The sequence below is a fragment of the Chelonia mydas genome, chromosome 15, assembly GCF_015237465.2.
Source record: "Chelonia mydas isolate rCheMyd1 chromosome 15, rCheMyd1.pri.v2, whole genome shotgun sequence".
In the NCBI taxonomy this organism is placed as follows: Eukaryota; Metazoa; Chordata; order Testudines; family Cheloniidae; genus Chelonia; species Chelonia mydas.
In genome coordinates, this window is record NC_057856.1 from 27,114,136 (window position 1) to 27,178,585 (window position 64,450).

Here is a 64,450-nt window from a genome sequence, read left to right on the forward strand (position 1 = left end):
GGAGACTGAGTTTTAGATGAAAGGGTGGGATCCCTTTCACAGAATGACTGAGACGCAGTGCATGGTAGAGCACTAGCCCCCCATGGAGAGTTGGGGCAGGGATATAGTGTTTAGCTCCGTTGCTGGTGCTATGACTACCCAAGCCAGTGGGCCAAATTCATCTGTGCACCAGTGCAGGGACAGAGGAGAGGTGGCTTATATCTCCCCTACTTAGGGACTGCTGCAAGCTGGATTGGCTCTCAGCACAGGCTGCCTTAATTTGTACCTAATTCACCCTTCCTTCTTGGGCCCAGTCAGCCCCCAGTCTTCTCTGCAGAGGGAATGCTAACCTGGTGCAAAGGGGCCACAGTGAAGTAGTAAATTCCCTTGATTGTGTTCAGGGTGCTCGAATGTCATATGGTTGCCCCCTACACAGGTGTGCAAGTTGGGAAGGGCTCTCTTGCTGCTCCCTTCCTCCCCCTGCCTGTAATTTAGGCAGCTGGAATGATTCTTTCATTGTAACCATGATTAACAGGCATCTATCTTCATTTGCAAAAAGTTCCTGCAGTCAGACAGCTGCACTTCTCACACCATGTCATGATGCAGCAGTTTCTTTCATTTGGGGAAAGCACAGAGGTTCGTAGCAATGTGTGACTTGGAGACCCAGCTGCTTAATTATGTCTGAAATATGGAGCTCTGCATAATGTACAGTTACCAGGACTGCAGCCAAGTGCAGGTAGCTCATACGTGGATGTTGGTAACACAAGGCTTTCCGACTCTGAGAAGTGCCATCCTGGGGCTTCCCTCTTCATGTCTTCTTCGTGATTTCAGAGGTCACTTGATCAGCTTCCCATCCACAAGAGGATTTCTTTATCTGCCAAAGCTACAAGCTCCCTGGGAGAAGAGAATGTTCAATTGACTCTTCTGCCTCTTGCAGCACTGTCAATACTAATGGTTCTACAGTTAGAATTTAGCTGACAATGGTGCTAATAGCAGGAGAGATGGAATAACGGGGGGTTTGTAGCTGGTATGTACAGACAGATACAGGACTGCCCAGTGCAAGCTCGTTATCTGATCAAAGGGAAACAAGAGGACTTTGGGCAGTGCAATGGAATAAACTCCAAAGGAGTGTTTCTAGAAGCATCACAAGTAGACCTTGTAAATTATAAAACGCCATACTTCAGGGATGTTATATAATGTCTCTTTACAGTACTTGGTAGCTAAATATAAAAGAGAAAGTGATTGTGCGCTAATATAAAATGATGCTACAGGATTGCTTTGCTTGGGAGGGTGTAGGAGAGCGAGGGACTTGGCTTCAGCACCACTGGATTCTATTTCCATCTCTCCCACTAATTTGCTGTGTGACTTTGGGAAATTCATTTAATCTCTCCCTCTGCCTCAGTTTTTGCCTCTCTTTAAAATGGGGACAATAATATTTCATTCTCCTACAGCTGTGTTGTAAAGGTTAATGAATATTTGCAAAGTAACCTTAGATTCTCTAGAAGTGCCAGATAGTATACTGTTATCCTGATCTATGCTTCATTGTATAGTATCAGTGAGCCAGATTCTCCTCTCACACTGGAGCAATCCCACTGTGGTAGATCAGGTTGTATCAGTGTAATCCAGAGGAAAATTTTGCCCAGTACCTCTGAGAAAAATCTATAGGGAAAAAAAGCCGAGACCACTGTCATCATGTTCTTTATGTCTCACTTTCTACAAATCAAGACATGGTGAAAATTCAGTCCTTGATTAGCTCCAACTAAAATGAACAGTGCTAGATCCGAGTAACTGACAAATCAGCTCATTGCAAAATATGCAGTAGCCCAGCAGAGATTTTTGCTCATTCCTTTGCTTTCCCCTCTGGAAATATTCACACCTATAACAAACCTGATGAATTGAGACTTTGGAACTTTGGCTGTTTACAGAAGCAGCAGGAACTGCTTTCAGGTTTTTAGCTAAACATCTCAGAACATAATGCCAATAAGTTGCTATTTGGCAAGTGTGCTGCTATGAAAACACAAGGTGCATTGAAACAAGTGAAGCATAAACCTAGAGCGACATTGTATGTTTAAAAAAAAAAGGAGTACTTGTGGCACCTTAGAGACTAACAAATTTAAATCTCTAAGGTGCCACAAGTACTCCTTTTCTTTTTGCGGATACAGACTAACGCGGCTGCTACTCAGACACCTGCTGAATGCTAGAGAATGGCTTGTACAGAGCCAATTTGCACTTCCTTGGTCTCCTTCCTTGAACTGTATTTCTGTACACAATGACCTACACAAAGCCAGACGGGTTAATCAAAGTGAGTTCTGATCCCAACAGTATTCCATTCCATATATATCCCCTGTTCTGTTTTCCATGTAAAGGGATGAGACTGAGATTCAGATTTCAATCTTCTTTGTTCCAGTGGTGTATTATGATTATTCATTATTAATATTGTCATGACCCTAGGAACCCCAACTCTGGACGCGGACCCATTGTGGTAGGTGCTGTACAAACACAGAACAAAGACACATCCCTGCCCCAAAATCTGGAGTAACTCCACTGTGGTCAATGGAGTCAGCTACAAATCCTGATCCCAATTAATTTAATGGAAAAATCCTATTAGCTTAATTTAAACCAGGATATTTGCTCTTACTCTGGACTTACGGTAGTTTGAGTGAGATCAGATTCTGACCCAGAGTTTGTAAAACAAGTTATTGGATACCAGGGATTTAGTTAGAAAAGAGCTAAAATAAACCATCCTCACTTGCACTCATTTCCTGACCAATTTCCAACTGGCATTTGACTTACACCCCTGTTTACATCCTCCCTGAAAATGGTCCAAAGACCTCCGTGGAGCTGCAGCTGCTTGAATCAGGTCTGCATCTGCTTGTTTGTGTCTATGAGAGAGCAGCCCCAAATGTAATAAATGTAAGGCATAAAACAGTGTGGATATAGACTGAGGGCCTGATCCAAAGCCTATTTATTGAAGTCAATGGAAAGACTGGCATTGATATCAATGGGGTTTGGATCAGGCCCAAGTTAAGTCAAAATGTTTGTGACCATGTGATGACAGTGGTGGTTTCTCAGAAGACACAAATATGAGTCGACTATTTCCCCACACAGATCAAGGGCGATGTGGTTTTTTTTCTGATGCACAGCGGCAGCTGTAAACATACAGTCAGTTCAAAACGGAGTTTAAATGTGCTCTCTTCGATTGAGGAAGGCTCACCAGGAAAGCTCTAGCACTTCAGTTAATACACGTGGGCCAGTTCCGACTTCTGCTTGATTGAATTGCCAGCAGTGTCACTCAGAGCTGATCCATGACAACCACCCTATAGTTGCGGTGCCAGCCTAATTAAGATGTAACAGAAAAAGAGAGAGAGAATAGCAGATAATTGATACAGCTTTCCAAACAGCAAAGGCATCCGGTTCACTCCGATTGCACAGAGATTTTTCACTTGCAGAAATCACTCTTCTCCTGCAGCTGTAGCTGCTTAGGTTATGATCTTGTCAGATTCCCAAAAACTAAACAGGGCTGGGAGACCAGGCTTTGGGTGCTGCAAACACTGATGATGAAGTAGGAGACCTTCTGTCCTCTGAATCAGTAGTGAATCAACACTGCTGGCTCCACTCTGTTTCTGGAGATGCCAACTTTCTGACGGGGATATGGCAGACATGACTACCTAGGATCAATAAAGGCCTGATGGCACTTTTCTCAAGAGTAGAAGTGTTAACCCCTGTGTCCTTTTGGCCACCAGTCCCATTTGAGTAATTACTTCCAGACTACCGAAAGTTCCAGCTGGATACAGCACTGGTCACTTCCCATTCTAAACAATTGCATACTGTTGCTGAGCACTAGCAGCTGCTGCGTTCCACCCAGAAGCGGCTACGTTTCAATTGTAAGTGGATAAATAAATACCTAGTGAGGACCAATGGAGTTGTGTGGAGTTACACCAACTGAGGATCTGGCCCGTAATGTAACAAATCTATGGCCACATAGGACTTCATGGTTGTCATTATGACACACACCAAGGCCCCTAAGAACTCCACAAAGCTCAGTGGTATCTCAGCTTCTCTTCCACAAAAGCACCCTTGAGTTAAAGGAGAATCTCCTTAGCTGTGAGCCATATAGGGCCTAAGATGCAGATTAGCAGTTCTGCTTTTGTCCAGCAGGCTGCAGCAGTATACCTACACACCAGCTAGTTAATTCTATACTGAAGTGCTCTGAAGTCCTGTTGGATGAAAGGTGGTTATGTCAATGTGAGTCTTTGCTGTTTTTCTGCAGTCAGCTAGGAAATATGGCCCTCTCATCCAGAAAGTCATGATTTAGTCTAAATTTCCTTTCAGTACAAGCATCAAGTAATTTCTTCAAACTTCTGTATGTGCCATATGGAGTTGCATACACGTGACAAACATTGTTCAGGGCTAAATAATTCCAAACAAGTCAAATGCCATACCGCCTTGTGTTCTTTCGGGCATGTCACCATGAGTATTGCTCCTCTGTTTTGTTTAATTTGTTATAATGGCGTATACTTCAGAGTTTGTTTCAAAGGAACAGACCACAGCCATGGGATAATTGTCACCTGCTATGTCCAAAGTGCTAAGGCCATGGCTGTTTGTTTTCAGATACAGAGATGGCGATACCATACCAACGATCCGCCCCCGGATGTCATTTCTGTAATGCAAAATGACAGGTGTGCATTTAATCATTTTAACCGATAGAGAAATAAACCAGGAGAGAGTCAATTACAAGGCTAGTGGCGTGCACACTTTTGGTGTGTGGTGAGGCACAGGGCTTTCAGCCTCTTGCCTACAGCCATTCAAAAATGGCCATGTTCAGCCTTCCTTTGCAACTGTGGATTTGCCAGCCAGCTGCTGCCCCTTGAGCAGGAAGAAGAGCAGGGAGCTCACAGGGGTGGTGCTCCCCCTTCTGTGCCGCTGGCCCTGCAGATCCATCACACAAAGATAGAGGAGACAAGTCAACCCTAAATCTAGGATAATGAACCACTCCCAGTTCAATTTTTACTCTGGTAAGTGGATTCAAAGTGTCTGGAGGTCCCCAAACTGCTGCTGAAAGGGTCTTGTAGGAGGGTTGTTGTCATGGCCACAAGAACAAAGGGTTGTTATTCCTTTTGGCTGAGATTTTCAAAGCCACCTAGGAGATTTAGATGCACAGCTTCCATCACTGGGAACTGTGTCAAAATCCCCAGGGCACTTAAAAAATCTCAACCTCAGCCTTTATGAATTAATGAAATTCTGGCAGACCCTTCACTTCTCAGAGATGGCTGAAATCCTCGCCCCACTCCAGGGCACTTTTTGTCTTCATTCTCCAAACCAGTCCTTCCAGTGGTTTGCCTCCCCATCCATTCACCCCTAACTGCTGCCTTTTTTAGTTTGGTCTGTTTGTGCAGCCCTGTGGATGGCAGCTTTCCTGAAGACCAGATAAATTAGATCCAGAGCCCCCCTAGGTTGTGTGTGTTATTTTTTTAAACCATCTGATGAGCTAGGCCTGATCCTCCTTTTGTGAATCTAGTCCAAGTTGCTGAAAGAAATGTTTTCTGACAGGATGAACATTTGCATTAAGTTGCTAGGCAACTGCTACAGTTCTGATGCCTATTGAACTTGTCTATGTGGCCAATAGAAAGTAGGGTGAAGTACCTTTCCATACCACCCTGCCAGCGATCCAAAACCTGACCTGTATGTTTTGTACAGGAGGCCCTAAACTGAAGGTAAAATAGAAGATCGTTAATGATATTTAATACATGTAATTGATGAGGAAAAGGATGGTCTTGTGATTTCTTCACTGCCCTGGGACTCTGGAGATTGGGCCTCTGTTGCTGACTCTGCTACAGACTTCTTGTGTGACCTTGGTCAAGTCACTTAACTGATTTACCCATGGACATGAAGCCAATCAGTGAAAAAAACAGGATTAGAATTCAGGACTTTGTTTCCCAGTCCTGTGTTATTCCTTCAGTTCATGCAGCCTCCCTTTGAGCTAGTCACCAGAAACATGCATAGTAACATGTCAAACAAAACATACAATAATCCTGATTACAATCCCACTTTCACTGGAGTTATACTTGTGTCTCTATGGAGTGATTACGGATTTACACTGATATAAATTAGATCAGAACTGGGTTCAAGCTGTCCAGAGAAATATGCATCTCAAACCCTTGGAATTTTTTAAAGCTTTTATTTAATGAAATTATTGAGTAACACCAGACAATTGCCAACAAACAGCAACTGCACACTTGAAATTCTTGCAGCTGAAAGGAGAAGGCAAAACCCAAAGGATTATGGGAGAAGAGGTGACCAATAATTGTGATCTTGCAAAAGCTCAGTGGCTGAGCATGTGGTGACAAACAGCAAATCCAGCCAGCAAGCGTAAACAGCAAATGGACCAGAATGTTCTGAACAATCTGTTCCTTGTATCAGGGAGGAATAACATGTTAAAAGGAAGCTGGGAAAACTTCCGTTCTTTGGAATGAAAAACTGAAATGTCTGTTCAGAAAAATGGAAGCGGGAGTAAAATTCCAAAGTGAAGATGGTCCAATTATTTGATGACTCAAAAAAATGCATGAGTTGTTCACTTCAATAGAGTCACTTATCTCTAAGTTCCCTGATGGCTTTGTTGTGTTCTTTGCTCTTTACACAATAAATGTAATACAAAGGAACCACACAGGCACAGTGAGGTCCAAATGATTGTGTGTATTAACTGTATACAACATGCATGGCCTAGCTACATATTGTTTCCTCTTTGGACCAAGTGGTTAGCTGGGACTTTACAGGGTTGTTTCTGTTGGGAGGAGAAATTGAGGCCACGAGTCAAGGGAATTCTCGGTCTAATCTTGTTTATTTAAAAAAACTTGTACCCAAAGTCCTGTTTCCCTGAACAAGTAGAAGCAAACAGGCAGTTTCCTTGCTCAGAAATCCCCAAGTCTGCCATTCTAGTGAGCTCTGTGCTCAAGGAGCTCTCTTACCACTGCTTCTCTGGCTTTCTGCTGCAACATACACAAGCAGCAACCAATCTCTTAGCCCCTGCATTTTCGCCTGGGGAAAGCACTGTTAATCTTACCCGGGTTAGCTCTGCTCAGGCCTGGCCATGCAGTATAGTGCCTCATGGGGAAGTCTCCATTGTCTATGGTTGTTTCACTCCTATTAAGCCTGAAGGAGAGTGCTTGGCAAGGTGGGCACCAACAAGTCTTGGCCACTATATTTGTACTGCTTTCAATGTTGTAAGTTAGAACAATTCGGTAAACATAATCTGGGCCTGGTTCTGATCGCACAGGAATATAAAACAGGAGAAACTCCATTTATATCAATGGAACCACACATGCAAAAGTTAAACCAATGTGGGGTTAGAATTTGGCTCATGGTGTTCAGATAACTTTTTGGGGGATGGGGGGTTTAAACACCATTGGTCAAATTCCGTGTTGGCAGAAATGGGCACAACTCCATTGACTTCAATGGAGTTAAGCCTACTTACACAGCAATGAATTTGGCCCTCTGACTGTTAACCCTTTTGGTGAGGAAACAAGAGCATAGGAGTTGCCATCCCAGGTCAGGCCATGGTCAATCTAACTGTAATCTTTCCTTCAGCAGTGGCCAATAGCTGATGCTTCAAAGGAAAGTGAAATATTCCCCATCTCCATCTGCCCATCTAATGCATGGAGCCAACTGTGTATTGGGGGTAGAGGGAGAGATTTTCCTTTCTGACACCCATAGCAATTAGTTTACTTCTCTGATACAAGACAACAGCCCACTGGTGTTCTTGCTGCTATACATTGGATAGGACCAGCGTTTTTAAGACAGATACAGATATGGGGCCTGATCCAGAGATCTAAACCCTTTCCTCTGCTGTATTAGCTAATTCAATTCTATTATGAAGAGTGCTATGTAAGATATTAATTATTATTATTATTATTATTATTATTATTAAAACTGTACTTATTGTTAACATTTCTAGCCAAGTGCCATCACTTTACACTCAGACACATTGCATTTCATATTCTACCTCTGGGCTGGTTTGCCTAATCTGCCAATGTTATCCTGTAAAACAGCTACATCCCTCTGAGACTTAACCACTCTCTCTCTTTTGGTATCATCAACCCACTGATGGCGTTATGTTCTTACAGCTTTGTCTAAATCATGAAGAAAAACATTTTAAATATACAACCTTGCAGGACCCCATGACTCCTCAGCTTCCACAAAAAGTTCCTGCCTTTAATTCCAGTCTGCTCTCTGTCTGTCTGTTTCTCTATATGTCTAAATACTTATGTGGCCTCTATCATTGCCATGTCTGAGTGCCTACTGCTATCTAACCAGGGCCCTGATCCTAAGCCCATTGACGTCAATGCGCATCTTTCTATGGACTTCAAATGGCTCTGGATCAGGCCCCATATCTGTATCTGTCTTAAAAATGAATTACCTAATCCATATTTACAGTGTTCATACAGTAATTCAACATGTGAAACCTTACACTTGGTTTAACTTTCTGAATATCCAGGCATATTAAATCTTAATGTTTCCCTTTTTCTAGACCAACAGCTATTCCCTAAAAAAGGAATCAAGTTTGCCTGACATGATTTCCCTTTCACAAATCCCTGCTGACTCACACCAGTTCAATTCAACATCATAAGCCGAATATCTGTCACAGCCTAAGTAGCATGTAAGTTAGCAGAATGGGACAAAACTAATTTATACCAGCTGGTTCACACTGCCTGATGGAGGTCTGAAGACTATAGGATGAGTCCCTAAATGTTCCTTTTAAAAATACCACATCAGACCCAAAGGAGACCCAAATCATCAGACCGAAAGGAGTCTGTCCACTGCATGAAATTCCATCTTGTTAGTTATTAATAATTCAGAGGAAACCTGATTGTAAGGAATTTAGAATTAGAAATTCAGAGGCAGATAAGTGGAGATTTCAAGGGAAAAGGAATTACTGCTGCACAACAAGAAGAGATCCAGAAAAGCTTCTCAGTAAAAATTACTCCTAAGATGTGAAATGTAACCTCCTTGGCAGAGAAGTATCTATCCGTTTCTGATATCTAAAGCATAGTGTCAGCTGCTGTTATAGACTGTCTAGGAAAACCTCCAGAGAGGAGGAAGTTAAGCATTGTTTTTCTGGTTTGGTAATACTACTGCTAAAGCGATGCTTGTTACTTCTTATCCTGTACATTTTTGGGGTAAGGCCTGCCTTCCTTTATGTACTGACTGGGGTGTCCAGGTGTTATTGTCATACAAGTATTAACTAATGAAAATAATAATAGTTGCTTGCACCATTTGTCTACTTAGCATCTTTTATTAACCAAGGAAGGACACAGAGAAGAATTGCACTGGAATTTCATGCAGTGGGTTTTTCAACATTTGTGGGTTTTGTGTGGTATTTTTATAAAGCACCATTTTGGCTTTCACACAGCAGCCACAAGGGGCAAAATTCAGCCCACTATAAAAGCATGCCAATCCAGCGATGTTTTTGGAGTAGCACCCACTTAAATCAGGCTAAAATTGGCCGATGGAGACCAGCTTAGCTTGTGCGCACAAGCCAGAGAACTAATTAAGCCATTGACTGTAGGCCCAAAATATAAATCTACATGTACTGTGTCTCTGGCATGAGCACAGGAGCAGACTTGTCAGGCTACCTCAGTACCTGATGAATATCTCAGATCAGAACTTTACTTTTAGGTTTTGCCTTTTGACTCTTAGCTGGGAATATTCCTCCCACCATAGTGTATGCCTTACTGGTTGTCAGTTTTTACATGCATCGCCCGGTGATGCTGCGGGAGTTGATCTGAGTTTGAATATGATTTAACCTCAGCAAAAAAGAAACTTCTGACAGTTCCATATATAGCCCTCTGACTCACAGATTTGATGTGTCAAAGACTGAAGATTGGTTAAGTAGAATTAAGTTTTGGATTTGTTATAAATAGGGATTAAGTAACATTAATTTATTACATTTGCATTAAAAACATGGGCCTGATTCTCTTCTCACTTGGACTAATGTAAATCGGAAGCAATCTCCTTTGAAGCAAGTACAGTTACACCAGTGCACATGAGACCAGAATCAGGCCTAGTATCACTGGTGGTCACAGCCCTCTGTAGACACCATCTAGATAGGCTAGACGGTGCTCTCAGGTAAACTGGTGTAATGCTGGAGTAATTTTGTTGAAATCCGTGAGTTGCTCTGGATTTACACCAGAGTTACTGAGTTCAGAATCTGGTCCCCAAAGTAGCAAAAGTAATTTTAATTAGTCTAAATAGCTGCAATTGAAATAATTCCTCCATGTCAATCAGCTGTATGTGTATCTGCTAAATCAGGGCACATAGCTTTAGAGAGGATTAAAACAGCACTCGAGAGGGCTAGATAACATGGAAATTCTATACAGATAAATTCCTTTTCTGGAGGCACCAGTAAATAGAGGCAGCGCTGCTGCTGGATTCAGATGTTACTGATGATCTTTTCCCACTCTGATTACCGTTTTGCTGAGCAGCAGCGTAAGAGTCCGTTCAGACAATAAAGTCACATTCATCCAAGAAAAGCCTGACAGTTGTTCATTGTTTGGGTAAAAAACATATGTCCCTTTTGGTAAAGTAAATGTTTCTGCGGTAGAGTGACAGACACACTCTACCAAATCAATTCCCTTCTCAACAATTTAATGCACCGCCTTGGTGGCTGCTAAACAATAGAGAATAGGTCCATGGAATATGGGTTCAAGGAACAATATGACCAGCATTTTTAAGCTGAAGTGTACTCTGTGTAGCAGGACCAGTCCAAGGAAATCCAGGGCCTCTTAGATTGGGTCTTCCAACTACGACTTTTATGAGACGTTAGGCCCAAACACTGCAGTAGCACCAGCTGCAGGTACTGCTGCTACTTCCATGGATGGGAAGAATGGATGAAGTTGCCTGTTAAACAGGAGGAAGGGGGACCAGCAACGTGCCCCAGGCAGGATTGTCTAAGAAGGAGAGAGCCCAGTTCCAGAGCTCTCAGTCAATAGGAAGCAGCTCAGACTCTACACCACACAGCACTGAAACCAAGACCAGCAAATCTCTCATTAGCCTTGGTGGCAATCCAGGATCAAATGTGGCTTCAGGTTTGGCTGCTTTGTTGAGATCATCCCTCCCCGAGGCTCATTATTTTCTGCTGGCGTTTATCTATTGCCACATTTCATTTTCCTCAGCAAAGGTAGTTTTCAATTAAATACATTATCAGCGTGTATCTGGCTTAGCATTAGCTTGAAATTTGATCATTTGGTCTTTAGATCATTAAGGTCTTTCGAGTAACTGGGCAAACCAGACCTAAGAGTAATGAATTTTTTGTGGGTTTTTTCCTTCACTTTCTCGAACTAACTGTGCTAACCTTGGCCATATGAAATGGAGTGCAAATGCCCTTGTCTTGCCAGCAGTGAACTGGTATTTCCATTTAGTCCAGAGAGAAGTAAGCAATACAACTAGTACAAAATAGAGACTTCATAGGGACTGGAGTACTATTCAGGTACTGCAGCGTCTCACTGTAGGCCAGTGAGGTTATTTAATTATGGTACTTTGCCTTTTTATAGCACCTCTCACACAAGGAGGTCAAAACATTTCACAAACATTAATGAACTGATCCTCTCAACCCCCCTGCGAGACAGGTCAGTGTCTCTAGGGGGTTGGGTGGGCTTGAGCTCATGTGGCCAGGCTGAATATCTGCCAGCGCTGCAATGTCAGCACCGCTATTTTAGCATGCTAGCGTGAGTCTATCGATCCGGGCGGGGAGACGTACCCAGCGTGACCTATCCAAGAACGCAGCAAGTTAATGGCCGAACTGGGAAAAGAACCCAGAAACTTGCTTGACTCCCTGGCCTCTTCTGCTAGCAACCACTAGAACAGAGTCCTTCACTTTTTACTTTCTAAGGCTGCAGTAAGCAGTACCAGTCTTGCGCTAGTGTGTGGGGGATGGATTCTCGACAAAGACTGAAACTACATTTTCAAATGCAACATTTGAAATGACATTAGCTATAAGCCAAATGAATGTGCATCAAGTTTGTTTGCAGTGTTGTAGCCGTGTTAGTTGCAGGGTATTAGAGAGACAAGGTGGGTGAGGTCGTATCTTTTATTGGACCAGCTTCTGTTGGTGAGAGAAGAACTCTGTGTGACCTGGAAAACTTGTCTCTTTTACCAACAGAAGTTAGTCCAATGGAAGATATTACCTCACCCGCTCGGTGCAAAAAGGTACCATTGTAAATAAGGGAAGTGAACTCAAGCAGATGTTATGTCAGGGTTATCATCATAGACAGCCTTAGTGGTAAATATCTGAACGGGAAAACATGCATCAGCTACCTCTGGGCTCTGTAATCAAGTCATCATTATCCCAGTGCATCCATCCACCCATATATATACAGTGTGTAAATCAGCTAGCTTATATAATTGGAGCTGGCTTCTGAACTCAGAAATAAAATCCAAATTTCCAGCTACACCAATCTGAGCTAAATAGAATGCTGAGAATAAAGGTATCTAACCATCATCGTTCCCCCCAAATCTAACAGAGCAAGGATGCAGGCAAATCAATCAACCTCTTCAAGCCCAGTGTGATGTATCACCCTCCTGCGAAACAAGAAACGCATGAGGACAAAACCCCATTTGTGCCAATCAAAGCCCTTCGGAATCACAAAATGTGCAGGGCCATTAATATGCCCGCCAGGCCAGGCCGTTGAGAGTGGACCAGAGACGAGGCCGGGCTAGCAGCCAAGCGCTCTGCGCTGAGGGTCGATGCAGTAGCTCAGGAGTGACCCGGGGGGGGGCTCCAGGAATTCCTGTCTTCCCACCAGGCACCTTGACGCCTTTGAGGAGCAGTGGGCGCTGGCCGGGGTTCTCTGCTCGGTGTCCCCCTCCGGTTCCCTTCGTTTGACCCTTTGACCACACTCCTGTCCCTGTTATTTCATTAGTTGTCCCCGGGATTTATTTGGTGTCCAGGTCCTGTGCATCCCCCTCTTAGGCTGCGGGGGGGGGCGGTCCTTTAGTTCCTTTCCCGGATCCCAAGAGGGAGGCACTTTGCAGCGAGCTGTGCCCTGAAGAGCAGGGCTCAGATCCCAGCGAGCTGGGAGCGGCCGGGGGGCAGCGGGAAAGCAGAGGGGGGAGGAGGGGAAGGGAAGCATAAAACGGGGGGAGAGCGCGGCTGGAGCCTGCAGACCCCGGGGAGTGTCCCCGCCCCTCCCCGGGGCAGCCAATGGCAGGCGGCCACCTCACAGAGGGGCCCCGGGCGTGCCGGGAACCCCCGGCCCGGCGCGTTCTGTTTCGCGCTGCGGGGCGCAGGAGAGCAGCGTCCCGGCCCGGCTCCCGCCGCCCGCCCTCCGCGTAGGCGCTCCGTGCCCGGCCGGGGCGTGGGGGCCCTGCCCTAGGCTGGCTGCCAGCTGGGGCGGCCCCTGCAGGGCCGGGGAGACGCACCGGGCGGCGGGTCGGGGACGGGGCCTTTTTCTTTCCTTCCCCTTTCCTCCCTCGGCCAATCGGCTGGCCCCGGCTCAGAAAGCAGGAGCTGATGTTCCCCTGTGGAATACACCCCCTGCCTCTAAATGTCATCTATTAAAAACCGCTTTCCTGGGGGAGGAAACGTTTGCCCCCCTTACAGAGGCTGGAGAGCCCGCCGCCTCCTCCCATTCACATCTGCTCTGAAGCCCTGGGGCTGTATACAGAGAACATGGTATCTGACGAGGAAGGTGTCGGGATCTGATCCAAAGCCCACGAAAGTCTCCCATTGACTCCTGTGGGCTTTGGGGCTGGCCTTTAATTTGAGAGTTTATGGATAAACCAAGCTTTAATGGGTAGTTTTTTAAGCCCTTTCTGCAAGGACTGGCCTTGATTTTTAGGAGATTTGTGACAAGTTTCCTCTACGAGTGGGGTGCGAAGTTGTCAGTGTGGGGGTGCATGTGTGCCTGTATCCCAAAGACAAGAAGTGTGTAAATACTGAAATGACTTTAATCCACAACTGGTCAAAGAGTTCTGCCTTGCTGGAGGTTTTTACCAAGTTATTGGACAAATAGTTTCTAATGACTTCAATTTTCTTTAGCAGGTTCACTCTATTTTTTAACTGTAAAACCCACCAATGAAGTTACGGGTTAAGTGTAAAGGCTTGTCTACACATGGAGCTATTCAGGAATAGCTATTGTGCTCTAAATTTACACCTACCTTAATCTGAATTAACTCTCAAGTATAGACAAGTTTTAACTGTTGCTGGGAATCTGTAAAAGAGCCGAGTATAGATAGAGGCTTCCAGTTTCCACAATATACTTACAGTCCTTGCAAAGAGCAAACAGTAGTGGACAGAAAGGGTGTGTTGGATACTGACACGTTGCTGTTTAGGGGTCCCTCATGAGCACTGATTTGTTTGCCAGGCTCAGATTTTCAAAAGAGTTCAGGGTCAGGTTTTCAAGTGCTTAGCACCCACAAATGGCGACAGATTTCTCCAGCTGCCCAGCTCCCGTTTAGGCACCCTGATCCAGGCCAGATTTTCAAAGGCACTCAGCATCCAATGTGCCTGAGTTCTTTGAAAAATCTGGCCCTAATTGCATGCCCTGTGGGCTTCTATAGCAACACCATTTAATAGCCCAGAAGAAGGGGCAGACAGAGCTGTCCCACTCAGCACAAGCCCTCGGAAGCAGATGGCATCCATGACCTGAACTTGTTGGAGAAGTGTTCCTTATATGCCATCTCTTATACAGACGGCCACCTGCAACCCTGTCGTGTGGAGTGGGGGGCAGATTCATGGCCCTACCTCCTCCCTGTCCCCTTTGGGTGACCCTGGAGGAGTAGGGAGGGAGCAGACTGCAGGGTCGGGCCCTAATGCAGATGCCACAAGGGAAGGGAGAGAAGGCCCCTTGTACCTTGGCTCCTTTGCACCCCTGCAAAAAGGTCAGGCTCAATCTGGCCTTCAGTCCTGGCACAGTGGAAACTCTCATTGCAGCCAGTGGTAGAGGAAGGATGGCAGGATTCATCCCATACTAATGACTATCCGGGCTGTATTTGAAGAGGGGTTGGAAATCCTAGGGCTAATTTCTGTCCTCACGTCCACCATCACTTCTCCTGCTGAAGTTCTGTGCCCATAGCTGAGGGCAGAATCTGATTCCCCAATCTTCTTTTAACCCCTTCGTCCCCATGTCTGCTGTATGGTTCATGCAGCTGCTCTGCAAACATGAGCCCTTTCTATGATTTCTATGGAAACTCAGATACTGAATGGGTTGGAATAGGCTTGAACCATCTGTTCTTCCCCTAATTATAAACTGGATAGGAGGAACATGTTTCACAGTGACATCACTACAAATGTTCTTCTTTTATTCAGCATGCAGCCATCTGTGATTATTTGCTCATGTGCCAAAGATAATAAAGGGGTTTGGGGCTGGGGCGGGGAGACAGACTGAATCCCGAGTCAGTGCAGGGAATCTGCTGACATAGCCGGTTAGTTCTCTATTTTTTCTTTAAGAACAGAGCTTCTCTGGAGGAGGGTTCGCTACGTTTACCTTATCACAGTATCTGCCCAGAACTGAAGGCTGACGTCAACAGGAAACAATGAAGGATTCGCAGGTAAAAAATCCCCAAAGCCAACATCAGAGACTGTAGGGAGGGTTATGAGCAAAACTGCACAAACTGTCTCCCACGGCTGTCAAGAAGATCGTGGGTGAGACTCTGGCCTCATTGAAGTCAGTGGCAGGACTCCCAGGGGCCAGGATTTCAACTCGTATGAATAAATGCTGGCTTTAGTGGGGAGGATTGTCTAGTGATTGGAGCAGTGGCCTGATCCTTTGTCATTGAGTTGTTGTGGTAGCTTTGTGGAACCGGGGGAAGAAGGTGCTATGAGTCCTCGCCCCACATCTTTGTGCTCCTGTCCTGGGGGCCGCCAGCTTCCTGAGATTCGGACTTCCAGGTGCAAAGCGGTGTTCGTGCCTGCTGTGGTGTTCGGCAGGCAGCCCATGGGGGATATCGCAGCCATGACCACATCCTACTCCTGTACACAATAACTGCTAACGTCAGGCGTGCGGGCAATGCTGCACCCTTTACAAGAGTGTAGCAATTGCTGCTCCTGCATGTGCTTCCCAAGAGACCCTGCAGACTTTTTCTTCTGTCAGCTGCAGGACACCCCCTAATGCTGTTGTGGAGCCCTCTCTGTCCCTCAGTTTCCCCTCTGTAACACAGGGGTCGGACTACTTCCCCAGCTCTCAGCATGGCTATGAGGCTGAACTAGGAAATGTTAATTAATAGAAGGTGTTCTTGTATATAGGCACTAAGTGTTAGGACTTGAACTTTTGTAAGCGACTTATTAAGATGTTGGCAAAAATGTACCATTTCCCCAGCGGTGGAAAGAGTCCCAGTCCAGAAGTGACCCTTCGGAATTCACTGAGAAGGAGAAGGAAATGATGGCTGAGACCGAGCTCCGGAAGCTGCAGCAGCAATTTCGGATGATGGTAGAAAGACGGAAGTCTTTTGGTGTCAAGGCTCAACAGCAAATGTACCATCAGGAGTAAGGGCAGCTTCATTTTGCTAGTCCGTGGCTGAAAAAGAAAAGACACCTTCAAATCTGGGCTGCACGTGTCCTCTGTGGGCCTGATTCTGCTCTTACTTATGCCAGGAGCAGTTACATTAAAACCACTCTGAGCCAGATCCTCAGCTAGTGTAAAACAGCGTAGCTGCTCTGACTGCAGCAGAACTATGCCACTGTGCCCCAGCAGGGAATATGACCCTCTGCGTTTTGCATACTACATGATATTGGTAGTCCGAAAAGCACACATTTATGGGCTTTGGGCCCAATCCTTCAGCCCAGGTTCATCCACTGGGAATATTGGATGCACAAAAAATACAGGATTGGGTTCTTTATATGATACTATTCTCTTGATAACCTTTTGAATTTCCTGCTTTCACAAAACTAATCTATTTGCTTAGAATAATTAGAGACCCTTTATTTAGGTCTTGATCCTTCTTTATGCAGAACTCCCTTTGAAATCAGTGGGAGTTTTAAATGCAAGAGGACAGGATTAGGCTATGAAGTGTATACATTTTTTGAAAAACTTTTAGTTTTCTTGGTTGAGGGGAATGTCTTTTATACATTTTTAAAATAATTTGTCTAAACTAATTTCTCCCTCGCTAGAAGCTTGAAGCTAAAATTGCAAGGGTTGAATAATGTTTGCACAGTGCTTTGAAGATGCTAAGTGCCAAATATTATTTTTATCATTTTTTCTACAGAAAAGAAATATATTCACTGAAGCAGGAACATGAAGAGATTGCATTACTCTTGAGCCTTACAAAGTCACAGAGAAATATGATGTTAGATGACAGAAATTGTATGGAGCTTAAATTTCTTTTACAGACCAAAGAGGAATATGATTCTCTGATTAAAGCAACAAAAGCCCTGATAGCTGAACTTGATGATAAGGTAGAGTATCTGAACAGTTAAATGGATAAACATGAAATACATTAGCAAAGCCACAAAACAAGCGACGCCCTCCTATCTGTCACTACTGGGATGGTAGCTCTTTCTTTGCTTTGCAGCTTCAGGTGTCTTCACATTTCATAGCTTGTTAAAAGAGCAATTCACTGATTGTTACCCGGGTTCTATTACTGCATCCATTACACACCTGAGTAGTGCCAGCAAAGTAAGTGGGACTTCTTGCATAAGTAAGGACTACTCAGATAAGTGTCTGTGGGATCAGACCCTAAATTGGCTATAAGTTTTCAGGTTTCTGCTGTAATTGATAATGTAACCCAAAGGATTGTGACCTAATTAGTTGGAACACCACAATGGCAATATCATGGCATGAAATAGCCAAAGGGAATAAAGCTCTGAATCAAATAATTAAAGTCTTAGGGGAAAAAACCTGGCCTGTCTGCAGTTTGTTTGCAGGGGAATCTTGTGTTTGAAGCATTTGTATATAAAATGTGTCAGCTCAGGCCTTGGAATATAATGTCACCTCTCGAGTAAAAGACCACATGGTTTGAAGACATTATGGACCACCTAATCTGTTCCTATTACAGTCAGTGGAAGTTTGCCCAGTGACTTTGGGTTTGACTCTGGTCCCTGTGTTCCGATACACCACTATGGTTTGAGGTGGTGGTCTGGATGGGGAAAAGGGAGTGTGGGATTTGCTGGGGAATATTCCCTATCCCACGCTTGCTCTCATTGGTTTTTCTTGGAAAAGAGGCAAAAACAGTGTGTTTTTTGTTATATTCATTTATGTGCCCTGAGACTTGACATTTAAAAAAAACAACCAAATACTTACAATAAAAATATCCTCAGCTCTCCTAGGCTGAGCAGAGTTGGGTCTGGCCAGTATTTTTAGAGGAGACCAAGGAACACCCAAATGCTGCAGAAGTGATCTGGGAGATTCAGTAGGTGGCACCTTCCCTTGTGAGTCAATATGGAATCATTGTCCATCGTGCCGGTAGGGGGTCAGTTTCAGGGGTCCTCCAACTGTTTCATTCTTCTGACCACTTTGTGTTGGGAGATTCTTCCAATTCCCCATTTCTCCAAACATTTCATTATACGCACCTTCAGGAAGTGCTCCACAGACAGTAGGTGGACGTGGACCATGGCACAAGAGGTACCATGATAAAATATTCTTCTTTTTCTGTTCTACTCTGCTGCATAGTGTTGTTGTGCCCTAAACAGCTGCTGTTTCACCCCAGAAGTAGCCATATTTCAGTGGTGACATAAAAATAAAGTGACTCCTGTTTGTAGTTCAATGTCTGTAAAGAGGGATCGTTTGAGATAAAAGCTGCTCTCTAAATTTAAGATCATTACTGACCTGGGTTACTGTAGTTCAGGTCAACACATGGGTATTTACAATGGCTAAGCACACTGACAAAAATCCAGAATGTAAAGATAGATTTTTATTTTTTTTAGGTAATGGAGATGGAAAAAAAGATCAAAACTCAAAAACTGATTGTAGCAAAGGTGAAACAAGCGAATGATAGCAAATGGCTGCAAAAGCAGATTCAGATGCTGGAGAATCGCCTAAACCATGTAAGCAATTGCTTGACCGAGCTGTTGATACATTTTGCACTGCAACTCCTTGACTAGCTGGCTACCTGAATGTGGAATGTTTGGAAGATGTTTTTCTGTTATCAAGATAATTTAAAAATTCAGGCACTGCTGGTTCACCCAAGCAATGCAAAGGACTTTTCCTGTCTTCGCTGACCTGATCGCTCTTGCTGTATATTGCACATCCAAGGCTCTTTCAAGCTTGTCCATCCAAGGGCAATGTTTGCAATTTCCCAGGAGCTCTGAGGGCTAAACCTACTTTGCAGCAAAATTAAGTTGATTGCCGCCAATCATCTGTGATACAGGGCAGGTGGATTTCAATAGCAAAAGCTCCCAGCTCTGTCCTGATCCAAGTGGCCTCTCCTGTAGGCTCAGTGGGCTGCGCTGCAGTATTAAAGACAAGGGTAGCCAGAGAGCCCACTTAAGACTTCTCTGGGCTGTGTTTGTCCTAGCCCTGTTGTATGTTGTTTGACCCATAATAGCTGGGCTCTTCTTTCCTGTTCTGCCTCCCTTACAGACTTTTCATTTGCAACCTATCTTCCCAGACCACTGTCCGTTTCGATACCATCCTGACCACGAATGCCACACTCAGAGAAGAGATTGAAAACCTGCGATTTCAGAAAGCTATTTTTGACAACTTCTATTCAAAACTCCATAAAAGACTAGATCAGCAGAGGAAAACAATGGACGCTGCAATTGATCAGTCCAGCCAAGCATACGAACAAAGGTAAACGGGAGAGGAAAAGGCACAGGCCGCACTAGCTCTTGGCAGTACATTTGGTATTGCTTTCCAGGGCACAAATGCCCATTTCATTCATTAATAAATATCCACCTAAGATCAGATTTTAAGAAGTGCCCACTGATTCTGGGCGCTCAATGTTAAATACTCGGGACTTGATTTTCAGAAGGGTTGATCTCTGGCAGCTCCCATTGACTTCAGTGGGAGCTATGGGTGCACAGCACCTGTGAAAATCAGGCCCTAGATGTCCGAAGCTGGTCACCAAAAGCGAAGTGAAAATGTGGGCCTAGACGAGTTTTCTAGTGCCCAGAAAAGATGCCTGATTGGTGGGCCTGGAATCTGAGCTCCTCTGCTCATCCATAGGACAGGCAGAATGGGGTGGTCTTCACCCACTACCAGTGCGCCTCAGCCAGGACCGTGTAGAGACGGCCCAGTCAAACACTTGGCCTCTTAGCTAAGACGGGGGGGGTGAGGGTCTATCCGTGCCCATTGCAGTGGTGATTTATGGGGTGGTAAACTTCTGTCCTACGGAAACTGAACCACACCAAGTCATTTCCCAAACAGCAGCTAAGCTGGCACAACGCTTGGTGACTACTAACCCGGGCCGTAGTCTAGCCAATGTCCTGAAGGGGAAAGACTCTGGACCCCATTCTCCTGAGTTGTGCTGCTCAGGAGCCACAGTCTGTCCATGCTGCTAGTTAATTGTTGAACCAGTGTCTGGAACGATACGTGTGGATTGTCACACAGGAAAGACTAACTAGTTAACGGGGCGTGTTGTGTGCTTTCTGGCTGGGTCTAGGGTGGAGGCACTGGCACGGGTTTCCGCCATGAAGGAAAGGCGCTGCAAAGACATCGCACAGTATAATGTGGAATTCAGGGAACTGGAGCGTGTCTTTGACCACGAGACCAAGCTGAAAGCCTTTATGCTCATCAAATTAGTGGATCGCTCAGACTTTGAGGAACAGGCCAAAAGGGAAGAAGGTACCATATGGGATAACAAACCTCCCCCCCTCCCCTCCCCAATATGGAAGCTGGTGTGACTCAGCATAAAACTTCATGGTCACAGTCAGCTGGGTCTTGTCCTCTGAGGAGAATGTCCATAACAGGAAGACAGAACACTCTCAGATTGGGGTCCATCCTGGTCTTGACCTTCCCAGAGAGGTTCTCACCCCTGTGTCTCTCACTCCGATAACCCCAGCACTGAATCTGGGTGTGAGGGGATGGGGACGCTGAGCTGGGGTTTACCCCCTGCTCACAGGGGACCAGGGAGTGCCCCTTACCCTCTCCCACAGAATGGGTGGCATTATCCATAAAAGTAATGATGATGTGAAAGGTCATTTGGGCTTTTGTCGACAGAGGACTAAATCCTGCTATTGCTGAAGTCATTGGCAAAAATCCCATTGGATTTAGGGAAGCTAGGATAAGGACCCAATAGAGAGACACCCTGGTCTGGATTCTCCACTCACTCCGGGATAACTTCATTGACTTCCGTGGTGTTACTCCGGATTTAAACCAAGCAACCCTCAGTGAGCTGTGTACCTGGGCAGCCGGTGTCCTGGGTCCCTTCCAGGCCTACATCTCTGTGATTCTCTTGGAGCTTGCAGCAATAGGAGGGAGAGAGGCACTGGAGAGAGGTGTTGTTGGGGGAGGGGAAATGGGCTCTAGTTTCAGGTACACTAGAGGGGGCTAATCATTTATTATTGCGCCTCAGCTGAGTTCAGTGAGGTGGCACCAATGGGACTGAGGGCAGAAGTCATTTCTCCTGCCATCCTCAGAGAGAAATTCCCATCCTCCACTTGTCCTGTAACCTGGCAGGTGCTTATGGGCCACGTGCTCCACCCTGGGTTTCCTTATTCTATGTCTACACAGCAGCTGGGAGGTGTAATCCCAGGTCGGGTAGATGTATGTGCGCTAGGTCTGCTCAGGACATAGCAGTGTGGCCACAGCGGCCTGGCTAGCGGCTTGGGCTAGCCACCCTAGATACGTAGCCAGGGTATCAGGCAGGAGTTCACCCGAGGTGCCCAACCACACTGCTATCTTTAAGTGCTTTGACAACTCTCAGCTGCCGTGTAGATGTATCCTTAGTCTCTTTAAATCCTCTCCCTTGGTCTCTCTGGCATGTCCCGTTCTCCAGCCCTGCTGTCGGTTTTGTGGGCCTTCTTGAGTTTGCATTCCATGCCCCAACCTTTCCCCGCTCCCCCTGGGGGGGCATGAATTGAATCCCCAGTGTTTTCAGGTGAATTCTTTTGAGTTTGCCCGGTGATGGGCATGAACGAAATGACAAGAAACGGAGGTAGTTCGCTGCCCCAGCAGTTTTTGCCTTGCCGTTGATCTCTTCCAGCCCTCAAGTCAAGCAAGCGGGCCAGAAAGAGCAAAGGCGAAAGCTTTGAGAGCTACGAGGTGGCTTATATGCGCCTGCTGAAGCTGAGCGAGGACGGGGACATTGGCCAGCTGGTGGCAAATTTCATCGAGAAGGAGGAGAAGAACTTTGCGTATTTCAGCTACGTCACCGAGCTGAACAACGAAATGGAGAGGCTGCAGAAGAAGACACAGGACATTCAGGTTAGTTCCGGTTGCTTTTCTGCACCCTTCACGCTGCCGTTTTGCTTTTAGACGGAGGTTTTCTTCTTTCCGCTCTTGCAGCTGTTGCCGCCCACGCTAGGGCCTCAGCTGCCGATCCCACTGCAGGCGTGTGACTTTTAGAACATAAATGGGTATCCAAAGAAAGGAACTCTCGTCTAGGAGACAGAATCAACGTCTCACTGCTGCCACCTTGTACCCAGAGGAGATACTGCAAGAGAGTGATGCTCAGTAGCTGTGCGGAGCTGGGGGAGTTTGCTGCATGAGATGTTGACCAAACCCGATCTGATGTTATTTTTAGTGGCCGTCACTGGAAATGTGCACAGAAATGTGACATCAAATGGTGCAGAAAATTCTACTGGGTGGGATCAAGCCTGGAAGCTCTTCCTAGGGTTTTGCCTGGGGCGAGACTCCCATTGAGTGTTGTGGGAGACATGAGCGCCGGAGGACTTCAGGATTTTGGCCCCTGGTTTGAGGTTTTGGTGGTAGAGAGAAGTATTTTTACCTCTGTCAGTGGAAAGGTATTTCTGTCCTGCCTGGGAACCTGGCTCCCCACCTGCCATAAAATTTTCATCAAATCCAAACTCGAACTGAATAGACGCTACACTCCAGCCCCTAGTGACGGGATCCCCAGATCTTACTTTGCCCACTGTCTAAGCTCTTGTTTGTTTGATGGGTAAATGGAGTGTTCTCTAGCCTCCTTGCAGCTGTGGGATGATGCTCTAATTCATATGCTTTAACTGCTGTCTGTTACTGCTGCGGACTGCAGCCTCCCCATGCATTCTGGTTAAATAAAAGCAGGATCAGCTGGAAGGGATTTCATGTTGCACTCTCTCAGCCTACCGAGGACTGGGAGCTGGGGAGGGACCCATCAAATGGACAGGTTAGGCGTGGCAGGAGGGTGGAAGCATGAAGCCTTTCAGAGAAAGTTTTACTTTGCTACAAAGGATTGTTTTCCGGAGAAAATGGGGCCCCATACTGCACATAGCTGGTCAGGGGTCTCCCAGAGACTCAAGACACGCCTTAACACTCAGCTGTTTAGGTTTTCCCCAGTGGCTATGGCGTCTCCTGTTAGTAGAGATGCATGGCTGAGAATAGCTGGCCAAATGCTCCCCAGTGCAGCCATACGGACTTCTGTGCCGCCCAGAGGCACATGGCCCAGCGTATCTGGACCTCTAAAATATGGTGAGAAAACCAGTGGGGCTCTGTTACTCTCTGGCCTATGTTTGAGCAGAATGGACCTAGAATTATTATTCCACCAGGCTCTGCTGCTGAGATCTTTAGGGGAAGGGTGCTGGTGGGTCCATCTTCTGCACAGCCAAAGAGAGTGGGACTGTAGGGAGAGGCTGCTGCTGGTCTGTGTTTGGACACAGCAGAATTGGCAAAGCAGCCAATCTCTTCTGCTTCCTTTTTCTGCAGAAGATGGGCTTTAAAATGTATCTTCTGTGGGGATTTAGTGCTTGGGAGGGTGTTAGGATGACAGCAAAGAAGAGGTGTGTTCCCCTGCTGAACAGGGTACAGCATAGGCAGTGCAGCGGCTCTGCCAGTTTGCCTTCTCCCAGATCTGGAGGGACCACTCTTGCGGGGGAGAAGGATTTCTGTCCTCAAGGCCAATTAGTCCTTCACTGCTCTGTGGAAACTTCCGCAATGGAGTCAGTCTAGTGGAGAATTTGGTGTTATGGACACTTGTTCCCCTGGGGGTTTGGACTGATGTCACCTTTCAGTTGCTGCTGACCTGGATGTGAACCAGTGACCTAGAGATAGTGGTCTCTGTGTTAGCTGTCAGTGATAGTTAATTGTCCCCGGGATGAAGGGATTAGTTCCAAGGCTTTACCTCCCAATACTTCCTCTTGTTTGTGTGGCACTAAAGAAGAAAACACTTTTTCAGCCCTGATACTTGTGCCTGGGAGCTGGGAGATAAGGGAAGCCTTGTGGTGGGAAAGAAATATCTTGGCTACTAACCAAAAATGTTTCCTTTATTGCCTTCTAACTAGGAAGCAGTTATATTCCAGTGACTGTGATCTGATTGTTTGGAAACGTGTCCTAAGCAGTGGCTAATTCATGCAGCCAATGCAAGAACAAATGTATTCGTAGCGGGTGAAAATTGAACATTAGGGACTCACACTCTGCTTAACTTTATGATGCATAACATGTGCTTGGCAGCTATACTCTGCGCTTTCCAGGTGCGGAACACTTCCATCAGGCATTGGGTGGTTGGTCTAGTCACCCGTCAGACTGGCAGTTGAAAGCAATTAACACAAATCCATTATGCTGACTTTGTAACACTCGTTTCACTCTTGGAGTTGAACAGCACAATGAGGCTGTTTATGATCTCTTGTGATTTTATTCTCCAGTTTAAATTTTTCAGCTGGTTCCAGCTGGTCACTACATTTTGGAGCAGAACCACGGGTGTACTGGTCCTACTGGATCCTAGGACTACTGGTCCTCCAGTTCAATCCAACAGACACGAATATAGATGGGTTGAAACATTCCAAGGGAGTGCACTGGCATTTCCACTAGGGGTATAGCACTGGGGTGGAAGCACTTTTTTATTATATATTATTTGTATAACTGTAGTGCCTAGGAGGTGTGTCAGGTGCTGTACAAACATGCCCTTGTGCTAGGGGCTGTACAAACACAGAACAAAAAGATGGTCATGCCCCAAAGTGTTTCCAATCACTTGGATCCTAAGGTGATAGATACCTTGCAGAGAATGATTGATGACCGATCCCTTGAGCTTCAGGCCCTCCACCAAAGACAAGATCTTCAGCTGGGGTAAATCAGCAGTGCCCCACTGATTTACACCAGCCGATGAGGAACTGGCCCACATTTTTCAAGCTGCAATGATCTGAGCTCAGAATAATGGTATTTGCAGCGATTAGTAGAACTTTTCTCCCATTTGCTCTTCCCACACCCAGGGAGGGAATACTGCTAGGACTTGCTGCTGCTTTCAGAAAATCCTGCTTGATTTTGGAAGGGACTATTTTAACAGAAGGTGGAAAAAGACAAGGAGCCGTACTCTGGTCTGTCTTGTTCCCACGCAAGCCCATTGGCAGTCAGGGTTAATGAGAGCAGGAAGTGAACTTTGCAGGAAGCAGCCCCTACGTGTAATCAGCCCTGCTGAGGGTGTAACACAGACACTGCCTTTGGTAGTGTACAGATGAATCCATGACACTACTACATACAAAGTCCCAGGATGTGGTTTGCTCAGCAGTGTGGGGCAGCCCTCATTATTAGTCTTATGTGCTTATATTTTATGCAGAATGAAATTCTTGACTTAAAATCCCAACAGAAGTTTGCTGATGACAAAAGCAACACCAGTCTCAAGGAGATGGAGGTAAGGAGCTGTCCTGGGAGAGCCTCGCTAGCCCGTGACTTACCTCCTGGCAGTACGCTATGTACTGTATGGGCCAGATTCTGGGCCCTTGGATGCCGTCTGCATGGCCTGGCCATGCACTGGGATTTATCTGCATGGGCATTGGCAGAAGGAGTTATTTCACTGCCAGTGCTGCAGCCTCTGAAGCTGAATGCTACCCCCCCGATGGAGGAGAATGGCCATTGCCTTCCATTGGTCCTGCTCTGCCCCTTTGCCTCCAGGCCACCCCTGAAAACCTCTCCCTAGTGGGGTTCAGAGCTCTGTAGCGTGCAGGGGTGCAGACCCACTGTTCAGGGTCCTCCGGTCCAGCCCCTGCTCCTTCCAGTGCCCTTAGTTCTAGATCCTCCTTGACGACAATGGACGTCGCTTCCCTCCCCTGCTGTCAGCTCTGATACCAGTGTGTGCCGAGGGGGCAGGGATCAGCTGAGCCCAGCAGAGGACCCTGCTTTGGCTTTTGCCAGCCCTTTCCTTCAGCCCCTGTCTGAAACCCCTCCAGCTCAGCATGCTGGAGCGGGCTCTGTGAGCGCAGGCTTCACCTTGTGACTGGGAACTGCACACCAACCCTGACCACCCTCCAAGTCAGATGGGCTCAGGGTGTAGCCCTGTCAGTCACCCCAGGCCCCCAGTCTATGCAATTCATGGAGCCCTTGCTCATTCTTCCCCGCAAGTGGCCCTTCCCAGCCACCTGGGGCCTCCCAACTTATTGAGATTACTTGGGGCAAGTGGGGCATTGTTAGCCTGACTCCTAAGTGCTGAGTATCTCCTGCTCCATGATCTTTCAGGGAACACTTGGTGGTGATGTCCTGCATACTTAGTCCTGCCTGGAGAGCAGGGGACTGGACTAGAAGACCTCTCAAGTTCCCTTCCAGTCCTATGATTCTGTCATCCTCAAGGGGCTGCCAGGAGAGGGCTACTTCCCCCAGACACATGGCATCAGTAGAATTACAGCGGGGACGAGATCAATCCAAAACCTTTCCACACTGGTTTGTGCTCAGTGTCTTTCACACTCACCTTCTGTGTGGAGATGCTCCTCGAACCCTTCAACCCTAAACTGAAATTGGGCCTGAGTGAGCTGCAAACAGAGTTGGGCGGGTTCGGATGGGGCACAGTTTTGGGGGGGTTCGCTTTGGGCCCGTGTCTTGTACATGGTACAAGCCCTGTAGCCTAGATAACTCTTAGGATGGCTTTGCTTTGTGCTGCTAGGAGAAGCTGAAGAAAACCACCGAAGAGGCCAACCTGTACGAGTACACCTGTAAAGAGAGCAGCAAGGTCCTGGACCAGCTCAAATCCGCTGTGGACTTTCTGTTTAAACAAATACAGTGCAAGGACACCAAGATAACGGAGCAGCTTGGCGAGAGTGGGGAGATCACGGATCTGAACCTGATGCAGTATTTTGGTGAGTTGTTAGTGGTTTTTCCTTTGCCCAAATTTTAGTAAAGCTCCAAAAAAAAACAACCCAAACCCAACCCCAAAGTATTTCAGAGAAACTCACCGATAGAGAAGTGAGTCACTCACACATTTATGGTGGGAGTGAGTGTGGGTCTAGCAGCTAGAACAAGGGGCTCTTGAACTTCTGCGCTCTCTTCTTGGCACTAGAGGGGAAGGCGGGCTCTTGGGGTTGGAGCAGGGTCTGGGGATCAGGACTGCTGAGTTTTATTCTTGACTCTCGCGGGGGAATGTGGGACCTGGTCTCTTTTGTATAGCACTCCAGTGGTTGGAGTGGGCCTGGGGAGCCTGGATTCTGTTCTCCGCTCTGGGAAGAAGTGTTGCCTACTAGTTAGAGCAGAAGCCTGGGGACCAGGACTCCTGAGTTCTATTCTTGTCTCTAGGGGGGGACCATAGGGTCTAGTCTGTTTTGTATAGGGCCCCACAAACCCAGGGTCTCACCTACCCAGTGATAACCTCTGTCATACAAGAGCTTGAAATAGAACCCAGGCTCCTGCCTCCCAGTGGGGCTTTTGCCAGAAGTGGGCTCGGAATGAACTGTATCTTATGCCTGGGTCTGGGGTAGGGTTGCCAAGTGTCCAATTTTCGACTGGAACGCCCGGTCAAAAAGAAACCCTGGCAGCTCCGGTTGACACTGCCAACTAGGCCGTTAAAAGTCCGGTCGGTGGCACAAAGGGGGCCCGGGGCTAAGGCAGGCTGTCTTTGTTTTTGTGCGATTAGAAAGTTGGCAACCCTAATCTGGGGGGGTCATCAGTTTTAACTTGTCCCACACAGGTATCATAGAAAAGAAAACCAACGATCTCCTGCTCATTGAATCCTTCCTGCGCTATAAGGAGGTCGAGGGAGAGCAGGATTCGCTCCCTTTATTGAATCCATTTTTGGGTGGCACCGGACTCCTTAAAAGTACAGATGCAGCGAAATTACCCCCATCTTCCCCTACCATAGAGCATGTAGTAGAGAACATAGAGGATGGTAAGTACTCACATCTTCTCTCCCAGACGCTACCTATCACACATGGGAAGAGAACCATAGAGGCCTGGCTGGGGCAGAAGCAAGGAGACTGCAAAAGGAACAAAATGGGGAATGTGAATCAAATGGCAGGATCGTAGCAGTCAGAGGTGGAAAAGGCTCCCGGGATTATAACTGTCTCCTCCCACCCACTTGCCAATACGTTCACATCTTGGCTAATGCTCCATCTAGCCTGGCTTGAAATGGCTTTAGTGATGGGGTTTTCACGACTTCCCTTGGGAGCCTGTTCTAAAAGATCTAGCTGGGCCTGATTCTCAACTACGCCAAGGCCCTTCTACATTGCCCTGGCATAAAGAAGCCTTAAAGCAGGTGGAAAGCATGCTATGATAATATCCCCTGTGGAGGGGGCTGCCCTGCTGGGCATAAGGGCTCTGCACCAGCCCTGCTCCCAGCTCCTGTGATGGGATGGCTGGAGTGCGCTGCACTATGGCTGTTCTCTGTTTCCCAGGGCTCACAGTGGCCAGGGGAAGTGAAGCATAAGAGCAGCCCTGGGACTGCTCTAAATTAAACCAGGGACGAAACGGGATCCTTTATAGCCCCAAAATATAGGGAAGCAAAGGTGGCTAAAAGTCACCTCCACCCCTGCCTCTAGTGGAGGAATGGAGTCACAGAATCAGGCCCCATAGTTTCTAAGATGGGGCCAAATGCTGGGAGTTCCCTAGTGCCTGCAGTTCCTGCTGGAGTCAATGGGAGATGTATGCGCTCATTGCCTACCCAGGATTTGGTTCACTGCTTTATTGGTGTGGGCAAATTTCTGACAGTCTGGGGACTTAGAACCCTTATACTCAGATGGCCATGGGAATGAAATGCAATAGCAGAGCCGGGGCGATATTTAACACTAATGTGAGTGGCTGAAACTCCATGGGCCCCTGGATTTGCATAGTATTAATGAGATTAGCAGCCTTCTGATACAGTTATCAGAAAGTGTGGGTTTGCAGCAAGCGCAGTGACAAGTTAGGACTTTAACTGAAGCTCTGGAGAGATTTTTCACCCTAATAATCCCAATTTCTTTTGAAACAGTTGATTGGCCTTTGGACCATGGCAGTTTGCGCAGCCTGATTATTGGGAACTTGGAGAAGGACGAGTCCAGTAGGATCTCACTGGACAAAGAGAAGAAGAGAGGGATAATTTTATAGACTGGGAAAAGCAAATACACTGAGTATAAATAATAGGTTCTTAATTCACTTGAAATCAAAATCTGATTCTGTGCTTAATTTAAACAAAGCTAACTTTAAGTCTCAGGAATGCTAGTACTGTCTTGTATTTACAATAGGCTTTGCCATCCGGCAGGATCCCAAAGCCTTTTACAAACTTAAAACGAAGCTCTACCAATTATAGGCAGGCATCACATATAAAGAAATGCAACCATTTCTGGGGTGGAAAGGAGGGCAGCAATCCTTTCATTCATCCTAACAATCATTCACAACAGTTTGGCCGCGGCACTGGGACTAACGTCCTCTGTGTTGCAAAATGCTGGTGTACTAAGTACATCAGCATTTAATGGCCACAGGTGGGCATGACCTCACTTCTCCATCTCCTCTGCCTGTGCAAATTGCCATGGGCTCGTCAATATCCGCACAGAGCAGGCAGGCCCCTGTTTAAAGTCCCCACAGATTAAACCAAAGGATGGAGGCCTGAGTTGATGTTGCACTTCCAGGTGTTTCAGACCTGAGATGATTCTTCTATTGGACCGTGGCTGCCTCTCACTTCTTAGTACGTGGGGCTGGCTCCTCGGCTGGTGTAAATCAGTAGAGCGCCATTGAATTCAATAGAGCTGATTCACCCCAGCTTTCGATCTGGTCCATGATTTTTAACATCTCTGTGGGTTTTTTTTTTTAATTAACAAATATTCTGTCTGTAGACAAACACTGGCGAGAATCCCAGAGAACTAGACATAAGGGGGGAAACTAGAAAGCAGGAGAGACACTGTTGTCTCGTGGATCAACCATTTGAATGGGACTCTGGACAGCTGGGCTTTAATCCTAGCTCTGCCACTGGTCTGCTGGGTGACCTTAGGCAACTCACATCCACGTCTCTGTGCCTCGGTTTCCCCATCTGTTAAATCGGGATACGGATACTGACCTCCTTTGTAAAGTGCTTTGAGATCTACTCATGAAAAGCTCTGTATAAGAACTATGTGGTCTTATTATTACTGTAGAAAAGCTCAAAAGTGGAAGCAACCAGCTTGACTGCTAGCTACTGCCTGAACTTCCAGTCTGAAACAGACATTGATCGCTTAGCGCACAGAGCAAGGAGATTTCCCTTTCTGCAATACCCTTCAGCCATAGTTGCTCAAATGGAAAGCACATGATGGTCAAGTATCAGAGGGGTAGCCGTGTTAGTCTGGATCGGTAAAAGTGGCAAAGAGTCCTGTGGCACCCCACAGACTAACAGACGTATTGGAGCATAAGCTTTCGTGGGTGAATACCCACTTCGTCAGATGATAATCACGGTTTGCCTCCCCCTGGAATCAGAGAAGCCAGCAGGAAGGATAAAGTAAATGCTATAATAAATGGACCTAAAGTTTTGCTCAAGTTCCCAACTGGACTCCAAAGGCAGATGGGACAAAGGTTTTTCAGCCAAATCCTGATCTGAGTTGGCTGTGGCATAAATCCACTGACTTCAGGGGAATGACTCCAAATTTACTTGGGGGAAAGCGAGATCGGAATCCCTGGTTGCTAGTGGGATACCTGGCACTGTGCACGAAGAAATCCCAAATCATGTGGGATTTGCAAAAGCACCTAAGTGATTGAGGAGCACAGTGGTGCCATTGAACGTCAGTGGGACGGGGACTTGAGCTCCTAAGCCTCTTAGATGCTTTTGAACATCTCACTCACAGTTCCTGTTCCAAGGACAGATGAGACTCTGACAAGATGCCTGGGAGATCCAGAGAGATGGCGGTAGCTTGGAAAGATTTCTCACTTCGGATGGTGATGGTTTTGTAGCCACGTGGGACAGCAGTGTTGTGCGCTTTGCAGAAGCAGGGGGTTTCCCAGAGGGGTATGAATGAAGGGAGCCTGCACCAGTGGGTTTGAGAGGATAAAATAGCTGCATGTCTTTGTGCTCTCAAGGCAGCAACTTTGTCATAACAGCTGTAGTCGTAGCTGTTGGAAAAGGAGGCAAGGTAGCCCTGCTTTGCCATCAAAAGCACAATTGAGCCTTAGTTATTTTGTCTTTTAAGCACCCCATACCTTACATGATACCCATCACAGAGAGAGAAAGAGAAGCTTTAGTGGTCTGCGCATGCTGCCCAGTAAGAGAAGTTTACTAATGCCGGCGATGTACCGTGCATCATTAGATTAGTGGCAGTTTGACAGCAAGCCACGCAGAATGATCCCATTTCCTCCCTGCTGGGCTTCTGCTGTTTGATGTTTGCAAACTGCACAACCCACCTCGGACCAGCCTTCGCCACCTTCCCTGTAACTGAGTCTCGTCGTCAGAAGTTCAGTCGCAGGGATTTTTCGGTGGTGACCTTGTCTAGCTGTGGCTCAGTGAGTCTTGTGTGACTCAGCCCACAGCTGGGGAGATCACACACACACACACACACACACACACACACTCTCTCTCTCTCTCTCTCTCTCTCTCTCATATCCCACTTTTCCTCAGAGCTCTGCAGGGTTGTGTTTGCCCCAGACAGAAGCATTTATTTTACAGACCCTTTTCACTCTTGACATAGGCAGCTGGATTTCCTCCTGCAAAATGTATAATTTAATTTGGACACAGTTCAGATATGCATTTCCCCAGTGACAGTAAGCTTTTCCCTGCAGAGAAAAACAGGCAAGAGTGGGACCACGTACAAACGACTGCACTGAAACCAGTCAGGCCAAACCCAGCTAGAACCGAAGGGGGAGGCAAGCGTTACAAGGGGCCATCCCCATCACTGTGCTTGAGGAACTAGCACAACCCCGGCTCTTAATCCTTCTCTTCCCCGTGGGTGATGATGTGGACGAGGTTTTTGTAGTCTAAATTTCCAGTGATGTCGGGGGGGAAAGCGGCAAACATCTGGTCGACCTGCAATGTAAATGGGCCCAGATGGGAAAGGGTTAAACAGATTGGTTGGGTATTCAGGTGAGCAGAATTGAAGGAGGGGGCTGGGAGCTGTTTGAAATCACAGGAAGTCCTTGGCGTCAATGGGAGCAGGCTGGGACGTGGAGACTACCCTTTGTGGCGGCCTGCCCGTATTTCGCTCGCTTGTTAACCAAGCAATGGAAATATGGGAAGTAAAGGAAAGTCTCTAGCGCACCTCTAACTGCAAGGCCACTGATCTACACGAATCCTGTGCCCTGACCCCCAGCTCCGCTGAAGGCGCTGGCCAGTGCACTCCTGTCCGGCGATGCGCGGTGCCCTGTGACGCTCTGATGGGATTCCATCGCTCATCACTATCGCGGAGTGTTGGGTCCACGCCCAGCCCTGGGTGCTGCTTGCCAACCCCCACACAATTCAGAGATGGCTTGGTCCCGGCCGTCGCAGAGATGGTGACATGTGGATCCGGGCTGGGTTTGAATTCTCACCTTTTGGGGGTGTTTGTATCCAGGGGCTTGGGTTTGACTGGTTATGGAAAGAGAGGCCTGCTGTGAAATTTAGCTCCCAGGCTCCCCCAAAGCCCAGTGCTATTGGACCCCAGGATGGAGGATGGGACAGGCTGTGGGAGATGGGCTCTGTTGCAATAGACTGATTTGCTTCATTTAGTTGTTACTTTGTGCAATGGCCTGATGCGATGGACCCCCAGCACCCCGGAGCCCTATGTCATGGCTCTGACCTGGGCTCGGTACCCCCAGCCCCCACATCACGTGAGGGCTGGACAATCGAAGGACTGTCTGTGGACAATGTGGGAGCAGCCAGGGACGCGGCAAGACTAGGAATAGGGGAGCTGGGGGCTGCCCAAGAGGGCTGCGGTGAACAGTGCGAGGACCCTGAGGAGAAGTAAGAATTGGGCTGTAGAGGGCTTTTTGGTGAGCCCCGGAGAGAATTTGTATGGGTAGTGGTCGGAAGTGGCAATGGGAATTGTGCCGCAGGATGATCTTGGGATTGCAGCAGGGTCCCAGGGCTGGGTCCCAGCGTAGAGGCCGGGCATGGGCTCCCCTATCATCGCCGTGAGGTGAGGAGAATTCTCTATGGGAAACACTGAGGCACTGCTCAGTCCAGGGCAGGGGAAGGATGGTTTCATTTGAACGCTTGTGGTTGCCCCATAGGGCGGGCTCTTGCTTTGTCCCTCTGTCCAAAGCACTAGATCACCCCGCCACAAATGGGAGACGGCAGACCAATGGGGAAACTGAGTCACAACAGGGAAACTGAGGCACGGACTTGTGCTCTACCCTGGAAAGGTAAGCCAACCTGTTACAGCCTGAGCCTGCTGCCCACGCATGCGCAGTAAACAGATCAGTATTAGGCATTGCTGAATGGTGCACCCTGTATAAGGATGGAAGTGAAAAGGAGCCCTGTGCATACCTCTTCCTGGGAGAACCTCTCTCCCTGCGTCATCAGCATTTCTTTAATGCTGCAAATAAAAGAGCATGTTGTCAGAAAGAGGGAGGGACGGTGAGAAAACCAGAACAACTCCCCCTGCCCCATGCACACCCCAATTGCTGCTCTGCACTTACTAGTCAGATTTCAGGCCTTTGCCCTCGGGGTCAAACACCTTGAACGCGTTCAGGATCGTCTCCTCTGGATCGGCACCTGCAATGGGGAGCACACGCAACCGCTGCTGGCTCAGAGCAGGGATTATGCCTGCCGCGGGAAGCACCGGGGAGTGGCATTCCCTTCGGGGAGGGGGATCGCAGATCCTGTGCCATCTCCCAGGAAACAGGGGCTGTGTGGTCGAGCAAGCTCATTCCCTGCAGGGAGGGGCCTGCAGATGGACGTGCCCTGCCCTACCACCACCCTGCACAGCAACGGCTGGCATCTCTCTACCCACCCCCTGCTGTCGGGGCCATGTGCATCCCATGGCATGGAGAGGAACAGATGCACATTCATGTTGCCCCTCCCTGTCCCCAATATGTAGCTAATCTACCCAGTGTATTTATAGCATGCTAGTCTCGTAGGAGCTGGGGGCTCGGTGGGCTTAAGGAATTCTGCACCAGTGTCACATAGCTTGGGTTGCACAATGGGTGAGGGGATATGGCCGCTGAGCAGGAGGGACTCTGAGTCACAGAGAAGCTGCTGCTCTACGCAACATCCTCTCCTGAAAACCTGTCAGGACGTAGGCAGCAAAGAGCCACAATAGTTCACATCGGCACGCCTGGAGTCCGTGGCACCAAACCCCTCTGAGAGGTGTGGGCAGCTGTTAGAGAGCATGTCTCATCTAGAGGCCCCAGGGTGCTGCACAACGATGTAAGCATTGCTATCTCTGTTTTGTAGCTGGGGAAACTGAGGCACAGAGCAGCGGCGACTTGCTCAAGGTCACCCAGCAGGCTAGGGGCAGAACTGAGAAGAGTGCAGGGGAGGCTGAGAACGAATAGGAGCAATTGCTGTGTGCATTAGACCAAGATGCACGGTTTCTGGGAATATCCTGTGTATGAGCCTTTGACTGGCAACACCCCGTCACCCTGTCTTTGCCATTTCCTGCCCCACCATGCTGAGGGAAAGATGCAGGAGAAACCCCAGGGAATGGCATTGGGACATTTTCACCTTCTGCACTTTTCTGGGGGGAAGAGGGTGATTTGACTCCTAGGTCCTGAGCCAAAGCCCCCTTAAGTGCACACAAAGGCGCCCACTGAGTGCAGGATCAGGTCCTTGGGGAGAAACTGCAAATAAAGTTACTTTATGTTTTAATATACATTGCCCTTTCCTAGCATCTTCACTTTGAGGATCTTAAAGTGCTAAGTCTTAGCACCCCTTGTGAGGTAGGGCAGGGTCATTATCCCTGTTTTGCAGATGGGCCACTGCGGCACAGAAAGGTTAAGTGACTTGCCCAAGTCACACAGGGAGTCTGTGGCACAGCCAGGTATACAGCCTAGATCTCTTGCCCCCCCAAGCGCTGTAACAGCCACCGGACCATCCTTCCACTCATTTCGTCCCCCTGCCTTATCTTACCCTTGAGCTTCTCTCCAAACATGCTCAGGAATACGGTAAAGTTAATTGCTCCAGGAGCCTCCTTTATCATTTCATCGAGTTCTTCGTTTTTTACATTCAAACGACCTAGACAAGAAACAAAAAGACAAATCACCTGGGACATGGATTAAACTTTATGCAGATTTTCAGGTACATGAGCCCATTTTATACACAAACAAGCCTATGGATGAGTTAAAAGACATAGAAAAGGTGCATTTTTTACCATGGGAATAGTCTCCCCAGGAATGTGGTAGAAGCTCCATCCTTGGAGAGAAAGAGAACTGGACCAGACAAAGCACTAGAAAGTGTATCGTAGGGAAGAATTCTGCACTGACTGAGGTATCTCCAACTCTGATTTCTATGAGTCTAGAGAACATCACAGAATTGCACCATGATTAGTTTCCACCTACATTTTGTCAGTAAAACGAACAGAACCAAACGTCTGCCTACTGTCATCCATAGAGCTACAAAAACAGGGCCTGATCCTCTTTGGATTACAATGCAGTCACAACTGATTTGCACCCTTCTAAGTGAGGTGATAACCGGGCCTTATGTTTCTCCAAGGATGTACATAAGCCCCATAAATCACATAATCCAGCAAGACTACTCATAGAGTAAGGTATTACTCAGCAGGAGTAAGGCTGGCGGAATTGGGCCCTAATTAATTTAATAACCATTTTCTCTAGCCAGGGCCTAAATTATTTAACAATATCAGCCTCAAAAATGATCCACACTGACCAAAAATGTTCAGAAAGTAAAATAATCTGCTCTTTGTAATAGAAATGATTTTGGGTCCCGTAGTTTTGAGCAGAGAAAATGGAAGATCCAATTAACCAGGGATTGAATGAAATGGAAAGCAGAGTCGTTGATTTCTCATCTAATAATTAGTCTCACATGATCAAAGCCTTTTCTGGGGGGAAGGAGGGGCGTTGTAAGATGCAGGCTTACCCACTGCAGCAAACGTATCTCTCAGATCTGCCTTGTCAATAAAGCCGTCCCGGTTCTGATCCATGATGGTGAAGGCCTAGAAAGGGGAGAAAGGGGAATGGCAGCATGCAGAACAATAACCCACAGCTCCCCCAGAGTGTAATATCGCTCCCTCTGTTTAGCCATGTACATTTCAGCCTGGCTAGGAACTGTGGTGTGTCAAGGGACGTAACTGTCTTTGTTCACAGCTGTTCTTGCACCTTCCTCTCACAGTGATTTACGTCAGTGGGAGCAGAGGCGAGGGCTTCCAGCAGCGTTCAGGATCGGGCCCAAAGAGCCCCTGCTGTTCAGCAGTGCAGCAGCATTTGTTAGGCTCCCTGGTGGTGCAGGGCTGGAGGCTGCTGCCCGATCCCCTCTGGGAGTGGCTGCGTGATGCGGGCTGAGGCATTGCTCAGCTGCCCAAGACTGCATCCCTTCCAGAGCAGGTGTCTCCACCCAACCGCCTCACCCTGTGTGACCAATTGCTAATGTCCTGGGAGCCCAGCTGACCACGGTGCTCATAAGAATGACATTAGAAGATGCACTGAGAATGCTAGCAGGGGATGGGCCTCGCTGATTGATGGACATTGCAGCCAATCAGCTAGAAGAGAGCAGATGTCCCTGTCCAAAAGCTCAGTCAGGGCGCAGGACCCATGGGGCGGGAGATTATCCCTAAGGTATCACTAGAGGTAGGAGAATTCCTTCTGTAGGAGTCCTGTGCGGGGGGAAAGGGGGTGTGACAGATGTTCTCTCCCACATGGTAGCTATTCTCTAGTTTTGTGAAGCTCATCAGTAGGCCTGGAGTTGTCTAACCAGTAACCGCTCTGTCTGCAGCCCAGGGCTCGAGTAACTATGGCAGTGTTTACAAGCCCAGGGAGTGGGGCGGGGGGGAAGGACTCAGCCAGGAGAAGGCGTTGTGGAGCACAGGGGTTGGGGAGTTCACTTGCATGAGGTCTCCTGCCCCAACTGGCTCCCATGGTCCCCAGCATGCAGGAGTTCAGTTTTGGCCACTGCCTTGTCCTCAGTTATCGTACTCGGAGGAACATGGATACGCTCGGCTAGAGAAGGCCCCATGTTATCACCCTGTCCAAAGACGCTCTGTGGGTAACTTTGAAGACCTGAAAATGTGTAACCATGTGACACCCATGAAAGGGTTAACCAGTTCTCGGTAATAATGCCCTGCCTCATGGTCACAGCTCAGCCAATGAGAATTTGCTCGGATTATACAGGGCTGTCTTGTGTGCCATTGGCTGAGTGTCTTGTCACTCACTCTTCTCCTGGGAGTGCAGTGTCATGAAGTTGAGAGAAGACCCCCGTATTTGATTATGTAGTTGAATTACGTTTGTTTTTTCCCCCCAGTAAAGCAGTTGTCTTTTAAATGAGTTTCTAGGACTCTTGTTCCAAATCCAACATCACCGAAGCTAAAAGCATTTAGGAAAAGTTTGACGATACCACCATATAGGTGGTTCTTGGCTTTACCCTTCATGGTCATTGCAACAAAGGCCACATACCTCTTTGAATTCTTGGATCTGTGTTTGTTCAAACATAGAGAAGACGTTGGAATTAGCTCCCTCTGATCTCTTCTTAGCTTTCTTGGGTGCCTTGGAAAATTCAAGCATGCTATCATTAACTCACTGTATTTTTCAATGTGGAATAAATTTAAACTACCCTGAATTTATTCCTAAATCTTTATAGAATAGCTAGGGACTGCTGCATGCTGGTGCACTTTAGTTCTTGAAATGATCCGCTCTTTCTCAGCTCAGAAGTGTGGGGTAACGTACATGCTGTTTTGTAGCAATGGGAGTTGTTATTTCTTCTCACAAGGTAGGGTAGAGCTCAGTTTCTTGGGCTCCTGATGCATTTGACCAAATTGATTAGTGGGGAAGCGACATGAAAAATGACTAGCCACACTACAGTGTGACATCTGCTGTGGTTCAAATGACATTTGGCTGAGAAGTAAAAGCAAAGAAATCTCCCCTTGTAACAATAGACATTCAGGAGTGGAAAAGATAGTTAAGCACATCTCGGAGATTTCATGCAATGGCTGTCACTATTATGAGCTTTATCACGGTTTTGCACTTTTTATTAAGAATGTTGTTACTTATTAATGGCTACACATTAAAACGCTCTAAAATCTGCCCTTTCCTACACCAAAGAAGATGAAACCCAGAATTGAGCTGATTGCGATTCTTGTGGTTTAAACAGGAAATGTTTCAACACACGTGCTAAAGTTTCTACCTTCTTGAGAACTTCTGGTCCTTTCTACCTTAGCTGCACACATGTGATCTGCTATGATCTTTTCCTTTTAAATAAAAATCACAGATTTGTAAGCGACCCCATTGAGAGGGTCTGTGTCTGGTATTCCTAGGTACTACAAAATACAAATAATAAGATTTAAATGTGCCAGTTCGAGGGATAGAGATGTACTTCCTAGAAGGTGCATGGATGAAGGGAAAGAATTCCAATTTGACCTTAAAATGTGCTCAGTCCCATTTTGCAAGCTCTGTTTAGTTCTTGATTTGAAGACAGGGCAGCAGTTAACCTAGAAGAAAAAACCCACTTTGCTGCTGCTATTTGTATGCCACCAGTGTATTAAATACCCCTAGACTGCTTACCTTGTTTCAGGAGCTATAAGGCATGTGTGTGCCATTAGGGCACTAAAGCGTCTCTCTCTCTCTCTCTCTCTCACTGATCGCTAGAGATGCTCCTAGTAAAGAATCCTACTGCTGACAAGCTCATCTCACTGTCATTCCCGCAGCTGCCCACTTTCGTTACTCACCATCACCGGAGTTGCTTTGCACGGCCCCTGATGTTCCTGCAAGAGGAATTCAAAAGACAATCCCCCAGGCCGCTCTGCGCTGAAACAATAAATACAGCCCAGGGCAGTTTAAAAATAAACGCATGCCCACTTTTGGCTGTAATAGGTAAGTTAGCCACCACCTCCGCCACCCCCAGCTCTGTTGTCTCTCCGTCTTTGTCTTGCTCTCATCTTGAATAACAGCTTGTTGTCACTGTGACATGTGAGACACAGAGGTTTTCAAGGTTAGAGAAATGCCAGCAGGCTGTGTGGCTGCCGCTTTGAAGATGTTGACACGAGTCGTGCTGCACAGCTTGTGCGGAATGAGTGACACCTGCATTTGTCAGTGGCTTGGTGGGGGCGAGACAAGCATGCTAGAAAGGATATATCCTGGTAGCTAGGGATGTCTGTCTATACAGACTTACAGAGCCAGCTCTTGGAGCTGTGCTGATTTACAGCAGCTGAAGATCTGGCCCGCAGATCAAGGAGGTTCTGTGCAGTGAATGTCAGATCTGAACCAGGATTTGAACTTCATCCCCCTCTCCCCGTCCAGGGGTATTCAGATGGAGGGTTTTGTTTTGCCTCATTATAGAGCTAGGGGTGACTTCCATGTACAGTGAGATACATCTGTCTATCACCCAGATCTGCCTCTGAGGTAGCACCTTCCACCCTGGGAGATCCCAGAGTGCTTCACCAACCACACAGATATTGGGATTCGCAGCACTCACCACACAAATGCAGCCTCCTCTGGGATGGAATGTGGCAGCTGTCACAACATAGAATCACACAACCCTATCCACGTCTACCCAAAGGCCCCTATGGTCCAGATGGTGTGAGCTGCCACCGTGCCAGGGCTGATGTAGCCCTTTGCGTGGCACCAGCAGGGCTGGGTGGGTCAGAACCCTTTGTCTGGGGTGGTGGGGTAGGTGCTTTTTCAACTGGATCCTTGTTGAGGGGCTGAGGAGCTCCTGCCCCACCCATCTGCCTGGTGGTAATGAGGGACCCAAGTCTCCAGCAGCTGCTGTCTCCAGTCTCCCTGATGGAAGGGGACCTGCTCCCTCCTCCTTCTCCTCCAGTTGCCCCCAGGGATCACTGGCCCGATAGGCCCCATCTCATGGTCCTATTTTGGAGCTGCTGAGGTCAGTGCGTGGCTGTCAGTGAGGGTGGAGCTTGGCCCAGCCAGTGCAGCTGGGATTATTCTGCTCGCTGGGCTGCAGAACCATGAGCAGGCGCTGCTGCAGTGAAGGGACATTGCAAAGCAGCCCCACATCCAAAGAGCCACTGGGCCAGATTCAGCCCTGCACAGGTGCCTGGCATAAGATCCTGAGGAGGCGGCTCATGCCTCCCCCATCCTGGGGCTGCTGGGGGTTGGTCTGGCCCCACACAGGTCAGGGTGGCCCTCCTGAGGCTGTGCAGCACTATCCCTCAAAGCCATGAATGGGACAATGCCCCCCCCCACACACACCCATACCCTCTTACTGATCCTTACTGATGGGCACCCACCTGCTACCCAGTTATGCCACACGCCTACTATGGCTTTAGCTCCAGTATGCTGCAGTGCAGTTGTTAACCCTCTGCCTTCCGTCCATTTTCAGCTAGCGTTGCACTGGGCTGTTGAATAGCTGCTCTGTTTCACCCCAGACGTGGCTGCACTTTCACCAGGCAGCCACTGCTGCTGCAATTGATTTGTCCTGGAAGAACAGACAACTGTAGCAGAGGTTACTGAAAGAGAGAGATGATGGATCCTCCTCCCAGCCGGACAGGCTACATCTCATCTGGGTCGCACTAACCCAAGGAGCCATCGACTCACAAAGCTGAACTCACTGGTAAACTTTTTTTTCCCTCTTCATATATTTAGCCTGTTAATTTGATCCCCCCCACCCCCACCCCCTGAAGTCTAACATGTAGACATACTTGTCCAATGGAGTTGGACCGACACTCCTGGTTAAACAATGCCCTGCGTATCCCCTCCCGGCTCTCAGCTGTCTTCGCTGCCCCGGCAGATTCTTGTCTTACAGGGTCTAAGATGCAAACAACAGCTGCTACTCCGGTGTCCCCTTTGCCACCCTGTGGAAATGGCCTTGTTATAGCTGAACCTGTTTGTGCTCAGACCTAGGAGCTATATAAAGGCCAGACCTCTTCATATTGCCATCCACTGGACGTGAGACACCCGGGCAAAGTTGCTTTCAACACTCCTCAGTTTGCTGGAGACGTTGTTAATAGGGAAGGACAGGAGAAATGGGGGGCTGTGCTTCTCATGGTGGGCCAGACCCCCTCTGGGAGTGCCTAAAGTCAGTCATATTTAGGCAGCTGCAGCTGGGACCTCAGAGCTTGCCCAGCTCCGGCTGGAATCGCCTGAATAGGGAACGCTGCCTTTGGCCTGTTGAGCCCCATGGAGAGGGAGTTCGGAGCTGGGTGGCTATTTTACCCAAGCTGTTTGTGAGGTGCATGTAGAACATATGGCTATAGTGTGAGAAAGGGGCCGAGGGGGAGCCTGGGGCCGCAGAGAGAGAAGCGCCCAAGCTAGTGTCTGGCCAGCCTCAAAGACATGGAGGTTCAGGTCTGTTTGGTTGTTGCTCTCAGATCACTCAAAAGTCTCTGAATGAACAGGGGCACCAGTGTGAAGAGAGAGGTTCTTGCTGGGTTTCCAGGGCTTCATGGGGTCAGCCTCTCCTGTTGAGTCTGCGTGTGCTTCCCACCCTATCTGAAACTGGGGAGTGCAAACTAGAGCAAGTTAACTAAAGAGTCCCCAACCCCCCCAGAATCGGGGTTTGGACAGGGTGCCAGTTGGTTCTTATTTTATCCAGATACCTGCACACATATATGTGGATGTGCTCACACACATACACACACACACACACTAAGAAACCCAAACCTGAGTGATCAATTCAGACAATCATCACAAGTCTCTGATTTTGTTGTTTTCCACAGGAAAGAATATAGAGCTATCTAGCAAACCTGGTTTTATTGCATTCTGAGATACACCCCAGAGCGCGGGGAATTCCTTATTTTCCTTCATTTTATGAACATTTAACAGGGAATTTTCTAGGTGTCTCAGGATTTAGGACTCCATAGACATTAGGAACAAGCTCCCTGCCTTTAAAAATAAACGTATTTTGTAATACAGCACAATACATTGAAATCCACATCCTCCCAATTAGCTGTGCTACAAACGTGAATTGCGGCGGCAGAATGTTGCAGCTGAAATTCCCTTTCCGCTGCTGGCAAACGCAGGGTCAAGGCAGGGATCTTCCAGGGTGTAGCTCAAGGGCCAGATGTGGCCTGTAGTGTACGAAAATGCAGGCTATGCCCACCTGCTCTTTCCCCTGCAACCTCAGAGTGAGGACAGAGCTGATCAATTGCAGGTCTCATTGCTTGGGAAACTGACCAGCAAGCAATTTCTCTTCCTCTGTAAAGTACCAGCGGCTATCAAAATGATGGGCGTTCAGTTTTCGTTAAATAATGTATCAATATTTATGTGTAAAAGTAGGTGACACCCTGGGTCTCCGGGCAAGCTGCCCGGGCTGTTCTTGGTGTGACAAGGTTTTGGCAGCCCAGAGAGGAAGCGAGATGAGAGAGAAGAATTCGGCAGTCAGAGAAAGAGTTGAATTGTTTCTATTGTGCAAGAAATGGCTGTTTTGGTGGCTAGGGTGTGATTCAAGATTAAAATGCTGTTTGAATGTCATGTTAAAATGAGGTGTCACTAGGTGTCCCACTGTGACAACTTTCCTGTACATTTCCTGACACATGCCGTACTCCAGCCAGGTACACGGAGGGAGGGAGTGGGGCGGAAGGGATAAGCTTCTGTATTTAAATCTTTAACAACATGGTGACTATGCTCTGTGATACCAGGGAACGAATAATGTTCTTCCCAGATAATTATGTTTCAGAACTTGCATTGAGTATATATTAGTGACACATGGTATGGGACACTATCAGGCCTTCTGGTGAAAAAGATGAGAGAGCTGGACACTTTTTTATGGTGGGCTGCATTTCAATTGGGGGATGTGCTAGGGAACTGATCTAAGCCTAAAGATTCTTATCAGCAATGACTGTTGCTTAATGAGAACAAAAAGAAAAGGAGTACTTGCGGCACCTTAGAGATTAACCAATTTATTTGAGCATAAGCTTTTGTGAGCTACAGCTCACTTCATTGGATGCTGTAGCTCACGAAAGCTTATGCTCAAATAAATTGGTTAGTCTCTAAGGTGCCACAAGTCCTCCTTTTCTTTTTGCGAATACAGACTAACACGGCTGTTACTCTGAAACCTGTCTTAATGAGAACAGTAATTCCATGTAATGGGGGCACCTTTCAGGTGACTTAACGGAGTTGAAGTTCACCGACTTCAGTGACGTTATTTATTACCTACCCTGATGGGAGACCTCGTCTAGTTACATCGAGATCTCCAGAGGCGATAGGTGGTACGGTAGCCTTCCCTCCCAGTAGCATACGGCTTAGGGAACACTCCTCCCCCAGGGAAGCTAGAAGGTTACAACGCTTTTGGAAACAAAAGGGAACAGTGTTTAATAAGCACTTGGGAAACCAGATCCCCTGGAGTTCAAGGACTGTGGTAAGATGAGTTAGCTTCTTGATTGCAAGATTGTCCTAGTTTGCCAAGAGGCTTTGAATATCGTTTTTAATACCCTGACAGCCGCTTCTCAATGACACCTTCCTCTGCCTGGCTGCCTCTGCAAGCTAGCTCACAATGCCCATGGGCTTTAAAGGCCTTGCGTGCTATTCCACTTATTCCAAGATGGCATTTGTTATAGGGTCAGCTGACAGAGCCAAACATAATGAAGGGCTCAGAAAAGACCCGGGAAAGAAGCTGGGTGTGTACAGGTGAAATCTGGTCCCCACCGTGGTGAATAGGAGAAAACCAGAAGGCAGAACTGCATTCCAGGAGAAAAGTCAAATGGCTAAAGCAAAATGGACAGTGTCCCCTTTCCTTCATGGAATAGGGGGTTTGTGAACTGAAGAGGAGTGCTAGCATGGGAGCTATTCTGGCCCTGAGCCAGGGCGTTGGAAAAGAGATTTAAATAGCTAAGAGGCTAAACAAGTAAGACAAAGAGATGGTATAAGAATAAACTCTTGAACGGGGTGTTTGAGCCAAGTCCTGAAGTCGATATTCAGCCCTTACTTGGGCAGAACTCCCACCAAAGTCTGATCGTGTGTAAGGATTTAACGACTTGCCCTGGGGTTTTTTGGGGTGACTGTGAGGATGAAAGAGAAACAGGGAGACAGATCAGACTTTAGAGCAAAGTCTACAAAGTGTCTGCAGCTGGCATAGTACAAGTCATGGAGGAGCAGGGCAAATTCAGGGCCCTCATTAAAGCAAAACTATCAGGAAAATGCACTATCACAGGTCCCAGACCTGCGCCCCCAACTTCTGCTCTGATAACGATGAGAATTTATAAAAGAACAAACTCTTGCCAGCTGTTGTAGATTCACTCATTCCAAACAAAGCCTCTTGTGAAGAAGCTTGCAGTTTAGAGGACAGTTCATCTGCTTCTGTGTGACTCACCCACATGCAAATGTGTCAGGCTCACCATTACAGTAGTAAAATGACAGGTTTCAAATAAATTGGTTAGTCTCTAAGGTGCCACAAGTACTCCTTTTCTTTTTGCCATTACAGTAGTAGTTGAACCTCTCACAGCCTTTAACATATTTATCCTCACAACACCTCCTTGAGGTAGGGCAATGCTATTATCCCCATTTTATAGATGGGAAAACTGAGGCAGAGAGTTACGAAGTGTCTTGCCCATGATCACACAAGAAGTCTGTGGCAGAGATGGGAACTAAACCTCGGTTTTTCAAATCCCAAACCTTAATGACTGGACCATCCTTCGTCTTCTGGCTGTGATCTGTGAGATTTTATAAGCTAAGTAGGATTGGGAGACCAACAGGGGAAAGCTAGTGTGCTACCGGAAGTGGTACTGGGGATCCAGAAGGTGGAGATCTTCTCTTTGTCTTGGTACTGAACTAATACCCCTGTGTGGTGAGAGGGGTTGTTGTGCTGTTCAAAGGGCGATGCCACGTCCAACCGAGGACTTGCAGCTGCTGAAGTTTCGGTTTCACTTTTTGCCAGAATCAGCCCATGTCATGGGCAGCAGAGCCTGACCTGAGGATCTGAACACACTGACCCCCCCGTGTCTTCTCGCAGTGAATTGCAGAGAGTCAGATTCCTCTGACACTCAACAAGGAGCCAATTCAGAAAAAGCGGAAAAGTAGCAGCCCTAAAGCTCCTATTTCTCTCTGCATCCCTGCAGAATCCCTGCCTAGAACTACCTCTCCCCTCCCGAAGAGCGGTGCACATGTCCTGCCAATGTGTGCCCGCGCACTCCCTGGGAAGGCCTACGAGAAACACAGTGAACCATTTTCAGCTCCTCGCTAATACTGGCAAGTGCATTTTCCACCGTCTCTGTGGAGTCAATGGCATTTTGCACAGTCCCAAGGGCAATCCAGCTCACCGCTCTCTCTGCCTCCCTAAATTCCCCTCTTTGTGAAGTGACTTCTGGTGAGCCCTGCGGTTGCTGGAGGAACTGGTGTGGTTCTTGGCCTTGCCAGCACCACCTGGGTTGAGATTGGTGGGCTCTGGGCAAGTTTCTAAGGTTGCTTGAATCTCCATCGGTGCAAAAAATCTCCTCAGCCAGGTTTCGAGTTTACAAATATCTAACTTTTCGGGTGAGGCTGGGGAAGTTCGACTCTGAGTCCCATTTCATTCAAACCCCTGCAATGTGAGAGGTTTGGGGAAAGGCTTCCAGGCTGTGGCCCCTCCGGGCACGCATCTAGGGTGTGAATGACCTGTAGGAAAATGCCACATGGAACTTGCCTCGCTTTTGGAACACTGGGGTCTCTCAGCTTCAGCAGGAAGCCCCAGCACCAGCCTTTGAGCTGTATTACCCCTGAAGCCCAGGAGAGGGCAGCATTATGTTACCATTTCCCACTAGAGCTAACCAACAGGTGCATGCATGGCATATATGTGGTGATTTCATTTTGCCCATCAGGTGTTAGAAACTGACATTCTTGTCTCCTCCGATCAGCTAGTGCACAGGGCAAATAACCCCTCTGTGGCAAGAGGAACGCATTTACAGTGCAGGCGGGGGCTGGGGTGCCAGCGAAGGTCAGGAGTCAGAACACAGGGTGCAGAAACTTTACGCAAGGAGGTGAATTATTTAAAATGTAACATTCGCCGGTTTGCTCTGTCCAGAACCTCTCTTTAAAATGACCTTGGCCGTCCGAGGATTCTGAACTGATGTTTTCCTTTCTGGAGTTAGTCTGTGTGTTTGATGACTCCAGCAGGAATAGGTTAATAAAAACCAGTTCATAGCCCGACCGTTTCAAATAACAACAGTCGAGAAATCATGTGAAGACACAGCCTGGCTCAAGGCGGGAGAATAGTTCCTAACGCGGTGCTGGATTCTGTCTCTTTTCCTTGTTAGTACATATGCACCTGGCTCAAAGCTTCGGGCCAAGAGCAGACTCTCCCGAGATAAGTAGGTTGGAGTTCAGAACCTTCAGGTTATTTATTGTCAGGATTCTAGTGTAGAAAGAGAGAGGAGAGACAGAGACGGGTTCTGGCTACTGCAGAGCTGGGCACAGGACAGGGTAATTCTCCTGTGCTCATAACACACCAAAGGCTCTGAGCTAGCTGTGCTGTCACTCCCACCTCTGCACTTTGTGTTCAAGAAGCAGTTAAATTCCCAGGGCTAGAATGAATCTCAGCGGTGCTAGCAGAAGGGCAGGACTATCTATATTCCCAGCAAACGCTCGACAGCAAAAGCAAATTCTTGATCCCATCCCTGCTCTTTGGGGGCCCTCTGTTGGTTGAAACATAACGCGAGCTCCATCGCGTTGAACATGGAGGCACTTCCTGGGAGGCAGACTGGTTTGCTGTGTGCAGCGAGCTGTCTGCCAAGGCTCCGTGTCAATGGCAGGCATGTTCCCGGGCCCGGGGGAGGCTGGTGCTGAGGCTTGACTGCTGGCAAGCAGGGACTCAGTGTCCCAGGGGACCGGCCTTTGCTCAGGGTTCGATCATGGCTGGGCTTGTTAACCTTCCAGCTATTCCGCAGTCAGGGCCCCACTCAGCCATTGTGCCCGTGCCATGGGCCTGCTCCCCCTGCCTATGATACAGCCCACAGGAGGGGTGAGGTCCTTCCCCTGGGTGTATTGAGTGGGGAGGGTTTCTAAGGATTGCAGCCTGGAGAGCCTGTGGAATAGGGGCCAAGCCGCCCTGCAGCTCCTGGCAGTGTAAGGTGGAGAGGTGGAGGATCTCTCGTCTCCTCTTTGCCCAGTGACAACACAGCTGCCTCGGTAGATGAGCTGCCATTGGCTCAGGCTCCCCCCACCCCAGCACCGAGTCACCCCACTCCCTCCCAGCAGGTACAGTGCTCAGCTTGTTAACTCCCAGGCAGGCTTCTGCTGAGGCTCGGAGGCTGTTTTCCTGACTCAGCCCCATCATGCTGCCTCCAAGCATCCCCAGGCATTTGTGGAGGGGCCTCTGTGGACGCTGGGGAGTAGCTGGTTCCCTCCCCATTCTGCACCCCCTGTCCCATTCGGCTGGGTTTTGCTCTCCTCCCCTCTGAAACAGTGTCCCAGGCCCTGACATGGACCAGTCATCTTGGAAACGCCCAAGTGTAGCAGCCTCTGCCCAGCTCCAAGCAGAGGATCTTGATGCAATTTACAAAGCCTAATGAATTCAGTCTCCACGTGACTCTCTGAGCCCAGGGTCATTAACCCCAGATGACAGATGGGGAACCAGAGGCAGAGAAAGGGACAGGGACTACTTGGCCAGGGTCCCTCAGTGAGTCAGTGGCAGAGTCAGGAATAGAACCCAGGAGTCCTGATTCCTAGCCCTGTGCTATCTCATCTAGTAACAGTACTGGGCAGGAAATGACTTTTCATTTAGAATTTGAAAGTTAATTTAAGGTTAAGGCAATGTCCAAAGGGACTAAATCGAATCAAAACACTTTGATTGACCTGATCGGAAATGGCCTTCAGATTTTTGAGATTTCGACTCTTCGTCTTGATTCGGGTCAGGAAAATTTAAAATCTCAAATTCCCACGGGACAGGAAAACCATTTCTCATTCTCACCCCACTCTAACAGTGAGCCTGGTATCCAGTCTCCAGCCCAGCTTCTGCTGCTTCATAGGAGGGCAAACCCCAGCTCCCATGTTAGGCTGGCAATACTGAGTGGGTGGTAAAAGTCCTTCTTCTACTTAAACTCGCTTTGCCTCAGTTTCCCCACTTGTCAAGTGTGCTACTAGCCCTTCTCTTTCTACCTCACAGAGTGTTGTGGGGCTCCATTGGCCAACACTGAGGCTGGCAAAAGGCTTACATTTTTTCTATGCACAAAGAGCTGCTGCAGACTTTCATTCAGAATGGCTTGGATTTTAGCATAAGGCAAACAGCAAAAAGGAACTGAGCCCGTTCTCCAGGAGCGAGCGCAGTGTGTTCAACTCCCTGCAGCATGCTGCACCTACCGTGCCTGGTTAAATGGCGGCTGCACTGCAGATGGACAGATTCCCTCAGAAATTTAACGGCACGATGCACAGAAAACAGTCATCACAGTGACGTGCCCCCCAGCTGGTGGGAAGGTGCTGGGATGTGTAAAGTGCTACCTCAGAGCTAAGTTACCATGGCTCAGGCACACGGACTGCTGAGTCCCGCAGGAATGCTCCTACACCATCCGGGCTTCCACTGTCTTCATCTCAAGTGGGGTTTTGGCTTCTTTTTCCTGAGTTGAAGGGCTTGGTCTTTCCCTGAGCTGGGCAGTTAGTTCTTGTGAGCCCCACTTTTCTGGTGCCAGTGGGAGACCCCTTTGCAGTCCGGTGTGAATAGGTGCTGGGCTAGAAACTGGAGCCAGAGCGTTTCAGTCTGGATTTGGATCCAAACCAGCCTTCGGCAGAGTATGGGGGAGGGTTGGTTTTCAGTCTTGGGCTTCTGGATCAAGCCTGTTCCAGGAACCCCCAGCGGTAAAGTCTGGATCTAGAGCTGAGCAGGCTGACCTGACCATGCACCTGGCTAAACATCCCATGCAGTGTGAGCACTGGGCTCTGTCTTTAATCCCCCCGCCCCATGCCTGCTGTTCAACACACCACAGTGTATGCTGCCACAAGGAAATGCATTGGTTTGCCTCTGGCCTGAAGACTGGGTGATGAGAAGGCTCAATCCAAAGGGCTTGGTCCCTTATCGCTGCCCTCTCTTTGCAGGGAACCGGACGAGCAGGTAGAACTGGGTGCAGACTGAGCTGCCCTATGCTGGTACCCAGGAGCAGAATTCCTCATTGCAAATGGGGCCATGGCTAGCAGGCACGGACGAAGCCAGAGCGACTGTCTGGGCCTGCTGCACTGTGCGTTTAACAGTCTATGGGCATTTTCTCCTGCTTAGTGACCGTCCAGGCAGCCGAGCAGCTGGCAGCCTGCAGAAGAGAGAGCTGGAGAATCCATTGATGCTAGTTGCTACAGAGGTCTAGGATTATGCCAAAGTTGCATCAAACCTCCCAGGTGCAGCATGGAGAGAAAAAGAGGGTGGGGGGGGGGCGTTGCTCGATGTGGGCTGTGGACCATGGTGTGTTCCACGGGTGAGAGCAGAAGTGTGGAGCGCAGGACTCCAGGGCTGTTTACTTGGGACCGGGGCAAATCACTTGTTTTCGGAGCCTGTAGAATGGCCACTGGCCGGGAAGATCCCCCGGTGAACGATGGCAGGGAAGTGCAAGGGAGTGATACTGTATTATCTGAGCTGTCTCCAGACGGGAAAGGTAAAGCCATTCCTATGTGTGGAGCACATCCTGAGAAAATCATCACAATCTTCTGTGGTGGGGTTGGTCCCTTCACACCTGGCCTGGGGGCCCTTTGCATCAGCGCAAGGCTTGACTCTGCCCGTTTCAGAGTGAGTCGGAAGCTTTGCTGAACATTGGTGCTTCCATCAATGTGCCGGTCATTTTACAGCTCTCAAAATCCAGTTCTCTTTTGTGCTTTGTTTACTGACGCCTGCCCCGTTCCCTTCCCCACAAACCCCTTTCTCCTTGGGAGGTGGGGTCTATAGGGGTGGAACTGATAGGGCTGGCATTCTGTTTTCTGTCTAGTGTACCTTTGAATATGGAAGACTTCCCCTCCTCCTCCAAATCTTTCTGCAGAGGCAGGTGCTATTTGCATTTTCCCTCAGCTGTAGAATGTTAGAATGAGTCACTGCATGCTCTCTCTCTCCTCCCCCCCCCCAAGGAAACTTGACACTCGTTCTTTCTTGTTTCCTGAAATAAATCTCATCCAGACTGGAAATACATGGTGTGCTCTCTGTGTATGGAAAATGTACAAGCAACCTGGGATGGGGTGTAAACCCCACACTGGGACTGGAAGCATTAAGGATCACAGACCCAGAGCTGCGGGCTGAAGACCTGATGTAACGACATTGTACTATTTTTGGCGGGCCTTACCCAGAAGCGCCTGGGGGGTGAGACTATAAATGGCCTGGCTGGGGGCTGAACCACAAGTAGAGGCAGGTTATTGCAGGGCTGGAATAGCTGTCAGCACGGGGCTGACACGCCCAGCCACAAGAGGGCACTCCAATGATGAATCATAGACTCATAGACTATCAGGGTTGGAAGGGACCTCAGGAGATCATCTAGTCCAACCCCCTGCTCCAAGCAGGACCAATCCCCAGTTTTTGCCCCAGATCCCTAAATGGCCCCCTCAAGGATTGAACTCACAACCCTGGGTTTAGCAGCAGGCCAACGCTCAAACCACTGAGCCAACTCTTGTCTAGAATACATCTGTTCTCCTTTCATTACTGTAGGTGGCTAAGGCATCCAAACACAGTAATCTCACAGAAGTAAATCCCAAAGGTTGGCCACTAGCCCAGGACTTCAGAAGCAGTTTAGTTCCCTGCTCTGCTCCGGAGTTTCTATGTGGCCTTGGGCAAGTCCCTTAGCTTCTCTGTGCCCCATCTGTACAATGGGGATCATAGCACTGCCCTGCCTTGCAGGGATGTTGGGAAGGTAAATGCACTACATGCTTGTGAGGTGCTGTATAAGTACCTGAGATGGATAGATCTCCTGTGCCTGGATTCAAAGGACATACCCCTGTGTGACGTTACTGACATAACCTCTGACCGTATAGATCATTGTTGCAACCACTGTTATATATCTGCAGCAAATATTGTACAAAGGTGTCAAATAAGGTGTCTAAGACAAGGTTATGGTTTGCTGGTTATGATTATGCTATCTGTATGCATGTATCATTTTTGTATTTAAAGTTATAAGTATTGGCTCAGTACTGTCTGTATTTCAAACTTGTGCTATGCTTCTGGGTGACACCCTAGAGTCAGACAATGTGGCATCAGCACTGCCTAGCCTGCTTGATGGCCCATTAAGGAACATCAGCTATACAACTGACCCACTGAGAGAAGGCAGGTACACCTTTGACTCAGCAAGGTATTCAGGGACCTGCCTATGGACAGAACTCTAAGGTTTTTCATGCCATGTGCTGGATAGCGTGTCTTTGGGACAAAGAAAGCAGAGATCATGTGGCAAGAGACTATAAAAGGCTGATGCATCTCCTCCATCTTGTCTTCAGTCCTGCTTCTTGCCTCTGAAGGAACTTTGCTACGAACTGAAGCTCTGAACAAAGGACTGAATGACCCATCCCAGCTCTGGATGTTCTCCAAAGTCTTGATTTGAACCTGCAGCTTATTCCATCACTGCTACAAGCCTGAACCAAGAACTTTGCCATTACTGTATGTAATTGATTCCAGTTAACCAATTCTAGCTCTCATCTATATCTTTTTCCTTTTATGAATAAATCTTTAGATTTTAGATTCTAAAGGATTGGCAACAGCATGATTTGTGGGTAAGATCTGATTTGTATATTGACATGGGTCTGGGGCTTGGTCCTTTGGATCAGGAGAACCTTTTTTCTTTTACTGGGGTATTGGTTTTCATAACCATTTGTCCCCATAACGAGTGGCACTGGTGGTGATACTGGGAAACTGGAGTGTCTAAGGGCATTGCTTCTGTGACTTATGGTTAGCCAGTGGGGTAAAACCAAAGTCTTCTCTGTTTGGCTGGTTTGGTTTGCTTGGTGTGCAAAGGAACCCCAGCCTTGGGTTGTAACTGCCCTGCTTTAAGCAATGTGTCCTGAATTGGTATTCTCAGTTGGGTCCCGCCAAAGCTAGCATTGTTACACCCTGCCACATGCAAATCAGTTTAAAGAGTCTCTGGCTGAACGGTGAGAATGGGCTTGTGCAGGCAGGAGCCGGAGAAGCTCCTATTGCCAGAATAAAGCTCTGGGAAAGGTCCTGGGCAACGACAACCCATCAGAGGGGGAGGATTTTAAAGGCCCAGTCCTGCTCTCACTGAAGGCAATGAGAGTTTTGACCTGACTTCAATGGCAGCATGACTGGGGAGAAATAGAGTTGAAGAAGCATGGGCTTGAGCTGTGGCATCACCTGCAGGCTACAGCAGGAAACTCTGTGCATTACTGCAGCTGTGACCATCAGGAGAGGTGCCGTTCGGAGTAACCAAGATCCTCGTGGTGTGGGGCAGCTGAACCACGGACTCTTCTGCGGGTGCTTCAAAGAGAAACCAGCAACTGGCTTTAAGCGGAAAATATTTGTATTTTTTGGGGGGGGAAGGATGTTACAATCCGCAGTAGCTGCAACGTTCTATACTATTGTCTCTTTCCCAATGCCCCTGTGTGATGGTGCGTGGGCCCCATACTGGCCTATCAGGGGTTAATAGACCAGGTCCCCCCCCCCGCCCGGATTTGTGCTGGAAATGGCCCTCCTTGATTATCATACACATTGTAAGGAGAGTGATCACTTTAGATAAGCTATTACCAACAGGAGAGTGGGGTGGGGGGAGAGAAAATCTTTTGTAGTGATAAACACCCATTTTTTCATGGTCTGTGTGTATAAAAACATCTTCTGTATTTTCCACAGTATGCATCCGATGAAGTGAGCTGTAGCTCACGAAAGCTTATGCTCAAATAAATTGGTTAGTCTCTAAGGTGCCACAAGTACTCCTTTTCTTTTTGCGAATACAGACTAACACGGCTGTTACTCTGAAACCTGTCACTAGGCAAAAGACACTCTGTCGAGATGGCTGGCTGGGAAGGGCCTATTCAGATCAATGAGACATTAGGAGAAAACAATAGGTCTTGGAAGATGCGTCTCTAAGGTGCCACAAGTACTCCTTTTCTTTTTGCGAATACAGACTAACACGGCTGTTACTCTGAAATCTCCCACCAGGCAGCCTCCCTGAAGACTCTGTAAACAGCCTCTGACTCATGACTGCTAGTACCCTACGGGGTCATGTGACCAGGTCACCTGGTACTGGACTCCATCTTGGAATACCAGTGTTTACCCACTGGCTAGCGTGGGAACCAAGCTTGGAGACAAAGGGTTCCCACCATATGCAAAAGCTATTTAAGGCAGGAAAGTGACATCACTGGGGTTTTTCATGGACTCCCTGCCCAAAGGAGACTCTGGGAAACACCTGAGGAAGAAGGACTGAACTGGGGGGGAGTGCTGGACCCAGGCTAAAGGAATCTTTAGCCTGTGAAAGGCACACCTGCGGTTTTTAAGCTGCAAGCAAGTGTAGCTGGCCCTTTAAGAATCTCTGCAGCCTACTTAAATCCTCATTTAGGGTGAGAATTTCCTACTCCTATCCAATCTCTTTAGTATATTAAGCTTAGATTGCATTTTTGTTTATTTGCTAGGTAATTTGCTTTGATCTTTGCTATCCCTTATCATTTAATATGTATCTTTTGTAGCTAATACAGTTTTTGCTTTATTACAAACCAGTGTGTGGGAGTCATAACTTAGACAGCAGCTTATTGCCCCATTGCCTCTCCACATTAAGAGAGGCGGGTGAATTTCATGAGTTTACACTGTACAGATCTCTGTGCAGCGCAAGATGGTATAATTTGTGGTTTACACTGTGGGGGGGACGTGCACTAGAGGAGCTGGGCAGTTCTTTAGTTGTAGCCTCCCCAGGCAGAGCTGATCCTAGCATCTGTATGTGACTGCAGCTGGGTGTCCCTACCTTTATGTGTGCTGGAGCCTGGGACAGGGCTTGGCAGGCTAGTCACAGCAGTAGAGTGCAAAGGGAGATCAGGCTGGTGGGTTGGAGGGGCTCAGTGGAACCCGTCACAGGGTGGGCCTGGGTCACCTCCCCCCTCCGGCCACTCACCACTGGGGGAAGTGGCTGGCCAGTTGGCTGCAGTTGCCACTGGGGAAGTGGCTTGACAGTTGACTGCAGGGCCCCCAGAAGGGGGGAGCACAGATTGTGACATGGATGGAGGGCTGTGTCATGAAGAGGATGCCGTGGTCCTTGGAATGATGTGGGTCCAAGAGCAGAAGTGACGGTGGGCAAGGCACCACCGGGAGAGGGCGTACCAACCTGTGAGCTCTTAAATTGGGTCCTAGTTAGAACTCCCTCCTTAGTGCTTAAGCCCGTCTTCCCATGCTCTCCTTTGCTTTTTCCTAAGGGTAATGACAGCTGTACGATCAAGGCCCCATCTGGTGGGTGGATCCCTGTGCCGTGTGGGTGCAGCCATTGCCCTGCTGGGATCAGCTGGCAGAATGAGAGCCAGAGGAATTGTACATTGTGATTGGTGACACAAGTGAGGATTTTAGGTGACTCTCTCCAGACTTTACCTGCTCTGTGCTAGGCACCGACTGGAGTCAGTTGTATCACTTCTGTGGGGCCAGATGAGGATGGCCTCTCATGAGGCCAGTTTGTTGCCAGAGCAGCCAGTAAGCCGTAAATCTGCAGCGTGTAGCCTGTGAGGCTGGGTTTGTGGCCGCTGCCTAAGACTGGCTGTAGCACTGAATGAACTGGGTGGGTGGCTGTCCCGCTAGGGTGACAGACCTGGGGCTGAATCCCTTTCCTTGGGCTGGGCTTGGCATGGGCATTGCAAGCTTCCCGCATCGTGGCTTGACTCTGTGGGAGGAGCACCAGGAGGGAGTTGAATCTCCAGGGTTCTTGGTCTCTGGTGAGACTCCAGCACCTTCCGCTGAGAGCTGACTGGCGGCTCAGGCCATCAGCTGAGACGGCACAAAGCCTAGAGCTGGCCCTGCCACAGTGTGGGGCAGGGAGTAGCAGTACTTGCTGTATCCCTATTGTATTAACCCATCTCATAGCTTCCATGCTGCCTGAGCTGCCCATCCCTCGCCACACAATTCTCGTGACTTGTATTACAGCTCACACAGGGCCCCATTGTGCTAGGGGCTGCATGTACCAAGAGACAGCCCCTGCCCTGCAGAGCTTCTGGCGTACCTAGACAGGGCAGGGGGGAGCAGAGGTCCAGAGAAGGGAAGTGACGTGTCAGGGTCACGCAGTAGGTCCATGGTAGAGTGGGGAGGTGAACCCAGGTGTCCTGACTCCATCTACTTCCCTATCCACTAGGCTACACTGCCTGCTCTCTTACATGGAGAGAGTAGTGAAATGCCACAGATGCTATGAATGGAACGCACTCTCCTTCTCTGCCCATCTTGGCCACTGAGCCAGCCCTGGCAGGACTCGGCAACCTCGCAGAAGGTGTTGGTCCCTATCTTAGACAGGGAAGCTTTCCACAGCTCTGCCCAGGACTAATGACCTGCCTGCTTTGGGGTGTGGTGGGAGCCTTAGTCCTGCTAGGGAGCTATTGGTCCTTTACCCCGGCGTGGGAATGCTGGAGTTAAATGACTCTCTCTCCATCAAGGAGAGACCAGCCACCCAACATGCGGGTAGCGGTTTTGAAATTTGAGCCCATGATCTTTTCTGTGCTAACTGGGGTTTCCTGCCTGCCCTCCCCATCCTGCTCTGTGGCTCCTTCCCAGCCAAGTGCCCCAGGAAATGGGAGTGTCGCCCGTCCTCTACGTCCCAACCTGGTATTGGATTCTTAGCTGGGAAATAGCCAGTGCCGGAGAGAGCTCTGCAGCCTGAGTGCCCAGGCATTTGGGGCAGGAGATTTAACTGAGCTGTGCTAATGGTCTCCTTTCACCGCAGGGTAACCAGACATGCAACAGGTGCCCTCTGCGCCCCTGCCCCTCCTTCAACCATGCATGGCAGCCCCACTTGCCATGACGTGCTTCTGCCCCGTTGCCTCGCCCGGGGATGGATTTGAGTATCTGCTGTATCGCACCCAGGAGACAAAGGGGACCAAATACCTGCACCGTGGTCAGCCATGCAGGGCCAGCTCCCCCCGGTCTCCGACCGCTCGGTACCCTGCAGTATTGATGGCCCTGTCCGGGCCCTCAGAGGGAGCCAGCTGCAGCAGCTCTGACCTATCGGTGGAGGTGAGCTGGTGCCGGGCAGCAGTGGAAGGGGTTGATACAAGACTCTAAAAGCGGATTTAGAAAAAGGCAAGTGGAAGTGCCAGACTGGGAAACTGGATTATCTGAGACTACAGGCTAAGTGTGCAGTGGGCATTTGAACAGTCTGTGGCTAATAAGCTGGGGTGGGAGGGCAGGGAGAATTAACACACAATTGCCACTAACTTACTGACCACTTCCCCAGGCAGGTCATTCAGCAGCCACTTCTAATTGGTGTCCCCTAGTGGTGCTGGGGGCATTGTAAAAAGCACAGAGGACCAGAGTTCAGGGAACTTGGGCTGCTTATTTGAAAGATCAGGACCCTGCTGGCCTGTCCTTGGGTCCCTGGAACTTTGCCATGGTGACGGTCCTGGAGCCCACAGCAGGTTGGTAGTTGCTCTTTGCACGGTCCCAGTGGCTGCTGCTGGCAGCATGGTCTATTGCTTACGTGATTCATGTTAGCCAAGTGAGTCTGCCCCCTCTCTAGCGGAATGGAGGTTTATGGAGCTGCTACAGCCTCTGAGCTAATGGACCTGGTCCCCTAGGTAAAGCCATAGAGGCTCATGCTTTTTGATTCTGAGGTTCGGGGCCCGTGGACGACTTGCCGGGGCACTCTTACATATAAGAATACTTCCCATTTCTTTAGAAATGGCTTATCAATAGATCTCAAAGCACATCACAATCTTCAATGAACTTGTGATACCCTGAGAGGCAGTGCTGTTCTCCCCATTGTATAGATGGTGAAACTGAGGCACAGTGAAGTGACTTGCTCAAGGTTGCACAGGGAGTTGGTGGCAGCTACGGACTGGCAGGCTGAACTCCTGGGGTCTGATTGCAATATGAGTGAGCAGTCGACTTCAGGAGGGGCTGTGTGCGCATCGGTGGAGACAATCAGGCCTGTGGCTTCTAGCCTCTGCTCTGCCACACTTACCGTGACACCTTGGGCAAGACCTATTGCTGCCTTGTGCCTCAGTTTCCCTCTGAGGCTGTATTGGTTGGCATTTGTAAAATGCATGGAGTCAGAGGATGAAAGATGCTCTCGAAGTGCAGAGCACCCTGTTACCCTCTTGTCAGAAACAGATGCCTATGGCGGCACTGCATTTGTGGCCTCGAATCTCTCCTATGTAATCCATGACGGATTACAAGATGTTGACAGGATGGTTCTGATCCTAAAAACATATGACTACATATGGAGAGCCCTGGTGCAGCATTACGATTCTGGCGGGCGGTAGGGTGCAGATGGCGATGTATAATTCTGTGGTAATTTGTAAGACTGTACATCTGCTCCGTTGCTCATTTCTCAGTAGACAGACAGCAGCCTGAGTGTTGTGTTGTTGTGCCGGGTGGAGAAGTGAGGCTGGGTGCCAGGGAGCTAAGAAATCTCTCTGGGGGAGTGTTAGGGAGGCTGGAGCAGGGTGAGGAGTGTGCATTGGTCCTGGTGGGTCTCTGCAGCAGAGACCTGCACTAGTACTTCCGACAGCAACTGGAGTGCTCCCCCACCGTTCCCTGTGGTCTCCTCTCTGCTTCATGGATGTAGGCCTTTCACTTAGTCCCACCCGCGGGAGTTTCCTGTTGGGGAAGGTGCCGGCCTTCTCCTGATGGCTGCTAAGCCCCTCCAGCGTGGACAGGACTGGGGCAGCATGGAGAAGCTTGCACCACAACCCACTCCAAGCTATGCAGAGGTGATTTGGGTCTCCCTGGCCCATTCAGTCCTGGGCCTGAGCAATGTGGCTATTAGACCTGATGTGGCAGCTCAGCAGAATCTGACCCCTGGGAGCTCAGATGGTAAGAATTTCCTAGTCCTTACTGGCTTGGGGTCTTGCTCAAATCCAGCCCCAGAGGCAGACAGCTCCGTAGCCCATTCCAAATCCTGGAGCCACCCAGCTCCAGGTCTTCAGCAACCAGCTGCAGACAAGGCGAAACCAATTCCAGGGCAGGGGCCCCTTAGGGTGTGTCTACACTGCGGGTGGGAGCAAGGCTCAGGCTCCTGCTAGCTCTAGCCCTGCTAGTAGGTTACAAATAGCGGCGTGGACATTGTGGCTGCAGCAGAGCCATGGGCTAGTCCTGAGCTCAGGGTCAAGTGGGCTTGAGAGTCTGAGTTGCGGCCTGGGCCGTGACAGCCACACAGGGATTGGTAGCACAAGTCTCTGTGTATCCAGGCTGGGAGGCTCAGTCCCAGCTGCAGTGTAGACAGCCTGGCAATCCCTTGGTCTGTCTTCACTGCAGTGACCTGGGGCTCTTAGTTGTGTGTTGCCCCTAAATCCCCCTCCTATCCCCACACAGACACCCCTTCACCAAGAGTGGTGATGCTATCAACCTGGGCTAGCTGGCCCAGCTCGGGATGTGGGTTAAACCCAGGTTCCACTGTGCAGTGAGGACACAGGCAAAATCACTCGAGTGCTGATAGTCCTCCAGTGCCTTCCCACAAATCCCAGAAGGACAGAAAATGTTCTCCCACAATCACTGGCAAAGGATCCTAAGGAGGCTCAGCAAGGGGTTGCCACCTTTCTAATTGCTGGCAACCAGACCCCTGAGGCCCCACCCCTGCCCTGCCTTCCCCCTCATTCCTGCATCATTCAGCAGCCTGGCCTGGGGATTAATATCTGTTTGGAGGGGAGGGCAGGTTTGCAAGGGCTCCTATTCCAGATGGGTAAATGGCCCCCACGCTCGTTCCCCTTGCAGCCGGCGTGTGCAGGCTCGGTGTGGATTCCCTCTCCGCCGAGGCAGAGGGCTAAGCTGCCATGTAACAAAGGGCAGAACGTTATCGCCCCGCGCCAGGACGAGCCGGGCTTCGCGCCGTTGCAGGCCACGCGTCTCGCTCAAGCAGAACACGCCAAATTGAAAAGAGCGCAGGTTAATCCAACCCCTTTGACTGCGTTTTTATCACACTCGAGAGGGGCTGGCCTATTAATTAGAAAGGCTTTTTCATGTAAAACACAGGCTCCTCTGCAGATAAGGGGGGAAGACACTTGATTCTGCAGTTCCAGTGCGGCTCCGTTATTCCCTTCCATCCAGTCGCTGTGCTGCAGCCGTGCGTCCTCAAGGCTCTGTTTGCCTGACAGCTTCCTTTGTTTAAAGGAGCCCAGGTTTTCCAGCGTCTCCCCAAGTTTCCAGGTTCATCTGCTCGTGCAGGCTGGGCTGGTCCTGAGACCACGCCCGCTCCCAGCACTCCAGCTTTGCTCGGCATTGTTGCTGTTGTCCTTGGAATCGGAAGCTGGCCTGTCCAATTGCCGGGCATCTGCCCTGCTTCACTGTATTGTAACCCCTGTATGTTGGTGAAGTTGGAGGCTAGAGACAGGGGAAGCCAGGACTCCTGGGTTCTGTCCCCAGTGCCTCCACTGACTTGGGTGAATGCGGGCAAGTTGCAAACTCTTCTGGCCCAGGATCTATATTTGCTTCTGCTTTGCAGACCCTGGAGGAAATCCCTAGAGGTGGAAACCCTGCCGGGGGGAGGGAGCAGGGAGATGCTGGTGGAGGAAAACATTGGGCAGCTCCCCTCTGCAGTGCCCCAAAAGTGAGCGGTGCTGACTGGACAGGGCAATGCACCCCAGAGCATCATGGGTCTGGAAAGAATCTCTGAGCCCGGGACTTGCAGATGCTGAGGGATTTCAAGATGGCGGCAGTTCAGTCCCAGAAGTGACTGGAGGCAGCTGTTAAAGACCCAGATGCGGTTACTATAAAACACCCCCTCACCCCCAAGAATTCCAGTGCTTAGCATCTGGAGGCTGCAGCGGCCACACGGGCCCGATGTGGCCATGGCCCCATTAGGAGAGAACGCAGAAGAGTGCACCCATACTGTAGGGGTCTGAGATGAGATCAGAAAACCAAGGGGTGACTAATTCTCACCCTGAAGAGCTCCGGGACCATCATTGAGACAGGGCCTCTCAGGCCGTGCTGCGTGAGTGATAGGAGGGGATTCTCTCCCTCTCCCGCAGCCAGTTACGTCTTCTCTCGGCTCTGAATCTCAGTGGGCAGATTGGACCTCCTGCTTGTGCTGCTCCTTGGAAGAGATGAGCCCAAGGAGCAAGGCTTGGCTCTGAACTGCCCTGAGTGTAGGCGTGTCTGATTCAGCTGTAAAGTGTGGCTCTGGCTCCAGATTTTCGGGGACATTTGGCTCCATGATTTTCAACCCACTCTGGTTTTTGTATGTGCATCGTCTCTGTGAGACGCACCTCAGCTGCCAGGGGCACAGGGCACCTGGTGTGTACAATGCCAAAGCAAAACCAGACTCTCAATACCATGGAAGGCAGGATCAGGCCCTGGAGCACCAGGAGACCCAGTTGAATGCAACGGAGTTGCTGTTCCAATAAAACTGGGTACAACTAGGCCCATCTGGGTCTAAACAGAAGCTGAAATCAGATAGTCCATGCTCAGCCCAAGGTATTTTATTAGAATTAACCATTTTGTTGGTCTAACACTAGATTCAACAGGATTTTTCTGAAACTAGCCTATGGCGTGTTTATTCAAAACCAGTGTGTTTTTACTTTTTATGAATAGTATTTTCTCTAACCAACATATAGATTATTATCTTTTTACAATCTGATACATTTGACTAAACTAATTATGTATAGAAACTTATCCATTCCCATTCAAACCAATGTAAATTACCTTTAACCAATGCACTTTCCGTGGAAATCAATGCATTTTAACACTGGATAATATTTATGAAATTGAATGGTTTTATTGAAGCTAATGCAATTCTATTCTGTGCTTTTTAAAAAAACAACCTTCATGCATTTTAAACTAAACAGGTGTATATTAACTACAACAGATGCTGGTACTTACAGTAAAATGTTTGCTGAAATCAATATATATTCCACACCCAGGATTTTCAGTTAACTAAGCTATATCAGATATAACAAATGCATGTAGCTACTTAATTTGGTGCTTATATACCTTGGCTAGTGTTTTTTTTTAATTTTTTTTATTGGTAATGATTATTTTTAAAAGGAAAAAGCTCCTTCAAAGATGGATTTCTATACTGTGTTGCATGCTACTCTTGTGATTTGAGTGCTGGTTATGGCTGAATCTCTATCTATACAATACAGACAGGTCTCATAACCTCCCCACCCCTGGGGTTAGAGATTTTTACAGAATTACTCTGAATTTCCTCCACCGTACAAGAGCAGAATTTGGCCCTTCAATTCTATTAAAAAAAGAGAAAATTCCCACTTGCTAGGGTTGGTAGAGCCAGTGAGGTCCAGTGGGTAGGATACTGGACTGGGAGTCAGGAGCTAGGTTCTATACCTGACTCTGGCACTGAACTGCTGTGTTACTTTGACCAGGTCCAATTGCCTCTCTGTGCCTCAGTTTCCCCTTCTGTAAATTGGGAATAACAATAGTTGCCTTTCTTGGTGAAGCGCTTGGAGTTCAATGGATATGGGGTGCTGGTGTCTAAAGCAGTGTCCTGTGGTTCTAAGCGCCTGTTTTGGGGGAGATGATGAAATCCAAGTCTGAAAGTTGCATCTCTGGGGGAGGCCTAGCCAGTCTTCCCACAGCTGTGGACTTCACAAGAGACCGGATCTCATCCTGATTGGGCAGGAAGCTCTCTGGGGGCAGAGAGTGGGGTGGGTGGAGTCACTGGGGCCCTGGTACTAAGTGGAACCCCTGGACACTACAGCAATAGGAGACTAGCTTCACATCAGCCTGGAGTCAGTTGCCATCCTTCCAGCTCATTGTCTGCTGCTCACTCTCCATCTATATAATATGGACGAACAGAGTGAATGTGAGATCATGATCATCAGGTCTCTCTAGAGCAGTGGACCCCAAATACTTTACCTCATGCCCCTTACCCCGGTCCAGGAGTAGGGATCCAGGGCCAGGAGTAGGGATCCAGCTCTGAGAGGGTGGGATGCAGTCAGGAGTAAGGGGGCTGAGGCTGGTGGGGGCAGGGCCAGGAGTGGGGAGCCCAGGGTCCTGGGCACAGAGCTGGGTGGTGCTTCCTCCCTGCTCCCCCTGGGGGCTGGCCTGGTCCCCAGCTGCACCCCCCCAAACTTTCCTCCACTCCCCTGTAAGAGGGCACACCCCACGGTTTGGGGACAACTGCTCTAGAGACCAAGATTGAGCAAGAGCTCCCACAGGGGGATGAGGTCCAGGAACAGCAGAAGGTCCCTAAAACTGTGGGGGCCATTGGCGCACAAATCATGGCCCCGCCCATCCACCCTGCCTCTTCCCCTGAGGTCCTGCCTCCTACTCACTCCTCTGCCCCCTTCCCCATTGCTCACCCTTTATGGCAATGGCCCCCTTCAACCTCCCCCTGTTCTGGCACCCTGATGAAGTCTCATCTTTCCAAGAGAAAAGCTGGAGAAAGCTTTACGGGCCAAAACTGACCAGCCTCCAGGAAGGCAAGGGTTAACTTTCATCTGGGTACTTGGGGGCAACCCCATTGCAGATGTGGGTGGACGATGTGCCTGCAGGGCAAGGGCATGAACAAGCCCCCTGGTTTATTCCTTTCAGCATTTTGTCTTTACTCCATTTATCACAGCTTCATTTAGAGATTTCCATCAGCAGCTTGTGTCAGCGGGAGCTTGTGGTCAAGGGTACCCAGCTCCCTGGTGCTGAGATATTGCCTGGGAGGGGCCAATGCTGGGTCGCCAAATGCTGCTTCCGAGCTGAATTGCGGAAGAAAGACTTGGTGTGTGCTGCGTTAGTTAGTTACTGCTCCAGCATTAATAATTCTTAATAGTAGCCGATGTTCTTACAGTTAATGACTCTCTCAAAGCTGCAAATCCAGGCTCCTGCTCCGATGAGTAGGGTAGTTCTGTCCAGGCCACTGCCAGGTGACCAGAGACCCCACCTGCTTACAAACACCCTTTGGGAAGCACAAAACTAGAAAACAGGGAGCGGCTCTGTCTGGGGCAAAGGAAGGGGCAGTGTTTGCTGGGGACAGTTATCCTTTTTAAAACTCCATCTGAATGTGTTTTCCAAATACAGACAGAACTGGCAATATCCCCCTGCCTTGGCACTTGTCTTTGCTTCCTCATTCAATTCCTTATTCTACCTGCTCTTCCATTGCCCATGAAACTTCATTCAGCCCCAGTAGGATTTTTCAGGCTCCTCTGCCCAATTCTGTGCACAAAGCCCCAGCAGCTGCCCTGGAAGTTCTGCCCCTGAAGGCCCCCAGGATCAGGCCCTCGCTCTGTGTTTTAATAGCAGTCAGAGCGTTGCTTTTTCTTCTAGGGTCTGATGGCACACTCTCACTGCCAGGAGGTAAAGCTCCCCTTGATTGACCTTCACAGAGTTCTTTGCTTCCAAGTGGATCTTTTCTTTAACTTGTCCTCTCTCTGATTTTATACCAGATTCAATAGCATTATTGCAGCCCAAATGCTGCTCCGCAATATGTGCAAACTCGACTTTAACCCCCCGTCCCAATTCACAAAGCTTATTTGCACCAAACGCACGTACGCTCTTGAGCAGGCCCAGTTTAGCCGTGCAAACCCCAGGCTGGATGTGCGCCAGCTGCCCACGACCATCCACATCGCCACACGAGCCTGACTTTCACAGATCTCTCCGCGTAGGTGCGTAGTCTAAAGCAGCTTACACACAGGGCCTGATCCCAAAGCCCTCTGGAGTCAATGAGACTGATTTAGCTGGCTTTGGAGCCAGTGCAAAATGAGCGTGAGTGTTTGCATGGCAATACTTGTGAATCTCTGCATAGTTGAGTACAGAGCCGCATGCTGTAGACTGAATTCTAAGCTCATTCTCCCGAGATTGGAGCTGTTTAGCAGCCCTGCTCCTCTTGTCTTTGGTTTCCCTGAAAACAAATACACTGATTGCCGTAGGCTCTCGGGCCTGGTGGGCGGGTTGCTGCTGGCTAAGGGGCAGATGGTTTTTGCAGGGACTGCTCAGAAGTGCTGGGTTTTTCTGGATCCCCCATGTGTACGTTTGGACCCTTCCCCTGCCTCTTGGAGAATTAAGGTCCTGTTTCAGGCCCAGCCACCTTGGCAGCATCCCGTGCAATGTAAAATGTGTCTTTCAGTCCATTTCCATCAGGTGGCAGTGTTACCACAACTCACCTGGGGCTAAGGGCAGCTATGCCTGGCTGAGTTCCATTGTCATGCAAACTAAGATTACCCCGGGTAGTGAAAAGGAATATTTGCATCTCCCGAGGTGTCCTCTGAGCAAATTCTAACTCTGCTCTCCAGCGTGAGTTGGGAAATGGCTGGGGCCAAATTCCCACCGTGGGTGGGTGGGTGTAATTCCTCTG

The 64,450-nt window shown here is 48.7% G+C and overlaps 2 protein-coding genes across 4 annotated transcripts; one reads left to right on the top strand and one right to left on the bottom strand.

Annotated features, from left to right (window-relative positions):
- Positions 1-550: 550 nt before the first annotated feature.
- CCDC63 (coiled-coil domain containing 63) lies at positions 551-29,337 on the top strand. Of its 2 annotated transcripts, XM_043529863.1 has the most exons (12): positions 551-736; positions 15,422-15,522; positions 16,290-16,456; positions 17,176-17,365; positions 18,833-18,952; positions 19,516-19,697; positions 20,509-20,690; positions 22,051-22,271; positions 25,552-25,626; positions 26,869-27,061; positions 27,886-28,083; positions 29,161-29,337. In XM_043529863.1, exons 2-12 carry the CDS (start codon positions 15,508-15,510, stop codon positions 29,274-29,276), a joined length of 1,659 nt encoding a protein of 552 aa, XP_043385798.1. In that variant the 5' UTR covers positions 551-736; positions 15,422-15,507; the 3' UTR covers positions 29,277-29,337. The 2 variants fall into 2 exon arrangements, with proteins under 2 accessions (XP_043385798.1, XP_037734696.1); XM_037878768.2 differs by lacking the exons at positions 551-736; positions 16,290-16,456 and having other exon boundaries at positions 15,402-15,522.
- Positions 29,338-31,828: 2,491 nt separating this feature from the next.
- On the bottom strand, positions 31,829-39,153 carry MYL2 (myosin light chain 2). 2 transcript variants are annotated; one of them, XM_007058310.4, is made up of 7 exons: positions 38,936-39,153; positions 37,668-37,757; positions 36,139-36,214; positions 35,173-35,277; positions 33,741-33,816; positions 33,589-33,637; positions 31,829-32,151 (listed from the first exon to the last, which is right to left on the bottom strand). In XM_007058310.4, the coding sequence occupies exons 1-7, from the start codon at positions 38,936-38,938 to the stop codon at positions 32,053-32,055; spliced, it is 498 nt and encodes a 165-aa protein (XP_007058372.2). In that variant the 5' UTR covers positions 38,939-39,153; the 3' UTR covers positions 31,829-32,052. The 2 variants fall into 2 exon arrangements, with proteins under 2 accessions (XP_007058372.2, XP_043385324.1); XM_043529389.1 differs by lacking the exon at positions 38,936-39,153 and adding an exon at positions 38,772-38,887 and having other exon boundaries at positions 31,839-32,151.
- Positions 39,154-64,450: the final 25,297 nt, after the last annotated feature.

Bases quoted from the DNA above. Each gene is read 5' to 3' on its own strand.
- CCDC63 (XM_043529863.1), top strand. The intron at 19,698-20,508 runs GTAAACGGGAGA...GGCTGGGTCTAG, and splicing joins AGCCAAGCATACGAACAAAG to GGTGGAGGCACTGGCACGGG. The intron at 20,691-22,050 runs GTACCATATGGG...GATCTCTTCCAG, and splicing joins ACAGGCCAAAAGGGAAGAAG to CCCTCAAGTCAAGCAAGCGG.
- MYL2 (XM_007058310.4), bottom strand. The intron at 36,215-37,667 runs GTATGTGGCCTT...TCCCCTTTCTAG, and splicing joins AGATCCAAGAATTCAAAGAG to GCCTTCACCATCATGGATCA. The intron at 32,152-33,588 runs GTATGCACAGGG...TTTACATTGCAG, and splicing joins AGAGGTTCTCCCAGGAAGAG to GTCGACCAGATGTTTGCCGC.